At 37.3% G+C, this 59,811-nt stretch overlaps 1 protein-coding gene across 2 annotated transcripts; it reads left to right on the plus strand.

The window, feature by feature from the left end:
* The first annotated feature begins 455 nt into the window (after positions 1 to 455).
* On the plus strand, positions 456 to 52,019 carry SAMD8 (sterile alpha motif domain containing 8). 2 transcript variants are annotated; one of them, XM_043598147.1, is made up of 7 exons: positions 583 to 695; positions 12,204 to 12,246; positions 28,023 to 28,615; positions 40,637 to 40,732; positions 42,957 to 43,074; positions 47,084 to 47,234; positions 47,410 to 52,019. In XM_043598147.1, the coding sequence occupies exons 3-7, from the start codon at positions 28,038 to 28,040 to the stop codon at positions 47,712 to 47,714; spliced, it is 1,248 nt and encodes a 415-aa protein (XP_043454082.1). In that variant the 5' UTR covers positions 583 to 695; positions 12,204 to 12,246; positions 28,023 to 28,037; the 3' UTR covers positions 47,715 to 52,019. The 2 variants fall into 2 exon arrangements, with proteins under 2 accessions (XP_043454081.1, XP_043454082.1); XM_043598146.1 differs by lacking the exon at positions 12,204 to 12,246 and having other exon boundaries at positions 456 to 695.
* The last annotated feature ends 7,792 nt before the right edge of the window (positions 52,020 to 59,811 follow it).

Here is a 59,811-nt window from a genome sequence, read left to right on the forward strand (position 1 = left end):
GTACAGAATCTTGTTAGATTTAAGAATACTGGCTTCGGCATGTATTAATTGCAGTACCTCAGGTAGGTTTCTTGGCAGTTCTGTGTTATAACACCCTGAGAGTTGGCACAAGGATTAAGTGAGATATTTATATAACATTTGGTATAAGCGCTGTCAGAAAGTAAAGGCAATAAATGGTAACAATGATCCCTGGATATTGGCTCTTGCAGAGGAGCTGGCTCCCTCCAAAGGAATTAGGTAATTTCTTGTTCCCAAACCCCACTTACTAATCCCATAGCCCCCACCCCAACTTCACCAGCCCTTTATTTTCTCCCCCTTTGGCGTTGGGCTTGACGCATGCGCTCTCAGACTTCCTTGCTGCGGTTTTCCTTCCCCCAGCCCAGCTGGAGTCCCGCGAACCTTCCGGTTTGGGCCCCACCCCCGCCCGTAGGCTCCGCCTCCCTCCGGTACGGCCCCTCCTCCCGAAGCAGTTCCGGTTCGGATTCAAGTGGCTCCCGGCGCGGCAGAGACAGGCCGAAGCGATGCCTGCGCGCAGCCGCCACCGCCCCCGTCTCCACTCGGGCTCTCCTCCCCGGGCTCCGCCCCCGCCGCTCGAGGAGCTTCACTCCGGCGAGGCCCGGAGGGCCCGGGATTCCGACAGCGGCTCAGACGCCGACTCGGAGTTGGGTCGGGGGAGCCCGACCCGGACCGCAGAGGTGAGCGGCAGCTGAGCCTGAGGAGAGGGGGGTTTGGGGTCGCCTGCAGCCGAGGGTGAGTTGGGAGTCAGGGGCGGAGCCGGGGCTCCCACAGACTGGGGTCTGGAGGGGCCACAGGAGACGGTTGAGGGAGCCTGGAGAGTCGGCTCTAGAATGGAATCTGTGGGAAATGGAGGCTGTTGAGCCGAGAGCCTGAGGTGAGGTGGGAGAGTGGGAGACTGAGGGAGAGATGGCTTTGAAGAGACAAGGGCTTGGAAGGTTTTGAGAGCCGAATAGTGAGGGAAGCAGATCGAAGGGGTCCCGCGTGAATGCGGGACTGGAGAAAGAGATGCTCCAGGATTTGGCAGTGGGGGCGAGGCACCGTAGGAGCCAGGAACACGGTCAGTGTTGCTGCCTGGCGAGCGACGGAACCCGGGTGTGAATGATGAGGTAGCTGACCAGAGTCGGGGGGGGTGGGGGGTGGGGGGTGATAATTAGGGGAAGGATTTAGGTTTGATTGGAAAAGGGAGGGGCTGTCCGCTAGGAAGTCGTCTGACCTAAAGGGCCTTAAAAAGAGAAACGGTGTCAAGAAAGAAAAAGAGCCCTGGGGGATCTAATTTAGGGCTTTGGCATTTTCACAGGTGTCTTTGAAAACGTGGAAGATCACTAGGGTAATGTGCTTGGATAATGGGGCTTTCTCATTTGTGAATAGGGGATCGTTTTAATAATCTGGGGCGGTGTTGAACATTGATTTGCCGTAAAGACTGGGGGGAAGTAGTAAAAAGGAAGTGATGTTTGGAAAAGATAGTGAAGGGGGTGATTCTGAACATAAAGGTATCATTTTGGGTTTTTTACTAACAGTAATAGCGTGTTTTTGTCTTTGTATTTTTTCTTCAAGTTTACTTTAAATACCAGACAAGTTTAGATCTTTAAAAAAGAAGAGACTTAATACGTTACCATTAAATTAAAAAAAAAAAAAAAAAAACCTCAAAACAAGAATTTGGACGCTTAGGTTTTACAGAGACTCAGTATTGACTGGTTCCGCTTTGACAATTTGAGTTGACACATTATTTTGACCACAGGGTAAAAATATGATCAATGCAGGTTAAAAGGGTTATAAAACTGCAGTTCACCCTTGCACACCAGGAGGTTGGAAGCATGCAGTCATAATCCCCTATAACTCTTGACTCTACAAAAACTTAGCTAATAGCCTGTTGACCAGGAGCCTTACTGATAACATAAACGATTAACACATTTTGTATGTTATGTGTGTTATATACTGTATCCTTATAGTAAAGTAAGCTAGAGAAAAGAAAATGTTAAAATCATAAGGAAGAGAAAATGAATACATTTACAGTACCGTATTTATCGGGAAACAAGTCTGCATATAAGTGGACCTGTGCAACTCAAACCCATGTTGTTCAAGGGCCAGCTGTCTACGTGAAATCACTGCAGCCCAGGAGTACCAGCTCTTTCTCTCACCCGTAGCTCCAGGATTGGAGTCACCTCTTGAAAATCGGAGAAGTTCTTTTGATACATTTGCAGGACCAGTATTAATGCAATTTTGTATATCTTGTATAAATAATATTTTTAGGAGAGTAATCTAGAAGAATAAGAAATAGAGGATGCTTGTAGTTGTCAGTAAACAGAACTGGGATAGGTGGGTACACAAATGCTTCTTATAGAAGACGGTACCAAAACAATAATTGTGCCAGAAAAATAATGATTGCACTACTTATGTTCACTTTAGTATAAGTAAGTTAATTTCCTTTTGTAATTGTTAAATTATAACATGGCTTCAAGAAGTCTTTGACTTCAGCTATGTTTCATATGTTGTTTTACTTTTGCAGCTTTTTATTTGACTGTATGTTTTGCACATTTGTTGGCCATTTCAAAACAAACTTTTGATCAAGTGTTTCTTCTCTAAACAGGTATCTACTATTTAATCTTCATGCAGTGAAAATGTACTTTATTGCAAAAACTTTTCAATTAGCTTATGTATATAGACTGTCATCTTCAAATGCTTAGTGGACTAGTAATTATTTCTTCAAAGGAGAGATGAATTCTTTGCTTTAACTGTTGTCAAAAGATTAACTCCCTTTTAACTTAATACAAAAGATATTTAGTTGGAAATTACGTAGTATTACTATTGCTTATATCTCTGTTTACCCTCACCAGACAGATTTCTCTAAAGACCTTGCCTTTATACTTAGCTCTAAATAAAAGTCTTGGCATTTAAAAATTTACTGAATGGATCTGAAATAGAACTCTCTCTAAGGTTACATCTTAATATTACTATAACATTAAAGAAACTATTAAATGGAATTGTATAATTTTTAATGTTTATTTATCTTTGGGGGGGGGAGGGGCAGAGAGGGAGGGGAAACAAAGAATCCAAAGTAGGCTCCAGGCTCTGAACTGTCAGCACAGAGCCTGATGTGGGGCTCCAACTCACAAACTGCGAGATCAGGACCCCTGCCAAAGTCAGACTAACTGACTGAGCCACCCAGGCACCCCTGGAGTTGTATAATTAACATATTAAATGCCTAATGGTTACTTTTGTTTCCCTTTGACAGTTCTCATTGTCCCTTAGTTGTAAAGAAAATCAGTTTTGTGGTAGAGCATTTTCCCTAAAACCAGAAGAAGCCATCATGACCACAGTGGCAGAACTTGCAGATATACTTAAATAAATCCATTTTTGTTTATATTTTTAAACTTATTTTATTTTTACTATTTGTTTATCACAGATAAATCAGTTTTGATTTCAGTAGTACTCTCTGCATTCTGTAAAAACTCTCACATTGCACAACTACTTGTAAAAATGTATTTTGCTAACCACTAAATCCTCAATGCGTTTTCAAAACTTTGCCATAGTTGATTTGGAAACATTTTCATGGCTTTTCTGAGAATTGAAATTTAAACACTGTTTTTGAGAAATTGTTGAATCGCAGATGTTCTAATGAATATTATTATTTTGTCTTATAAGAATAACCATATTAAGTGGACATTCTTTGAAAATTCTTACCTTCTGGCCTGATGTAATATATGGTGTTACGTAGTGTGAATCTAACACAGCCATTAATCATGACAGTAATTCTTACTTTAGGTTTTACTGTCCTCTTACCTTTGAGAAATCTAGAAGTTAACAAAAATTGGAGAGCATGGACCAGGCACGCTTGGAGAACAATTCAGTGTTTACATGCTGCCTCTGTCACTGGTTGGTAATTTGTCACATGAGTATTGGATATGAATTTGTGACAGACTTGTGTGAATATTCCTCGGCTCCCCCCCCCCCCCCCCCCATATACACAGCACTGTCATCACTGGATCTTAAGCTTAACCTTCTAGTTGAGTCTAGACTTCATGTCTCCATATTGAAGTGTTCTGTTACTTCCCTACACATTGGGTCTTCCTGGTAATAAAATCACTTCAGTACAGAATGTAACATAATATGAGTTTATCTTTGCTCTTGCTTAGGAATGTAGAAACTAGGAAAACTTGGTTGCAATAGTTTCATCACAGTCTTTCACCATAAAATAGTTTTTATCATGTGTACCTCAAAAGACTGTTGTGGAGTCAGTGACCTATATTTATATTTGTCTTAAATTTTTATTGTAGGCTTAGGTGAGTAATTGTTGCAGTGGACAAGAGAGGTAGTATCTAATATCTTGATCCTTTGTTCTCTTAAAATTCTTGACAGGTAAGACATTCTATCTAGTAGGAGGTGAGAACCACGAATTCTGCTAATTTCAAATCTTGTAAGTCATGCCGTATCACTGAGTTATTGAAAATGTCTGCAAATTGGTTTTGCTTTGGAACTTCGAGACTAAATTAAATCAATGTCAGTTTTATCAATGTAATATTGTCATGAAAGTCAAAGATTGCCAAAACTATACATTAAATTTTGAGTCCAAATTCAGTATATTTTCACAATATTGTGATGGGTTTTGAAATCTTGAGCCAGTTTCTCATTTTCCATCATGTTGATTTGATTTGGAGGTGTAGCATATTTAGAAATAAAGATTTTACCAATCAATATATCAAACTACTAGTCTTTCCAAATATCATTTTAGTGATTAGAATAATAATTAGAATTTATATACTTCTTTGCTGGTATATTTCTTTGTACTGGCATGCAGTCAGATCAAGAACCCCTCATCAAATTTACTACTAAATTATCATCATTGTGTAAAACATTTTACTGCAACTGAGGGTTTAAACTGAGCAATATTGTCTAATTAGATTCTTACTCATTGAGCTGTGATGGTTCTGGATGTGGTATAGAATTAGATGCATCCTGCCAGTGGGAGTCTTAGTTTAAAGGCAAGTTGGAGCCAGAAAAAGTGTGGGTTCTTTGGTGTACATGACAATTTTTTTTTTAATAGCTATGAGATTGCATGATCTGGACAGCAAAAAACGTCCCTGAACTGAAGTGCAGCCAAAAGAATGATGATGTAACTAAGAAGGCAATTTAATTTCTTCAAATGTGCTGCATCAAACTCTACTGCTCAGAAGTAGGACATAACAAAATAGTAAAGAATCACTGCTGGAGTTTCAAAAATGGTTGGTAGAAATTGGTTCAGGGTCTTTGTAACTTTTGAAATTATACCAGATTTCATAGATGTTTTGGAAACAATGCTCTGTGCAAGGTAAACGGGGCATCTGGGTGGCTCAGGCGGTTAAGTATCCGATTCTTGATCTGAAGCATGATCTCACTGTGAGTTTGAGCCCCACATGGGGCTCTCTGCTGTCAGCACAAAGCCTGACAAATTGGTTCAGGGTCTTTGTAACTTTTGAAATTATACCAGATTTCATAGATGTTTTGGAAACAATGCTCTGTGCAAGGTAAACGGGGCATCTGGGTGGCTCAAACGGTTAAGTATCCGATTCTTGATCTGAAGCATGATCTCACTGTGAGTTTGAGCCCCACATGGGGCTCTCTGCTGTCAGCACAAAGCCTGCTTCAGATCCTTTGTCCCCCTCGCTCTCTGCCCCTCCTCCACTCATGCTCTCTCTAAACAATAAATAAACAAACATTTAGAAAAAGAAAGAGAAATTTTGATGAAAAGATTTAAAAATAGGATTAAAAAATAAAAATGGGATTAGAAAAAAAGCTGCATAGTTCTAAATACTACAAACTGCAGAGCTAAATGCCCAAAGTAAACTTCATTCTTCTACATTATAGTTTAGTCTTCTTACTTTCATAAAAGTTAATTTTATGCTCTGGCTTATGGATCTGCAAACTGATAGAATTTGTCTGTATTAAATGTATAATAAGTAAGCTTTATTAGGTAAAATTGGATTTAATGTTATTTTAGCTTGAGTTTAACTATAATGTTTAATTGTTTTAAGGGGAATATATTTACTATATAATTTTTAAAAATCTCTTCCCCTCTTTTGTAAAAAAATTTTTTAATGATTTGTTTATTTTTGAGAGAGAGCATGCACAAGCTGGGGAGGAGGGTGGGCAGAGAGAGGGAGACACAAAAACCGAAGCAAGCTTCAGATTCCATGTTGTCAGCACAGAGCCTGACACAGGGCTCAAACGCACGAACTGGGAGATTGATGACCTGAGCTGATGAAGTCCAACGTTTAACCAACTGAGCCACCCAGTCACCCTTCTTCCCCCTCTTTTTTGTCTTGGGATATGGTCACTTGGAAATTATAATTTAAAAAAATTTTACTGTATGCCAAATCAGTAATAACTTTCAAAAACAGCACATTTTGTGTTCATGAATCAAGTTTAATCAGTTCTAAATTCCTTTAGAGGAATTCGAATGTATGGTTTTTATTTTTTTTTTCAACGTTTATTTATTTTTGGGACAGAGAGAGACAGAGCATGAACGGGGGAGGGGCAGAGAGAGAGGGAGACACAGAATCTGAAACAGGCTCCAGGCTCTGAGCCATCAGCCCAGAGCCCGACGCGGGGCTCGAACTCACGGACCGCGAGATCGTGACCTGGCTGAAGTCGGACGCTTAACCGACTGCGCCACCCAGGTGCCCCTGATGTATGGTTTTTGAAGACAATATATAGTTTTTAAATAAGACAATTACTTCAGGTTATACTCTAGTATTTTAGATTACACATGATCGAGTGAAACTACAAGAAAAATCCAGCATATTTAAATTACTATCATCATATGAACCTCAACATTGGTTCTGAAAACACACAGAAAGTAAAGTTTTTGGGGCACCTGGGTAGCTCAGTCAGTTAAGCATCAGACTCTTGGTCTCAGCTTAGGTCTTGACATTAGGGTTGTGAGTTTGAGCCCTGCATTGGGTTCTGTGCTGGGCACGAAGCCCACTTAAAAAAAAAAAGTAAAGTTTTCATTTTGTTCATATATCCTTTGTATTCTAAAGATTGCATAATGATAACTTGAAAGTCATTTTGGTCTCTTATGTGTTTGTATAATTAAGACCACCAGGATGGTTTGTCTATTTCCAGTTATTGGTACCTCTCACTTTTTTTTTTTAAGTTTATTTATTTTTTTATTTATTTTTTTAGAGCGAGAAAAGGAGAGACAGAATCCCAAGTAGGAGATTCTCAGGGATTCTCCATGCCGACAGCAGAGAGCCTGACTTGGGGCTCAGTCTCACAAACTGTAAGATCATGACCTAGGCGGACATCAAGTGTCAGAAGCTTATCCAACTAAGCCACCCAGGTGCCCTGTGCCTGTCACTTTAGGAAAATTTCCCAAGTTAATTGTTAAGGTATAGAAGTACTTTTTTTTTTTTTTTTTTAAGATTTTATTTTTAAGTAACCTCTACAGCCAGCGTGGGACTTGAACCTACATTCCTGGGATGAAGATTCTCATGCTCCACCGACCAACCAGGCACCCCTAGGAGTACTTTTAGATGTCAACAATAATCAATTATCATCAACCTATAACATATTTTTTAAAATATTCATATGCTCCTGTTGAAATATTTTTTATTTAGTTAAACTTGATATTAAGGAAGTTTTTATATGAGAAACTCAGGTTGAGTTGAAGTCTACACCGATTAATTGGAATCACTATTGTTATTTTACTTTTCAGTTTGTTCTTTGATTACATTGTTGTTTCCCTGAAAGGTAATTCCATCTTGAGCAAAACCTTAATAAGATTTTACAGCTGTTTTCAAATATTCATAAATATTTCATATTAACCCAAAGGTTGAGTTAAGAGTGGGTTTGGGGGTACCTGGGTGGCTCAGTCGGTTAAGTGTCTGATTCTTGATTTCAGCTCAGGTCACCATCTCACAGTTTGTGAGATCCAGTCTTGTGTCAAGCTGAGCTCTGCACTGAGCATGGAGTCTGGTTTGGATACTCTCTCTCCCTGCCTTTCCCCTGCTCGCTTGCTCTCTTTCTCTCAAAATAAATAAATATACATTAAAAAAAAAAAAAAAGAGTGGATTTAACTATTAGTTGATAGGTGACTATCCTAATGATTTAATTTCAGGCCTAGCGCAATACTGGCAGAAAGAGGAGTTAGTGAGGATGGCAGTATTAGCTTATATTTACTGAGCATTATTACAAAAGCATTACATGTTTTAGTCCATGTAATCTTAATAAGCCTGTGGAGTAAGAGCTAGTATTCTCTCCATTTTGCAGATAAAAATAATGAGGCCCAAGGAGGTTAAGTAACTAATGCAGGGTCACATAGCTGTGAGTTGTAAGTCCCTGATTTGAATCTAGGCTCTGATTCCAGAGCCAGCATTCTTAACTGCTATGCATTCTGGGTTATTTGTTGAATTCTGTTGCAGAATAGCTTTCTGAAATTTATTTAACTCTCAAGGCTTTGTTTCTTAAGCTGTCAGTTGAGGAATTGTACTAAATCTTCCATTCAAGTCATTTCCAATTCTACCATTTTAAGAATTCTGTCATCCTGATTTACAAAACATTGTATGTTTGATATTTCTGATTAGGTTCTGTTCGTAATCTCTTGATCTCTTAAAGTACAAAGGTTAAGTCATTTTCCAAAGTCACACTGGTAATGGGTGATGGTGCTGGATCTGCAATTAGATATTTTTTTGGACCTCTTGGGCTTGTTAGTTGCCTCACTGTTTCTTTTATTTAGTGTATATATGCATACATAGATTAATAATTGAGTTTAATTGATTTTCTTTCTTAATTTTCTATTCATATCTTATTTGTGTGATATGCTTCAAACAGGGAGAGATAATATTGTTTTCATTTTCTTTAAAGAGTCTTTTCTCTTTGGTTATCAACTATTATATGCTTATTGTATAAAATGTAGAAATTTTAGAAATGTTTAATGTAGATAGTGAAGGAGTCCACTGGAGAACTCTTAATAGTTTGACATTTTACTTATTTAAAGATACATACATATGATGCATCTGCTATTTTTTAGGACATTTTGCTCCTTTAAATTTTTTTTTAACTTTTATTTTGAAATAATTAAAGGTTCACAGTATGTTGTGTAGATAGTACAGAGAGATCCCACATACCTTTCACTGGTTATATCTTACATATTTATAGTACAATATCAAGGCCAGGAAATTGACATTGGTTCAAAAGGTGTGTGTAGTTGTGTGTTACTTTAGCATGAGTAGATTTGTGTAACCATTGCACTGATTAAGATATAGAGGGGCACCTGGCTGGCTCAGAAGAGTATGCAACTCTTAATATCTGGGTCGTGAGTTCAAGCCCCACATTGGGTGTAGTAGCGATTACTTAAATAAATAAATTTTAAAAGTTAAAAAAAATTTTTTTTTTTTAAATACAGAATTATTCCATCACTATAAGGATTTCCCTTGGGTTACCCTCCACCCTCAATACGTACTCTTTCCTGTGTTCCACCTGTATAATTTTGATATTTTGAGGATATTACAGAGGGAATCATACTGTATATGACCATTTGAGATTGGATTTTTTCCAAATACCACAATGCCCTTGAGATCCATCTACTTATTGTATGTATCCATAGTTTATTAATTTTTATTGCTAAATAGTATTCCATGGTATAGATGTACCACAGTTAAACTGTTCACATATTATGGGATATTTTGTTTTTATACACCTTTCAGCTATTAAAACTAATAAAGCTGGGGATATTTGTATACAGGTTTTTGTGTGAACCTTAGTTTTCATTTTTCTTGGATAAATGCCCAGAAGTACAGTTGCTCGGTTGTATGGTAAGCGTATGCTCAGATTTTAAAGAAATTGGCCAAACTATCATCCAGCATGGCTGTACAATTTTACTTTCCCCCAGCAGTGTGTGAGAGGTCCAGTTTCTCTGCATCCTTGACAGCATTCCATATTGTAACAATTTATACCTCATCATGGTCTTAATTTGCATTTCCCTAGCAGCTCGTGATGTTGAACATCTTTTCATGTGCTTTTTTGCCATTCATACATCTTTTTTTTTTTTTTTTTTTTAATTTTTTTTTCAACGTTTATTTATTTTTGGGACAGAGAGAGACAGAGCATGAACCGGGGAGGGGCAGAGAGAGAGGGAGACACAGAATCGGAAACAGGCTCCAGGCTCTGAACCATCAGCCCAGACAGAGCCTGACGCGGGGCTCAAACTCACGGACCGCGAGATTGTGACCTGGCTGAAGTCGGACGCTTAACCGACTGCGCCACCCAGGCGCCCCATACATCTTTTTTGATGACATGCCTGTTCATGTCTTTCACCGATTTTAATTAGATTTTTAGTTTCTTATTGTTGAATTTTAGGAATTCTTTGTATGTTCTAGATTTGAGTTCATCCAGGGAGTAATAGTGAAAAGTATGTCTACTCCATCTTCCCACAAGCAGAAGTCCACATATGCTCTTTTTAAAAATGTACTTGTCAGGGGCCCCTGGGTGGCTCAGTCGATTAAGCGTCCGACTTCAGCTCAGGTCATGATCTCGCGGTCCGCAAGTTTGAGCCCCATGTCAGGCTCTGGGCTGATGGCTCAGAGCCTGGAGCCTGCTTCCGATTCTGTGTCTCCCTCTCTCTCTGCCCCTCCCCCGTTCATGCTGTGTCTCTCTCTGTCTCAAAAATAAATAAACGTTACAAAAAAATTTTTAAAAATAATAAAAATGTACTTGTCAGAGGGGCGCCTGGGTGGCTCAGTTAGTTAAGCATCCGACTTTGGCTCAGGTCGTGGATTCGAGCCCTGTGTCTGACTCTGTACTGCTGGTGCAGAGCCTGCTTAGAATTCTCTCTCTCTCTCTCTCTCTCTCTCTCTCTCTCTCTGTCTTTGCCCTTTCCCTGCTTGCACTCTGTCTCTTTCAAAATAAACTTAAAAAAAAAAGTATTTATCAGAAAGAATGCTGTTACCGCCATTTTTTCATCTGCTGTCGTATTTCCTTCATCTCTTGCCTCTATTTTTTAAATTTTCTTTCAATTTTTTTAATGTTTATTTATTTCTGAGAGAGACACACAGTGTGAGTGGGGGAGGGGCAGAGTGAGAGTGAGACACAGAATCTGAAGCAGGCTCCAGGCTCAGAACTGTCAGCACAGAGCCCCACACGGGGCTCAAACCCACGAACTGTGAAGCCTCTATTTTTAGAAGCTATTTCCTTCATTTAGTCTGTTAAATACTTTTATGCTAGCTTCATCCCTCACAGTCTGTTTTACACTTTCTGACAGCTATTCTCCTTAAAGCACACTTATTATGTCATCCTCTTACTCAAAAATCTCTAGTGGTTCCCCATTGTCTATAGAATACCCTTAACTTGATGGGGCACCTGGGTGGCTCAGTCAGTTAAAGCCTCTGACTTTCGCTCAGGTCATGATCTCACGGTTTGTTGAGTTCAAGCCCCACATTCTCTGCTGTCCGTGGAGCCCGCTTCAGATTCTCTGTCCCCCTTTCTTTCTGCCTCTCTCTTTCTTTTTCTTTCTCTCTCTCTCAAAAGTAAATAAACATTAAAAAAATTTTTAAAAGAATATCATTAACTTGACAAACGTTTCCATGATCTAGCCCCAATTTATATTTTCAGCTTAATATCCCAGTAGTCCTTTGTGCCTTGTGAACACTAATAGTTCTCCATTGTTTTCTGTCTTCATACCTTTGCTGATACAATTTTCCTCTATTAATGTACTTTTTTTTTAACTTTTTTTTTTTTTTAACGTTTATTTTTGAGAGACCGAGAGAGTAGAGCACAAGCAAGGGAAGGGCAGAGAGAAAGGGAGACACAGAATCTGAAGCAGGCTCCAGGCTCTGAGCTGTCAGCACAGAGTCTGACGCGGGGCTTGAACCCACGAACCATGAGATCATGACCTCAGCTGAAGTCGGACGCTTAACCGACTGAGCCACTCAGCTGCCCCTTTGTTAGTGTACTTTTATTTTTCTGTCTCTGTTCACAGCGCCACCCTTCCTTAAAGGCTCAGCTCAGATGTCACTTCCAAGAACTCTTCTGATCTCACCAACTGGAAATAACCTCTCTTTCCCTTAACTTCCTAATTTTTTAAACAAGTTTCATAAGTAACCACTTTATTAGTGTTGTTTTAAGGATTAAGTGAGCTAATGTATATAAATAGCAGCTGTAATTTGTTTTACCGTTTTTTCATAATGACTTTCTTTAATATCCCTTTCTAGACTAAAAATCATTGAGGCCAGGATCTGTTTCATATTTATCTAGGTAAGTGCTACATTGCCTAGTGAGATACTCTTCACGTAGTATGTGCACAGTAAATATTTAATAGGTGAACAAACATAACATGAGGGCATTTTAATACTGTCTATATCCCCAGTGCCTTATTACCTGACATCTGGATATAGCAGACAGTAAATGTTTGAGCCTGTACAGTGCAAATTTGTGATTCAAAAAGCTTCCATCATTAAGCAGTCTCATTGATGTAATCTTTATGTAATGTAACTGAAAACCTTTGATAAATTCCTCTGCTGATAACTAGAAAATATTTAATGTTTATGAGATTCAATCCCTACAGAAGTACAAGAACCCTCAGCTTATGTGAGGTGGTGTGGTGTAGTGAGAAAGAACATGGACTTTGAAATGAGATTGCCTGGGTTGGAAACCTGTCTGTACTAGTTACTAGTACAAGTTTATCTTGGGCAAGTTATTTAACCCATCTGTTTCAGTTATCTCATCTGTAAACTGAGGAAGATGATAATACCTACTTTATGTGGTTGTGAGAATTATATGAACATACAAGTAAAACACTTAGAGCACTTTCTGGCCCTTCATAAATGTCTTAAGGTGGTAGCTAATCTAATTATTGCCTGTTGTTACTTCCTAAAAATGTACTGAACACAGTTCAGAAATCAAAGAGTGTGTGAGTTAGGACATACATTCTTTTAAAGAACAACACTCTGCAGAGATGGAATATCTTGTACCTGCACATCCTGCCCGCTGTATTCCTCTTCCAGTAGGTGTTGATTGGGTAACTGATAATCCTGTTCACCTCATTGTACTAATCATACAAAAGTCAAAGAAACAAGTCTTCCAGGGACTTTTTACTGAAAAAGGATTATGAGTTCATATCAAGGAACAGTACATACTTTTGTCTTCTTCCTTTGAAGAATATGATAACTGAGTTTTTTTGGTTCTGGTTGAATATGCTTCCCTATTTTGTGCAGTTAATTCTTCTGAGGTGATATACCATTAATTTTGTCTTCATGGACAAATTAAAATGGCTATTTAACATTTCCTATATTACTTTGAATCTTGAGTCTGTTTTTATCAATTTAGCAGTGCTCTAAACTTTTTCCAAAATTACTGTCATTCAAATTTTTTTAAAACAAGTGAATGCTACAATCTACTTTTGTATAATACTTGAAGAATGCATACAGTGTGATTCGATTCATATAAAAGAAAAACAAGCAAAACTAAACTATATTGTTTATGAATATATGCTTAGGTACTGAAACTATAAAGAAAAACAAGGGATTATCACAAAGATAGGTTTGTAGTTCCCCTGGGGGAAAGAATAGAGTTGTTCGTTGGGATACTAGGCTGGTGACATGGTGGTTATAAAATAAGGGAAATTAATAGTTGCCTGAAATGAAAAGATTTTTTGAAATCCAGCTGTTTGTATTATTATTACGTGTATGTACCTGATTTTGGTACCTAAATAGTTAGCCTAGATTTCCCAACAAATAATGAGGAAAATGTATTATTTCTATCTGTAAAAGGGTCTCTTAACAAAAGTTGAAAGTTTTATAATGAAGAAGCTGTATTACAAATCACCTCCAAATCATCTGGATCTTACTTCTAGTATGTATTTTTTTATTCTGAAGATATTTTGGTCTTGAGAGTGATTAGCTAGTCTCATTTGACATCTTCAGTTTTTGGGGGTTTTATTAAGTTTTACTTTGAGAGAGAGAATCCCAAGCAGGCTCCACATTATCAGCACAGCTTGATGCGGGGCTTGAACCCACCAACTGCCAGATCATGATGTGATCTGAATGAATTTGGACACTTAATCAGTTAAGCCACCCAGGCGCCCCTTGGGATTTTAAATTCAAGCCCTACATTGGGTGTAGAGATTACTTAAAAATAAAATCCTAGGGGCTCTTGGGTGGCCAGTCTGTTGAATGACTGACCTCAGCTCAAGTCATACATAATCTCACAGTCCGTGGGTTCAAGCCCTAAGTCAGGCTCTGTGCTGACAGCTCGGAGCCTGGAGCCTGCTTTGGATTCTGTGTCTCCCTCTCTCTCTCTGCCCCTTCCCTGATATCACTCTGTCTCTCTCTCTCTCTCAAAAATAAATAAACATAAAAAAGGAGGAGAAATAATATATATTCTTAAAAATAAATATAAAAATTAAAAAATAAAATCTTAAAAAAATAATGAGTAAAATAAAACGTAAAACAGGTCCAGTCAGACAGAGTCCCCAAAGCAACTAGGCAAAGACGAAGCAGGAATTATTATTACAATTATTGCTATTAATATTATTATTATTATTAAATCACATGTGAAATCATCCTGGACAGTGTCTGATCTATAATAGATGTTCATAAATATTAGTTTCCTTCTATTAGCTCTTTCTTTGCCTCCTCATTTTATAGATAAGGTATTGAGATGCCAAGAAGTTTAGATTGTTTTAAATCACCTAAAAGGTTAATTAATGTTGTTGAAATTGAGCTCCAAGAATGTTGACAACCAATTCACTGCTCTTCACCATATCATGCTACTTTTCTTTTAAGTTAAAGGACAGGTTGAAAATAAAGCTCTTAAATCCTACCAGGAATTTATAGAGTTAATATTTATTATAGATTTTTTTTTTTTTTTTTTAGCTTTCTTACTATGTTTTGAAGACTTTTTTCCTTATAATTATCAGAAATATATAAATTGTGGGGGCACCTGGGTAGCACATTCAGTTAAGTGTCTGACTTCAGCTCAGGTCATGATCTCATGGTCTGTGAGTTCGAGTCCTGCGTCAGGCCCTGTGCTGACAGCTCAGAGCCTAGAGCCTGCTTCAGATTCTGTGTCTCCCTCTCTCTCTGCCCCTCCCCCACTCATGCTCTATCAAAAACATGAATAAACATTAAAAAAAATTTTTTTAATATATAGATTGTGGGTAAATTTATTTAAGTTTATTTATTTTTGAGAGAGAGAGAAAGTGTGCACATGTGTGAGCACATGCGGAGGAGGGGCATAGAGAATTCCAAGCAGTCTCCACACTGTCAAGCAGATTGCAACACAGCTCTGAACCCACGGAACATAAGATCATGCCTGAGCCAAAATCAAGAGTCAGATGCTCAACCGACTGAGCCACCCAGGCACCCCAAATTGTGGGTACATTTGATCAGTTATTTAAAATAATAAAAAGTTTCTGTTTCCTGGCTGCTAGGGTATTATAAACAGACTCTGAAGGATTATTTTTAGTATAAACTAAATGCATTTTTTCTTAATATATATATCAGTAGTCAACCCTAGAGTGTGATATGTCTTTACCTGCAGTTCTGTGTATAGGTATAGTTTATTCAGTTGTACCATGTAGATTTTTATATAGGAGAAACAGCTACTCAACACAGAATCAACATATAATGGATGAAATAAGATATGTGTGAAAGAACTTGAAAGATTAAATGTTAGCCAAGCCAGAAGTAGAAGAACAAGCAGAGTTAGATTGGATGGTCTGGTGTAGTGCTTCAGAATCACTTGGGGAGCTTTTAAAAAATGCAGATGTCAAGCTTCTTAGATTCTGATCCAGTAAGAAAGTTAAAAAAAAAAAAAAAAAAGCATGGGAAGTAGAACAGGCATGTTTTGTTTTGTTTTTTATTTCAGATTATTCTAATGTGTAGCCAGGTTGAAAACCATTGTTTATATTGATTCCATGGAGCATAGGCAAAGGAGGAGTCAAAGGTTTTTTATATCTACTCTGTGGAAAAGAGAGATAAACTGAGAGATGTAAACAACTTTTTCTAGACAGATACTCTGTGAGGCACAGACATTATACATTAAGTCTCATAAAAATGTTGCTTAAAATCATCTGCTTTTCTGTGCTCTGATTACTTACTCTATAAGTAACATTCTGCTTATTAAGTCAGCCTTCTAGATACTTCAGAGTTGTGAACAAATCTGCCTGGGACAAGATTCTTGAGTATTCTTTCTAGACACTTATGTGCCTAGTATTGGCATTCTAGTTTATCCATCAGTACCTTATATAAGTTCGCTTGTAGTCTCACTCAATTTGATCAACTCTAGGGTAATGACAAAAGATCAAGTTTTGAATCATTGAGGCTGATTACCAGATCCTGATTCCTATGGGTTTATCAAATTAGTGACCAGGGGTTGTCTCTTGGCAGTTAGACATTCTAAATTTGTTGATGTAAAACTGAAGCCCTGAAGAATTTGTAATAACATTTTATTATTCAAAAATGTGCATAAATAAAGGGAAAATGTAAAATCTTTTTAAGACTATACATATTCTTAAGAATGAAATAGCCAGTGTAAAACAAGGCGTTTTGTTTTTAATAATCCTGTTTGGAAGGGCATTGGGGCAGTTATTTTGATTGCTACTTTGTTTTTGCACATTTATTTAATAATGCTTGTTGAGAACCTATTATGTGCTCATCATACAGGTCTTTGTAATATTCTTAGTAATCCCTACTGTAGTCTCTAAAAATAAAAATAGTCTAACGTAAAAAATCTCTTAAGCTCTCCTGCTGCCCTAGGTGCTAGATAACTTTTTTTGCTAGATATATTCATGTTTTACTTTTTCTCCCCCTTTCTTTAATTTGTCGTGCTATTTGCCTCCTTTATTTTCTCCCCTGTGGGCTTCACAGTAGGCAGTCTGGTGCACCCAAGCCCACAGCCTCCTCACTTTTCCTGTACTCCCAGGAGACCTATGGCTGGCTAGAAGACGTGGGGCACCTGTCTACTTTCTTATTCTTAATAGATAGAGTTGAACCTATTTAACAGATGAAATGACCAGATCAGAGCCTTTGTTGTGTTTAAATTATCAATGGGACATTTTACTGCTTCATCTTTTTCCATTGGCACAGTGTGCTTGGTTGAGAAAAAAATATGTTGTACAGCTTATTGAAATAAAACAAGTCATTCATTCCAAAGATAATGCAAGAGTATGTGCATTTAATGGGGGGGGGGAACAGATGAAACCATATCCTGCTTAATTAATTTCCCAGGAAGTTGAAATAGCATAAATTTATTTGCCTTACTTAGAATTGAACTAGAATGTGGACCTTGTGAGCAAGCTTGAAGCCTTTAACCTTAGGTACTTCACTTGCTTTGAAAGATGACAGTTTGGAGCACCTGGGTGGCTCAGTTGGTTGAGTGTCCCAACTCTTGATTTCAGCTCAGGTCATGATCTCATGGCTGGTGGGATCAGGCCCCACCCATGTCAGGCCTCTGTGCTAAGAGTGCAGAGCCTGCTTGGGATTTCTGTCTCTGCCTCTCCCCTGCTCCCACATGCCTGCCCTTTCTCAAAATAAATAAGTAAACATTTAAAGAAGAAAAGAAAAGAAAGTTAACAACTGGGAAGATTGAATGGCCTGGCCTATACTGACATGTTCAGGCGAGGTTCAATTACAAGAGATAGAAACTACTCTAGGCTCTGGGCTGGGCTGCTAGGAATGACTTCTGTAACAAGATTTGAACTTGTGTGCCAAAGAAGTGCTACCTTTGCCACAGTCATCAAAGGTATTAGAAGGCCAGCGTGGAACAATTTTAAGAATGTACCATTTCAGAGCACCTGGGTGGCTCAGTCGGTTAAGCATCCGACTTCAGCTCAGGTCATGGTCTTGTGGTCCGTGAGTTCAAGTTCCACATCGGGCTCCGTACTGACAGCTCAGAGCCTGGAGCCCGCTTCAGACTCTGTGTCTCCCTCTGTCTCTTGCCCCTCCCCACTTATGCTCTGTCTCTCTGTCTCTCTGTCTCTGTCTCTCACAAAGAAATAAAAACATTAAAAAGTTAAAAAGAATATACCATTTCAACAACAAAACCAACTTGATTCAAAAATAGGCAAAGGACTTGAACAAACATTTCCCTAAAGAAAATATACAAATGTCCAGTAAGCACATGAAAAGATTCTCAACATCACTAATCATTATGGAAATCAAATAAAAACTACTTTACACTTTACATCCACTAGGATGACTATTGTTAAAAAAAAAAAAAAACATAAAATAACAAGTGTTGGCAAGAGTATGGAAAAATTGGAACACTTGTACATTGCTGGTGGAAATGTAAAATAGTATAGCTACTTTGAAAAATGGTATGGTGGGCTCCTGGGTGGCTCAGTTGGTTAAGCAGCTGGCTTTGACTCGGTCATGATCTCACAGTTTGTGAGTTTGAGTCCTGCTTTGGGTGAGCCCTGCTTCTCTCTCCCCCCACAGTACTCTCGCAGTCCCTCATGAGATTTTCTCTTTTTCTCTCTCTCTTTCTCTGCCCCTTCTCACTTGCGCCATCTCTCTCTCTCTCTCTAAAAAAAAAAAAAAGAAAAGAAAAAGAAAAATGGTGTGGTGATTCCTGAAGATAAAAAAAATTACCAAAGACTCAGCAATTCTGAGTTTATACACCAAAGAAGCGAAAATAGGACTTGAACAGTTATTGTACAGCCGTGTTTATAGGAGCATTATTCACAATAGCCAAAAGTTGAAAGCAACTCATGTCTGTTGATGGATGAATGGGTAAACAAAATGTGATATATGTATATAATGAAATATTTTTTAAATGTTTGTTTATTTTTGAGATAGGCAGAGAGAGAGAGTTCCAAGCAGGCTCTATGCTGTCAGCAGAGAGCCCGATGTGGGGCTCAAACTCATGAACCATGATGTGATCTGAAATCAAGGTTCAGGTTCAACCCACTGAGCCACCCAGGCGCCCCCATGCAACAAAATATTATTCAGCCTTAAAAAGGAAGGAAATTCTGATAACATGTTACAACATGGACTAACTTTGAAGACATTATGCTAAGGAAAATAAGCCAGACACAGAAGACAAATATTGTCTCACTTATATGAGGTACCTAGTGTCCAATTTATAGAGACAGAAAGTAGAATGTTGGTTGTTGTGGGGTGAGGAAGTAGGGGATAATGGGGGGGGGGGGGTTATTGTTTAATGGATACAAAGTTTTCACTTGGGATGAAGAAAAAGTTCTGAAAGTGGATGGTGGTGATGGTTGCACATCCATGTGAATGTACTTAATACTACTGTTCTGTACACTTAAAAATTGTTAAAATAGTAAGTTTTATGTATGGTTTAACAAACATAAACAAAAAAAAGAATGTATCATCGTGTCTGATGCAGGCATTAGAAAGGCAGCATTCCTGCTCCACAATTGCAACTTCTTCCTTATACTCAACACTTAGTGACTGAAAACTGGAGAATTGTGCGCGCATGCACACACACACACACACACATACAACACACACCCAACATTTACATAGTCTTGTCTTGTGGACAGCCAGAACTTCAGGAAAATGGCCCCTACTTCACTTACTGTTTTCCGTATCTCTTGTCAGAGAATCCACTTGGCCGAACCTAATTCACATTTAGAACTCTAGTTGCAAGGGATCCTGGGGAATAATTTTTTAGCTTTCAACCTCTGTAGTAGCAGAAAACAATTAGAGGGAGATTGGAAAAGATGCCAATTCATCAGTGCCAAATTCATCGTATCTGTCACAGACACTGAGTCAGTGTGATTCACGAAGGTAATGCTCCTTTCAGTTCAGTCATTTTCAGTGGGGGCCAGATTGTTCTGCAACTGGTCATACAGAGGTAGGGTGGAGCACACAAATAGTTTCAACAAGGAGGAGTAGGGAAAGAGTTCATTGATAATCATTATCTGCTTTTGCAGTTCTGGACTGGTTGTACTTTGTCAAGCCTAACATACAGTACTTGCAGTTTTAATAGAGAAGAACACAACTGAGTTATTTATATTATTGTGAAGAGATTTGGGTCATTCTAATGGGATGCATGAAAGGCTTGTTGATTGAGGAATAGCTATGCTACTGTTAAGAAATACCAAACTAAAGTTCTTATGATAAGGTTTTTTCATTTTATTAAGTATGGAGATAAAGTCATCTTTACAGTATATAGGCAATATACTGTAAGCTCTTTTGCTCTCAGGCTGGTGAAATCTCTAATTAGTATGAACCAAATTTGGAAAGAAAAGAAATATGCTTGTAAATAAAAGAGTTGATGTGCCGAAAATTGCATTTTTTATAGTTTTCAAAAATTTCTAACTGGAGTCCATCCATAAGATACTTTTGTTCCCCTTTGTACAGAACAGTCAGCTCCTTTTGTTTATCTGTTATCTAGGACTTGGAACTCTGACTAATGCCTGTTAATAATGAGATTCTGCAGGAGTTGAATATTCTCTCAGTGCCTTTGATAATTAAATTCTTAATTGTTCATGATTTCAGAGTAAACCTCTTTAGAATTTTATCTCAAATGGGGATGTTTCCTTTATACATACCAATTAATGTTTTAGACAAGTACAAGCTTTTCATGCAGTGTTTTTTAATTGTGAATTAAGCTTTAATGACGTTAGTGGGGAAACACTTGAGATTTTTTTTGATAGTTACTTGACTCCTAGAAATCTTAAGTAAGGCACTACAGTACTATTTGTAATAGTAATAATATTGTGAACAATTGCCAACAATGGAGAGATGGACAAACTATTGTATAACCATTAATGGACTGTCCTTTTCAAAGGATAATTTAATAATATTAGGATTCATGTAATAATGTTAAGGAAAAATGAGACAATTATCTATGGTATGATTTCTTTTCGTAGAAAATTCTGTAAGAGTTATAACAAATTACAAGCAGTAGTCTCAAAGGTAATTTTAATATTTTATTTCTTCAATGAATATATATTACTTTTATGTATTTTCTGTCTTTTTAGTATAGAAATACATTGCTATAAAAGATTCAAACAATGCAGAAATTTACAGACTAAAAACTATAAAAGTCCTTCAGTCTCCTACCTAGACAAATGAAATCCAGTTTATCAGTTTATTCTTTTATGGATTTTGCTTTTGGTGTCATATCTAAGAAATCTTGACCTAACCTAAGGTAAGAAAGATTTTCTCTTGTGTTTTCTTCTAGATGATTTATAGTTTTAGACTTCACATTTGGTCTGTGATGCATTTGGGGTTAATTTTTATATGTGGTGAGAGATATCGATTGATTTTTTTGCATATGGATATCCATTTGTTCCAATACTATTTGATGAAGACTATCCTTTCTTCATTAAATTGCCTTTACATGTTTGTAGAAAAACAGGTATCTATCGATCTGTCTATCTATCTAGGTCTATTTCCAGATTCCCTGTTCTGTTCCATTGCTTTATTTATCATCATGCCACTACCACTTTGTCTTGATTTGGGGTAGATGATAGAATTCTAAAGTGGTCTCCAGTGACTGTTGTATAATAATAGAAGGGACCTGTAAATATGATGGGCGATCACTCCTGTGATTATGTTGTGTTAATGTGGCACAGTTGACTAAGAAACTAAGATTATTCTTAGTGGACCTGACTTAATCAGGCAAGTCCTTGAGAAGGAATGTGCTTTTCCAGGAGAGATTCCAGGTACAAGGGGAGTTCAACACAGGTGAAGCTGCTGCTTTTCAGAATAAGAAGAGGCAAGAACTGAGGGTGCTCACTAAGTTTATAGTAATTAGCTACATAGCGGTAGAAAATAATTGCTGTATGATAAGTCTTGAAATCAGCTAATTTGTTCTTTTTCAGAGTTGTTTTTGGTTATTTTGGATCTTCTACATTTCCATATGAGCTTTTGTGAGTTAAGTTTATCAACATCTACAAAAAAGCCTGCCAGGATTTTGATTAGAATTGCACTGAATCTGTAGTTCAAATTTGGGGGAGAATTGACATCTTAACAATATTGAATCTTCTGACCCACCCATCTCTCATTGTTTATTTAGATCTTTAATTTCTCTTACAGTATTTTATAGATTTTAGTGTACAGGTCTTTTCCGGGTTTGGTCAGATTTATCCTTGAGTATTTGATATTTTTTGATGCTATTGTAAATGGTAGTGTTTTATACATTTCAATTTTTTTAAGTGTATTTAATTATTTTGAGAGAGAGAGCATGAACAAGGGAGGGTCAGAGAGAGTGAGAGAGGGGATCCAAAGCAGGCTCCACACTGTCAGCACAGAGCCAATGTTCTGGAACTCAGGAACCACGAGGTCATGACCTGAGCTGAAACCAAGAGTCAGATGCTTAACCAACTGAGCCTCCCCGGTGCCCCTATAAATTTCAGTTTTTGAATTTTTATTACTAGTATATAGAAATACAATTGATTTTTTCATATTGATCTTATATCTAGCAATCTTGCTAAACTAACTTACTAGTTGTGGTAGGTTTTTGTGTGTACGTATAGATTCCACTGAATTTCCTAAATAAACAATTATATTGCTTGCAAATTCTGCAGATTGTGAGTTTTATTTCTTACTATCTAATCTGTATGGCTTTATTCCCTTTTCTTGCCTTATTTTACTGGCCAGAATGTCCAATGTATAGAATTGGTGAGAATGGATAGTTTTGGCTTGTTCCTGATATTATAAGAAAGCGTATAGACTTCTGTCATTAAGTATGATATTAGCTACAGGTTTTTCAAAGATGCCCTTTATAAAGTTGATGACGCTTCTATTTTTGGTTTGCCGAGAGGTTTTATCAGGAATAAATATTGGGTTTTTTCAAATGCTTTTTTTTTGAGTGTCTTTTTAAAAAACTTTTTTCTTAACATTTATTTACTTTTAAGAGACAGAGAGAGACAGAGCATGAGTGGGGGAGGGGCAGAGAGAGAGGGAGACACAGAATCCAAAGCAGGCTCTAGGCTCTGAGCTGTCAGCACAGAGCCCGACGCGGGGCTCCCACTCAGGAACCATGGGATCATGACCTGAGCCGAAGTCGGACACTTAACAGGCTGAGCCACCCAGGTGCCCCTACAAGGTCTTTCAAAGGAAAAAAAAAACTTATCTTTTCTTGTGTTTCATTTTGAGTAATTCCTATTGTTGTGTCTTCAAGTTTATTATTCTTATCTTTTGTAATGTCTAATCAGCTGTTAATCCAATCCAGTGTATTTTTCATTCTGTGTATTGTAATTTCATCTTTAGAAGTTTCCATTGGAGCTTGTTTATGGCCCATGTCTATAACTTCTTGAATATGTAATAGAGTTATCATAACTTCATTGATTTTCTTGTCTGCTAATTCTATTTAATCTGTATTAGTTCTGGGTCAATTTTGATTGATTTGTTTTCTATTAATTATAGGTAATTTTTCCTACTCTGGATAGAGAGTAGGCATCTTTGATTGGATGCCAGACATAATGGATTTTATCTGTTGAGTGCTAAATAATCCTAGTAATCTTGAACTTTGTTGTAGGATGTAGTTAAGTTACTGGAAAATAATTTGATTCTTTTGGATCTTGATTTTAACATTTGTTTGGCTGGGGGTGCCTGTGTGGCTCAGTCGGCTAAGTGTCCGATTCTTGATTGCGGCTCAAGTCATGATATCACAATTCATGAGATCGAGCCCCACGTTGGACTCTGTGATGACAGTATGGAGCCTGGGGATAATCTCTCTTTCTCTGTCTCTGTCTCTGTCTCTCTTTATCTCGCTCTCTGTCTCAAAAATAAATAAACTTCAAGAAAAAAAAGATTTATTTGACTGGACCAGAGACCTGTTCATTGTAGGGCAGGGTTTTTCAACATCAGCACTCAATATCAACATCTTGAATCAGTTATTTCTTTGTTGTGAAGGGCTATGCTGTGCTTTGTAGAATGTTTAACAGCATCTGTAGCCTCTGCCCTTTAAGTGACTCCCTACTTGTAACAACCAAAAATGTCTCCAGAAATTGCCAAATGTTGGGGAGGGGGTAGCAAATTGCCCCCAGTCAAACAACTACTGCTTTAGGATTAATTTTGTCTTATTACTATGCAAGATCTTCCTATGCACTTTGCCTAATGCCCCATGAATTGTGAGATTCTTTTGTTTTTTTTCAGTCTGTTTGGGGTAGGCATTTGTATTGGTCTTGTGTGTGTACTGAGTGTTGTTCCCTCTAATCTTTCTGGGTGGTGCTTTTTTCAGTCCTGTTTTGTTTCCTCGTGTGTATGTGATGATCAGCATTTTAGCTGCATATTCAAAGGACAATCTCTGCAGATCTCTGGGGTCTGTGTTAGTCTTTTCAGGCTACTATAACAAAAATACTGTAGACTGGGTGGCTTAAACAAAGCACACTTATTTCTCACAGTTCTGGAGACTGAGGAGTCCAAGATCAAAGCCCAGCAGATTTGGTATCTGGTGAGAGAGAGCCTGACTCTTGCTTCATAGTCATCTTCTAGTTATGTCTTTAGGTGGTGGAAGGGGTGATAAAATTCTCTGGAGTATCTCTTAAAAGGCAACTAATCCCATTTATGAGGGTTCTGCCCTCATGACTAGTCACCTCCTAATTGGGGGGTTAGGATTTCAATATATGAATTTTGGAGAGACAAAGCATTCAGTTTATAACAAGTTCTCTGTCTGTGCATCTTTCTCTTCTCCAGTAATCTGTGTCATGAACACTAGCCACCTGGATCTCCCCAGACCCTCAGCTCTATCTCCTCAACTCAGCAAGTCCACTAGCCCTCACCCATTTTGTGTCCTGTGTCACACATGACTTGGAACCTCTCAGGGCAGTAAGCTGGGGCAGTAGGGTTCACTTTGTATTCTGTCTGGCAGCGATCTTTTTTGTCTGATACCCAGTGTCTTGATGCTGGTTTTTCTTTCCCATGTATTTTGTCTATTATTTGGTTATTTGTGGTGGGAGGGTAAATTTGGTCCCTCTCATTAAATCTTGGTCAAAAATGGAGTCCCTTTAAACCTTAATTGATTCATATTAATTATTGATTAAAGCTGAAAGTGTTCTTAAACACTAACTTAATTTCATTTTTTTGGATTTATATGAAACTCATAGCCATCATATCTTTGTTCAAAATTTCCTGTTCCATGTAGTTTCTATGGCACAACATAAATACTAAATTGGCCCTAAAGCCTTTTATCATCTTTTTAATATACCTCTTTAGTGCAGGTTTTCACAGTGTTACATAAATATGGGCCTCTAACTATATGTAGTAGCATACAATTAAAGGACATGTCCTGACCTGATGAAGCACATTAGTGGAGTGTGTCATGTTTTTAGGACATTGCCACAGCAGGCTCAAAGACTTCCAGAAGGCTTCCTTGTGTTACTCGTTTTGTAGCAGCTAAAACACCAGCGTCAAACTCTGATTGTTGGCCCAATTGAGAGTATAGAGAACTGGTGATCTAAGACGGGGGGAAAAAAAGAAAAAAACAAAAAGAAGATCATTTTGAACAGTGTATGAGACAAAACCGTACTGAAGGATAATGCTATAAGGATGGGAGTGACTTGGAACCCATTGGTGGTAAGCTGTTTGAGAAAGGAGAAAGGTAGCAGAATAGAAAATAAAATGACAGAAGAATCCAGCCTTGTTTTGTGCGAGATGAACTTCGCAAATTTGCTACATCGTAACTGCTGCAGAGTTTGTATGTAACAGGTGTGGTTGGATATTCAAAGATGAAGAAATTTATTCAGAGCATATCTTTGGGGAAGAGATATGTATGTAGTGGGTGGGGTGAAACCATCTGGATATATATATGAACTAAAACATACCAAAGTCATTTTAATGGAATTTTGTATATATGTGATAACTTACATAAAATGATACACATCGGTGTGTATAAATTCAGTGTGGTAAACTGCATAAAACATGTTTGGGATGGCGATGATATACTGTAGCTAAAAAGAGCTGAGTAAGAGTTTATGTAGCTCTTTAGTACATAAGAATTAGGCAGCTTTTTAAAGCATACAGATCCTTATAGGCAGATGTGCTGTTAATGTTCTAAGACTGAAAAGCTATTGTGGATTGATAATATGAAAAACTCTGTTTGGAAGCAAAATCTGATTAAAGTTTCCAAAAATTAGGATTGCTTTTTAGTAATTAAGAAATAAATATTTAATAAGCATTTCTTGTTGCCTGAATATTTTTGATGGTGTAAGTGGTGGTGCTCATGTAGTTAAGTATCTGCCTTTTTCAAGTGTTTATAAGTCTTCATGGCAAGAGTTTGTGTGGGTAGGGGAAGAATGTAGAACAGTAGCAGTTTTTTTACTTTTCTCAACATAAGTAAGCATAGAAGATTTATCATAGTCAAAAGTGCATATTATAAGAAAATGATAAACACCAAAATCAAGAATTATTTCATCTGGGAAGGGGAGGAAGGGGACAGTATCAGGGAGGGACATTCAATTGTATTGATGTTTTGTTTTTGGCCTTTTAAAGCAAACTTTTAAAATATAGTTTAACATACGTAAAGTGTAGATCATAAGCATATAGCTTCTTGAATTTTTATAAGATGAACATAACCTGTATGACTAATACCCAGATTAAGAAACAGAACATATATTGGAATTATTTGATATTTTTTCAAACTGGGTAGTGGACATTTGGTTATTTCTTATGTCATTCTTTATTTTTTTGTTGTTGTTATGCTTTAAAGTTTGCCTACTATGTTTTTTTAAAAAAATCGTTCCCCCCCCCTCTCTCTCTCTCTCTCTCTTTACCCCTCGTGGGATTCTCTCTTTCTCTGCTCCCTCGCTCACTTGCACCTTCTCTCTCAAAAAAATTAATTAAAAAATCATCTCAGAAGGAAATAAGATCTTTAAAAATATGGAAGATGTCAGAAAACCCACATGCTTTAGTAACTGAGGAAAATACTTCAGGGAAATAAGTTTTTTCCATGTAGGCCTTTGTCTCCTATGTTATCTTATAAACCTGATAGAGGCCCAAGTTACTGAAAGTTTTAGAATGGAAAAAGAACATAAACAGAACTATGTGGATCAAAGTAGTAAAAATAATTAGTACATTTTCAGATAGTACATTATTGGCCTTTTACAATCACAACATAAAGTTTGGGTCCTCAAATATGAGTACATTGAAATGACAGTTTTCTTTTAAAAATTTTATCACTGAAATCTCAGTGATAGTTTAAGAAGGAAATTTCTTATTTAGTTCTATAATGGTATATTCAAAGTATGGAAAGAAATGAGCTAATAAGATACTTATATCTAGTTTATAGGCTTTATATCTGTTTAGAAATCATTTGTGTAGTGGGTAGAAATACTCTTAATCTAAGGGGTTTCCTAAAACTAGTTCTCTATCTACCTTGGTGGTGTTTCTTGTTTTTGTTTTCTCATTTTAGAGAAGTGGGAAATACTTATTCCATCAAACATGAAGATTTCTAAAATTTGATTAATTTTTATGTATTAGGTATCTTTCTGTATCTCATTTTAAGAAAAGCATTAAAATGAGATTTTTCTCAATTCTCAGCAGTAGGCTTTTTCTAATGAAGTTACACTTGCTATGGTTTGGAAAGGCCATTTGTACAGTAATTTTTTGTAAAAATGTTTAGTCATTAGCCTTCTTCTGTGGGGGCCATATCATACAATTATTAGAATGTTAATCTACTGGGGCGCCTGGGTGGCGCAGTCGGTTACGCGTCCGACTTCAGCCAGGTCACGATCTCGCGGTCCGTGAGTTCGAGCCCCGCGTCGGGCTCTGGGCTGATGGCTCAGAGCCTGGAGCCTGTTTCCGATTCTGTGTCTCCCTCTCTCTCTGCCCCTCCCTCATTCATGCTCTGTCTCTCTCTGTCCCAAAAATAAATAAACGTTAAAAAAAAAAAAAAAATTAAAAAAAAAAAAATAAAAAAAAAAGAATGTTAATCTACTGAAAACCAATCATTTGGGTTTTTTTTTTTTTTTTTCCTTTTTACTCTCTTCTAGAAGCCAATAGATCAGAGTAGAAAAATTACTGTTTCTGGTATGTTTACGTGTATTTGGTCTTTAAAGGAGTAGTTAGGACACACTGAAGTTTTTGTTTTGTTTTCCTGATTTCCCTGGACAGGCAGTGGAAAAGGAAATGGCTGTTCCTAATCACCTCTGCATTCGCCGCTGGACTACCAAGCATGTAGCTGTTTGGCTGAAGGATGAAGGCTTTTTTGAATATGTGGACATTTTATGTAATAAGCACCGACTTGATGGAATCACATTGCTAACATTGACTGAATATGATCTCCGGTCTCCTCCTCTGGAAATCAAAATCTTAGGGGACATTAAAAGGTTAATGCTCTCAGTCCGAAAATTGCAGAAAATACATATTGATGTTTTAGAAGAAATGGGATACAACAGTGACAGTCCCATGGGTTCCATGACACCTTTCATCAGTGCTCTTCACAGCGCAGAGTGGCTCTGTAATGGAGAACCTTCACATGACTGTGATGGACCGATCACTGATTTGAATTCTGATCAGTACCAGTACATGAATGGTAAAAACAAACATTCTATTCGAAGATTGGACCCAGAGTATTGGAAGACCATATTGAGTTGTATATATGTTTTTATAGTATTTGGGTTTACATCTTTCATTATGGTTATAGTCCACGAGCGAGTGCCTGATATGCAGACCTATCCACCACTCCCAGATATATTCTTAGACAGGTAAGTTTTATTTCTAGTTGCCAAGTTTGCAGAAGGTTGCAATCACAGCAATGATAATATAGTTATGATAATTATGTTGTTTGTTATTATTTTGGTTGATACATACTTTCTATTTATCTGGTAGCATATGAAGATATGCTTTGAAGTCGCTTTTTTTTTTTTTTAAGTTTATTTATTTTTGACAGAGATAGAGTATGAGCATGAGCTGGGGGAGGGGCAGAGAGAGAAAGAGGGAGACTCAGAATCTAAAGCAGGCTCCAGGCTCCAAGCTGTCAGCACAGAGCCTGATGCAGGGCTCAAACTCACAAACTGTGAGATCATGACCTGGGCCAAAGTCATACGCTTAACCGACTGAGCCACCCAGGTTCCCCTGTCTTAAAATAAATTAGACCTTAAGCCTGTGTGAGTGGGAAAAGCCACTGCTTGATTTATATTTTTTATAGCTATATTATAGCTCCTTGGGCAGTTCACATTTTAAAAGGGTTTCCTGGAATGGTGTCTATAATAAATGGAATTTGGTTACCTTTTCTTGATGAATGGGGTTTAAAAGCTTTTCCAAAAATACGGGGAAGGCTCCTGTATCACCAAATAAATTGGAATTATCACAAATAATACAAATTGATTCATTGATAGTATCCTCTTGTTTTTATGAAGTGTTGCATGCATAAAAAAGAATATAGTATATGCATATGAAAAATAAGAATAGAACAAAACTCAAAAGTATTAGTTTTTATATTTGTTATTTTAAAAATCTGTTTCAAGTTTGTAGAACTTTACTGATTGTTTTCATAAAATGTTTACCCTTCTGAAAGTGCCTTGTAGAATGTTTTTTTGCTTAGAATGTGTTTTTTTTTTAATGAAGTGAATTAAAGTATTTGTGTTGAGATGGCAAAATGATGTACATATCACATATTTGTCCTCACAAACCCCGATTTAAAGTGTAGTAAAGAGGTTTTTGTTTAAGTTGTAAGCCTACAAGGATGCAGCAGATAAGAGAGGAGAGAGTAGCCATACATTTTTGGAAGTTTGAAAGTAGGTGGATGAGTGGCAACAAACAGACCTAAAATAATCAAATTCTAAAACAGCAATTAGGAAAAATGAGAACCAACCCAATCTATATTGCAGATTTCTCAAAACTCTGGATATTGCAGGCGAAAGGGTGGTGCTAAAAGAAGAATCTAATGAAAGCTGTTGAAGAAACTGTTAGATCCCTATATCTCCTCCCCTATTCTATACAGTTTTCCCAATTATAAACAGAAGACCCTAAGGAAGTAAGGAAGAAAGCATATGGATATCTAAGGAAAGAGTATTGGAGGTAGAGGAAACAAGTTGTTCCTTGCTCCTTGTTCTTTGTTTCAAGTTGTTTCCTTATTCCAAGTTGCAACACAGGTTGCAGAAATCCTGAATTGGTAGGGTACTTAGCAGGTTTAAAGAACAGCAAATGAGAGCTGGGAAGAACAGTTGGAGATGAAGTTTGAGAGGAAACAGGAATCCAGATTGTATAGTGACTTGTAGATTATTGTGTGGATTTTAGCTTTCATTCTGAATGAAAAGGGAAGCCATTGGAAAGTATTTTAGAGAAGGAGTGATCTAACTTCCATTTTAAAAGGTAACTCTAATTGTTGTACTGAGAATAGCCTGAGTGTGGACGTGAGTATGGCCAAATAGGGGTTAAATTATTGAATTCACCTTGACAAAAATGAGGTGCATTGGATGAGGATAGTAGTGGTAGAGATGGTGTGAAAGAGTCAAGTTCTATTTATATATTTAGAAAGCGCAGCCAACAAGATTTGCTGATGGATTTGCATGTAAGGCATAAGAAAAAGAAAAGTCAAGGATTACTCCAAGATTTTTGACCTGACCCTTTGCAAGGATGGAGTTGCCCTTTACAGAGATGGGAAGACAGCTGACTTGGAAAGAAATGTAAGGATTTGGTTTTGGACATGTCAGATTGAGATATCTTTTACACCAAATCATTATGTCAAGTAAGAGATGGAAGGATGAGTTGGAGTTCAGAAAGATGTAGGCTGAAATTTGGAAGTTACCAGCACAGGTAAAGCTGTGATGTTAGATAAGGTCTTCTAGCGAGTGAGTTAAAAAGTGGGAAGATTAAAGATTGAACCCAAGAACATTCTTTTTTTTTTTTTCTTTTTTTAAATGAGTGGCCTGTTTTATATTTCCTTATTATTTTTTTTAATCTTTTACATGTTTATTTTTGAGAGAGAGAGAGAGAGAGAGAGACGGAGCATGAGCATGGGAGGAGCAGAGAGAAGGAGAAACAGAATCCGAAGCTGTCAGCACAGAGCCCAATGTGGGGCTCCAACTCACAAACCATGAGATCATGACCTGAGCCAAAGTCAGACAGCTAACCAACTGAGCTACCCAGATGCCCCCAAGCCCAAGAACATTCTAACAGAAACCAGAGAAGTAAGGCAAAACCAGTAAAGAAGACTGAGAATGTCAGGGCAGAGAGAGAAAGTAGTATCCTGGAAGCCAAGTTAAAAAAAAGTATTGTAAGAGGGCAGGAATAATTAATAATTAGCTGTTTTTAAGTGCTATTCAGGCATCAAGTAAAATGTGGATAATTGACCATCAGATATAGCAACATTGACCTTCACAAGAGTTAGTAAAAGCAGAAGCTGATTGTAATGGGTTCAAAAGAGAATATGAGACTTACTGAAATTTACCTAATGGGATATAATCCACAAATAGGAAACATATGCTCATTGTGACAGTTGCTCATTGTGACATTATTTGTAGTAATTGCAAATATTGGAAATAATATAAATGCCTATCCTTGGAAACCTGGTTGAATATAATACTCTGCATAGCAGAGTACTACTAAATCACAAAGAAGAGTGAGGAAGGTTTTTAAGAACTGATATGAACTAGTTTTAAGTGTGAAGCAAGGAAAATATAAAATGAGCGAAACAGCTCTTGTTCCATAAATCAAGGAAGTGCATAAAACCAATGAAAGCATGTCAGAAGAACATATGAGCTGGTTTGAAGGGACTTGCACTGATCAAACTAGGGCAATTAAAACATCCAAAAGCATAGTGATGGTAATGGATTCTAATATACTGAGTAAAAGAAAGAATTTGTGAATCCATAGTGATAAACAAAAAATGGTCTGGCAAGAGGGGAAATTCTTCAAGAATGATACCAGCAAATAAACATGGATGGCCTATTTTGCAACATCCAGCATAGTAATTGATTCAGGCAAGTCATCAGTGGATGCTAAAATCATTAGGTGAAAGATCAAGGATGTTCACATGATTTGAAAATAATCATCTCACATACTACTTAATTATAGGAAGAATAAGGTAGCTTTCCAGTGTCATGATCTGACATGCATTGTTTTAACCAAATGATCAAATGTAGCATTTCAAACTGACATGTGCATTGGATGTGATGTTCACAGTATCAACTATATAATAATCTTGCCCCTCCAAATGTAACCTAAGTCTAATCATGAGGAAATTATCAGACAAATCCAGAACAAGGAACAGTCTAATAAGACAGCTGATCTGGACTCTCCAAAAATGTAGATATTATAGCAAACGGAAGTCAGGCAGAGAGAATTGTAGGGATATTGAAGAGCTGTAACCAAGAGCAATATATGAACTTTAATTGGAACCTATATCAAGAAAAAATATATACTGTTGATATTTTGGGGACATTTAGGAAATTTTGGGTATGGACTTCATATTAAACAATGTTGTCTAACAATCAGTGTTACAGTTTCCTGGGTATAATAGTGTATTGTGTTATGAAAAGGATATCCTTTTTCCCAGGAGAATCATGTTGTAGTATTTAGGAGAGAAGTGTCATAATGTCTGCAACTTACTTTGCAGGGGGTGGGTTCAGGTTCTTCCAAAACAGTATGTGTGTGTGTGTATGTAGGTATGCATAGAAAGAGTGAAAAAAAATAAATGTGGAAAAAATGGTAATTATTGTACGGTGGATTTAAGTGAAGACCTTAAAGTATTTATTCGTTCACTTTTCATAGCCAAGAAAAGTTAAAAAAAAAAATTGGTTAGAGTTGATAAGAGAGAAAAAGAATAGGAAGAGAGAAATTGGAAACAATCAAATCTTAAAAGGTTTCCTGTAAAGGTGGTAGAGAAATGGAGCTGTATCTTGGACAGAGAAGGAAAGGATAGAGAGTCACCAGGATTTTAGTTTGGGATGGGCTATATTATAGTATGTTTGTTGTATTGATGATAGGAATGGCCCAATTTAGGCGGAGGGGAATGATGTTAGGAGGAAAGAGATGGACATGATCAGAGTCATGTCCTTGAGTAAATGAAAAGTGATGGGATCTAATGGGTAGGAGAGGTTGGTTTAGGCACATGGACTGTTCATACATAACAGAGAAGATAGAAAATACAGAAGCACACTGTTAGATGTGATGATAGAGCATGAGGAAGTGCTCTCCTGATTGTTTTTATTTTCTCTGCAAATAGAGAGCTAACAATGGAGAGAAAAATGGCAGTTTGAGGAAAATGAATGGGGTGTAAAATAGTCACCTAGAAGAGTGAGTAGACTTGTGTGATGTAGTAGCAGCACTGATGGCCTCCTTGAAGTTAGTAGTCATGTTGGCATGATGTATTTTTACTACCTCACTCAAAGAGGTGGATGGAATAGGTGGATAACTGGATTTAATAAGCAGGGTTGAAGGTTTGCTAGGCAGCATGATGAAGGAAGACCAGGCAAGGGAGTGATTATAATGACTGACCATGGACTCAGGTGGATAAGAAGGGACACGAGGAAATGAGATAGGTGAAGAACAGTGAAAATGTTGTAAGATCAATGGATTTTAGGTCTCAAAATTATTGAGGTTGGGAGTACTAGAAGGAATAAGCTGGAAAGCAAAGAGGTGTTGGTTTATATAGGATTCTTGAAATTAAGATTATGAAAAATAATCTTAGTAATGACAAGATCCAGGTTATAACCATGGGTGCAGGTCACTGAAGCAGAATAAAAGACAAGGCCAAAGGAGAAGTAAAAAGATAAGCGAGAAGAACGCAAGTTACAATAGAAGTTTTAGAGAAAGTGACAGTGAACCAGAAGCTGAAGTCTTCAAGAAATGAGAGAATGGATGCTGAGGTTCAATAGATGCCTATAACCAAGGTGTAGTGGGAGAAAGGTGGAAAAATGACCTGAGAGAGAAATGAGGATTTTATTTTAAAGTGTACAATTTAGTGGGTTTTATTATATTTACAAAATTGTGCAACTATCACCACTAATTCCAGAATATTTTCATTACCCCAGAAAGAAACTCCTATCCATTATCAGTCTCACTCCATTCCCTCCTCCTTCCATTCCCTGGAAACCACTAATTTACTTTCTACACCTGTGAATTTGTCTGTTCTGGACATTTCATATAAATGGAATCATACAATATGTGGCCTTTTTTGCGTGTGATTGGCTTCTTTCATTTAGCATAATTTTTCAAGATTCATCCATATAGTAATATGTATCAGTGCTTCATTCCTTTTTATTACAGAATAATACTCCATTGTATGGATATATACTACATTTTGTTTATCATTAATCAGTTAATGAATGTTTGGGTGTGTCCACTTTTTGGCTGCCATCAATGCTGCTTATGAACATTTGTGTACAAAATTTTGTATAAACATATATGTAATTTTCAGTTTGTAATGGGGATATGAAGCCAAATTTTGCCTAACTCCCTATAGTGCCACCCACTACAAATCTTCATGCTCTTAAGCATTGAAGCTTTATTCATAGGAGAATGGTAACAGGTGCTATCAGTGTTTTTCCTGTGTACTCTCAGATCTCTTTCATTTTCTTGCATGTGGACGCCCCCAACATCCAGTAAATGTATCTGTGTTGGAGAGCTGCATCTGGGCTGCTGAATACATTTTGCCTGCTTGGAAAGAGAGGCAAACATGCTTAGGAATTTACATCCCTCCAGCAACGGCCTTTAACTAATGACTGATGAGATAGGGTATAAATATTTTATTTCTCTTCACCCTAATTGGGACAACTTTTAGGTCAGACCTACACTGTCTCCCAAAGTCCCCATAGGATTGAGCCATAATTACCCTTGCCATAGTTAACCCCACAAGCCTTTATTTGATGGCTCACTTTTACCCTGCTTCCTTGCCTTCCTAATCTCATTTTCTTACTACCCTAAGGTTTTCCCTTGGGAACACTCCTAATCACTTTCACACTGATCTTTGTTTAAAAATCTGTTTCTGAAGCTTATGTTACACAATTTCAAGACCTTCAGTACACCTTAAACAGAAAATTAGGAGATAGGGATGCCTCTATAGGCAGGCCCACTTAAAACAGTGCGAAAGGATAGCTGATAGCCATACTAGTAACAGAAGAACCAGAAGCACTATAAAAAGCAAACATAAATAATGGAAAAACTACTCTAGCCTGGAGCTTAACCTTCATTTCTCAGTAATCCTGAGGTCATTATCATATTCAGTGTAATAATCAGTGTTCATAATCATGATTATTACCAAGTAATGGTAATAATTACCAAAGTTAAATTTTTATCTGGGAAAAAAGAGGTATGTACATGTATAATGCATTTTAGATAACTTTGTATCAAAATAAATAATGAGATCTTGAAAAAACATTTCCTCACAACATTCCACTAAAATAACAGTAAAAAGGAGATGGAGGGGAACCCTATAATCCTATGAAGGCAAAAGTAATGATAATGATGAATATTTGGAAAGTAGGAAGTTGAGGGCCTATTATAAGATTAGGAACCGGAGCTAGCAATGTCCAAAAGGGGAGTTTGTGTTGCAGAGCTCCAGAAAAACTCTCTAAACAGATGGCACCAGGTATCTGTCACAACCAGGTACAAATAGGAGCCAAATATGGGAGAATTGGTTGAAAAGCTTTTAGACTTGCTCTATTCCAACAGAAGATAGATGGTATAGTCTCCAGAGTAGTTAAATGTGAGGGACTCTGAGCTCATGAGAACAAAGGTACCTAGATGTGTTCAAGGCGATTACTATAAATTTACATACTGATCACTGAAACTTCTAGCTCCCTTCCTTAAGTAGCCAGACTTCTTATCCCCATTCCCTCCCAGCACCAGTCATCTCAGCAGGAGAACAGATCCCTCTCCTTGGAAAACCTACACAAGAGAAAAGGACTATAGATACAATGGTAAGGGAGATATCCCTATCTCATCAACCAGACCCCTTTATCACTCTACCATGAAACCCACAACGTGAGAAGCTCAATCTATGCGCACAGAGCTTCAAATTATTTTTTTAGTGCTTCACTGTCAAATATGAATGGTCAAGAATGATCAGACATTTAAGGACAAAAGACCAATGCAAACAGAAAAAAGCAACATGGGAAACACAAAATAGCATAAGAACACTTCAAAAAATAAACCGTATTCTCACAGATGAGATGTTATGTTGCATTTTATGAGACAGTAACAGTAGGCTATAAAAAAGGAAAATTCAGAAGAAAAAAAGCTTTTGGAAAATTAAAAATGAAAGTAGAAATTTAAAATCCAGCAGAATAATTGGGATATAGATTTGATAAATTGCCCTGTATGTAGACCAAAAATGATAAGTAGAGGAGAAAAAGTAAGATCAATCCATTTGGCCCAACAGTGAACAAATAAGGGTATTAGAAAGAATACATAGAGAAAATGAAGGGGAAGATATTATTTAGGATATAATAAAGGAAATTTCCTGAATTCAAAGGATGTGACTTTCCAGATGGAAAGGGCCCACTGAATAAGAAATGGAAAATTTTATAACACTGGATTTTAGGCTGAAGATCCTAAAATTTAGCTTCTTTCTTTTTAATTTATTTTTTTTAATCTTTATTTTTGAGAGAGAGAGACAGAGTGCAAGTAGGAGAGGGACACAGAGAGAGGGAGGCACAGAATCTGAAACAAGCTCCAGGCTCCGAGCTGTCAGCACAGAGCCCGATGCAGGGCTTGAACTCACAAGCTGTGAGATCATGACCTGAGCTGAAGTCAGAAGCCCAACCTACTGAGCAACCCAGGTGCCCCCTAAAATTTAGCTTCTTAAGAGACAGAACAAGTAACATAGAAAAGATTGGAAATCTAAATAGCATCAAATTCTTTGCAACAGTGGAAGCTAGAGGACAAGACCTTTAACTTTCTGAGACAAAATAACATCTTAGAATTCTCAGTCCAAGCAAACTACCAATTAGTTATAAGGTTAGACCGAAGGATAGTTTTTAAATTTTTTTTTAATTTAAATTCAAGTTAGTTAACATATAGTGTAGTATTGGTTTCAGAGTAGAATTTAGTGATTCATCACTTACATGTAACACCCAGTGCTGATCCCAACAAGTGCCCTCCTAATTAATGAGTGTCACCCATTTAGCCCATCCCCCCACCTACTCCCCTCCAGCAACCCTCACTTTGTTCTCTGTAAAGAGTCTCTTATGCTTTGCCTCCCTGTTTTTATCTTATTTTCCCTTTCTTCCCCAATGTTCATCTGTTTTGTTTCTTAAATTTCACATGAGTGAAATCATGCTATTTGTCTTTCTCTGACCTATTTGGTTTAGTATAATATACTCTAGTTCCATCCACATTGTTGCAAATGGCAAGATTTCATTCTTTTTGGTCACCGAGTAATATTCCATCACACACACACACACACACACACACACACACACACACACACACCACATCATTATCCATTCATCAGTCAGTGGACATTTGGGCTCTTTCCATAATTTGACTATTGATAGCGCTGCTGTAAACATTGGGGTGCATATGTCCCTTTGAATTAGCATTTTTGTATCCTTTGGAAATACCTAGTAGTGCAATTGCTGATAGACCCAAGGATATTTTTAAGTTTTCAAGTCTCAAAATATTTACTTTCCAATCCCACAGCTACTAGAATTGCTAAAATGAAAAAAATTGATGATAACGCCTGATGAGGATTCAGAGGAACTGATAATCTCATACATTGCTGGTAGAGATGCAAAATGACAGAACTGCTTTGAAAACAGCTTGATAGTTGTGGTGTTTTTTTAATAATCTGTTTTTTATTTTAGAGAATGCAAACAGGGGAGAGGAGCAAAAGAGAGAGAGAGAGAGAGAGAGAGAGAGAGAGAGAGAGAGAGAGAGAGAGAATCCTAAGCAGGCTCCATGCTCAGCATGGAACCTGACACAGGGCTTGATCCCATGACCTTGGGATCATGACCTGAGCCGAAATCAAGAGTCAGACACTAAACCGACTGAGCCACCTAGGCGCCCCCTGTTTGATAGTTTCTTAAAAAGTTAAACATATCCTTAACATAACCCTTAACAGTTTCACTTCTAAGTATTTACCTAAGAGAAATGAAAACATATATCCATGCAAAGACTTGTATGTGGTCTTTATTCAAAACCACGCAAAACTGAATATATCCAAATATCCATTACATATCCGAAATACCCATCAACCAGTGAATGGAAAGGAAATGGTAGATAAAGAAAGGGTAAAGAATTATACATGCAGTATATATGGGTAGATCTGAAATATATTATACTAAGTGAAAATAGGCAGATACAAAAGGTATCTAGATAAATACTGTGTGATTCCATTTATATGCCATTCTGAGAAAGGCAAACCTATATAGGACAGAAATCAGTTGACTTGTTGTCCCAGAGCTAGAAGTGAGAGAGGGGGTTGACTACAGAGGGGCACAAGGGAACTTTTTGGAGTAATGAAAATATTCTATATCTTTATAGTGGCGGTAGTTACGTGACTGACAAATACATTTATCAACCTCATTGAACTAACTACACAGCTAAAAGGGATGAATTTTTTTGGGTTGTAAATTAAACGTCAATAAATCTAACATTAAAAACAAGTTTGTCCTTCAGCCTGTCTTTCTCAGAAAACGAATGGAGGAAAGAATCAAAACTAAAGAGTAAACTGAAAAAGACGAGTACTTGGATTCAGGAAACAAAGAATCTAATATAGAAAAGAGGAGTTTACAAGGTGAAAGTCGAGTTTTACTTCAAAAAGAGCCATACGGGCAGACTAGAAAATGCAACCGTACTGTGTGATTCCATTTATATGCCATTCTGGGAAAGCCAAACCTTGGGATCATGACCAAACCTACTAAATTTGAAAAAAAAAAAAAAAGAAGAGCTCTAAGAGAGATTTCCCCAAAAGGAAAAATTGAATTGGTAGAATAGTTTGAAGCTGAATTGATGATAGGCACATAAGAAACAGAGCAAACTAAAAAAAAAGAAAAGAAAAGAAAAGAAAAGAAAGAAAGAAAGAAAGAATTTTTAGCTCTAGAGAATTATAAGAATTTCTACAAGAAAGGGATTTAATTGTTGTTCTCTACTGACTCAGCTGCAAATGGTATTTAGAAACTTAAGTAAAAGCCAAAAATTATTTTTTAAAAAATTGTGAAACTGTAGAGAATAGGGGAGAGAAAATGGACTGTGGGAGCTAAGAGATATAATGCTAAATAAAAAAGAGTGAAAGTGATTGCCTCTGGGAAGCAAGAATTAGGTAGAGGGTGGGGCAGAAATGTATTTTCATCCTAAACATTGTAAAATTGTTTTATATATATATATATATACACACACACACATACATACACATATATATATATACATACACACATATATACATATGTATTATTTTTAAATGTTCATTTAAAAATTTATATAGTTAAAAGTCTTTTAAAGGAATTTTTCTTTTATTTAAAAATTTCTGATATGTGATAACCTTTTCCCCTAGTAATGCGAGATAAATAAGGCAGCAATAGATTAAAAATACATAAGAGGAATCTTTTGAGGTAACAAATGACAAGTCCCTGACTAAAGATGATGTATTCTCTTCACTTTGAACAAGGTTTGGTTGGATAAAACTATTAATACCTTTCTTTCAGATTTCATGTTTTATTTTTAAAGATACGTTTATTTCCTTAGTTATAAAATTAATACATTGTACAAAAAATTTTAGTGGAAATGTACAAAGAATAAAAATAAGACAATCAGGGGTGCCTGGGTGGCTTAGTTAGTTAAGCGCCTGACTCGATTTCAGTTGAGGTCATGATCTCACAATTTGTGAGTTCAAGTCCTGCATCAGGCTCCATGCTGGCAGTGTTGAGTCTGCTTGGAATTTTATGTCTCTCTCCCTCTCCCTTTCTCCCCACCCTACCCCATACCCTGCCATAGCTCACGCTCTCTGAATCTCTCAAAGTAAATAAATGGAAAAAAAAAAAAAAAAAAAAAGACGATCACCTGGAGATGATATATTTGCACTAATTCATTTCCACCTTTATCTCCTTTCCCCCTCTCTCTTCTCTTTCTCCTCCTTCACTCTTTTTATTTATTTATTTTTTAAGATTGTAAGTAATCTCTATACCCAACATGGGGATCAAACTTAAACCTCAAGATCAAGAGTCACATGCTCTACTAACTGAGCCAGCCAGGTGCCCCTTTCTCTTTCTTTTTAAATTAGGAAATGTGACATGTATTTTAGTAGTGAATAACCGCAGGAGCTGTGGATTTCGTGAGGAAAGAGGGGTCAATGGAAACAATAGAAGAAAACAAGGATATAAAACAAAGGAGGGCAGAAAAGGGAGTAAAAACAATTTACTGCCTCTAAAATAAAACCAAATTAAAAAAAAAATTGCTATAGGGAGAAAAGAGTCAAGTTCAAGCCCCAATTATCTGGATTCTGCAGTTAGCACATCATGCAGGAGGTGAACCCTTTCCCATTGATTTTTGTGGGCAGTTTCGTATCCAGGTCTACCATTCTACGGGGGGGGGGGGGGGGGGGGGGGGGGAAGAAAAGGATTGTCACCTCTTCACAGAGAACCATTAATTGGGAATCAAAAACAGCAAAGAAGTTTTGATAAATGAGATATTTGATGAAACAGATATTTCCCCCAGGTTCTTTAAATATCCTCTCCTAAAAGAGGTAAAAGTTATAGAAATAAATTTTGAAGAGTATCATGTTGCAAAAGGTGTCACATACATGCACTTCTTGTCAGTATGAAATTAATTTTTTTCTCTTTCAGTGTTCCTAGAATCCCATGGGCCTTTGCCATGACAGAAGTATGTGGCATGATTTTGTGCTATATTTGGCTCCTGGTTCTTCTTCTCCACAAACACAGGTACCTCAGTTATTCCATTAAAAGACAAAATGTTTTTACTGTCTTGGATAAAGTTCGTCAAACCTTGTTTCTCCCTTTGTAGTTTCCTTGTTAATTTCCTTTAGCCATTATGGAAAATGTTTTGGGTTTGATCAACAAGAAAGTCACTGTGAGGTAATACCTCCATATTTAGTTACATTCTGAATGTATTCTGAACACAAAGATCAGAGTTGGCAATGTTCGGCCATTAGCCAATCACTAACAGTCTAGCTTTAAGTTTCTTTGGAAACAAACCGGAAATATCACTTTTTGTGGAAGGATAGAAACTCCTCCAAAGATGGTCTTTGGACAAGGATAGTGCTTGAATGGAAGACATTGTTCTCTGCTTGCAGGAGGCTCATTAGAAAAGGGATTATTTTGCACACCATGCACATCTGTCTAGCCAGTGTGGTTTGCTTAAGATGGTGTAGGAAATTGATGAATAGAGAAAGTGCTTCTTTGGCACTTCCACTAAGAAATATAAAGGAAAAAAAATTTTTTATTAAAAAAAAAAGTATAAGGGAGGCTTCTTTCCTACTTTAGTGAGAGGAAATTATTTGATTTAAGTAAAAAGGCATAGTGAAGAAAAATTTTAAAGAACTCTAAAGTTTGTGGATCTGCTATCTGTTGTCTTTGGACACTGATGAGAAATAGGGACAGTTTCTTGAATTTTTGATCGGTTCTCCTCACCAGGAAGTGCTTGAGGTAAACCGCTGATGGGCTTCAGTTCCTAAGCAGCAGTTACTGCATCGCTTTGAAGGTGAAAAGAAAAGTTGATGATTGCTGTTGTTGTCACACTCTCAGGCTGTATTGTGCTTCATTCTTTCCCATTTTCCAGCAATATTTTTAACTCTGAATTGCTTAAAACCAGAGGTGATTTAAGAACATGTATATCACTGGTGCTCTGTGATTTAACTTTGACTCACAAGACCCAGTGAATTTGAATTTATCCACTCTTCCAAACAGGAAACTGTGGTAGGTTTAGCAAAGCATAGCAGTGGCCAGTTAAATGCAAGTTTTGATGTTTAATTTGTCAGAGAAAGTGTTTCTCAAAATGTGGTCTTTGCACTACTTTCATTAGACTCACCAGGCTTCTTGTTAAGATGTAGATGCCTAAGCTCCATCCCAGGTGTACACACTAAAATTTCAGATGTCTTAACCTGTGTTCAATGCTTTTTTGAGGGTGGGAAGAGCATTTCAAAAACGTGTAAAGCATAATTCCTGTTTTTAAGAATCTTATAGTCTGTTTTGGTTTAAGGCATTTAAAAAAATAATATGACAGTACAAGTGATATTACAGTGCAGTTCAAAATTTTAAGTTTACTTAATATAAAACTTGGTATTAAAAAAACAGTATTTTAAAAAAATCTTTATGTTTATTTTTGAGAGAGAGAGACAGAGCACAAGTGGGGGACAGGCAGAGAGAGAGGGAGCCACAGATCTGAAGCAGGCTTTAGGCTCTGAGCTGTCAGCACAGAGCCGGAGGCGGGGCTTGAACTCATGAACTATGAGATCATGACCTGAGCCAAAATCAGATACTTAACCAGCTGAGCCACCCAGGCACCCCAAAAGACTTATTATTTTATACCTTACATTTAACTTAGGAGAAGTTAGAGAATGTTTCTTAGATAGCTACTATTGGTAACCAATTTACAGTGTTATTAATCAGCAAAAAATTCCCCAGAATCATGTGTTTAGTTTTACCTCTCAAAATAAATAATTTATGAGCGATAGATGAATAACAGGGCTAACATTAAGCTAAGAATCAGGCTAGGTACTAGTCTTACTTCTTTCTCACTAGCTCCTTTACCTTCTCTTAGCCATATTTTCTTATCAAGGAAATGATGCTCTTAGGTCTGCACTGTCTAACATGGCAGGTACTAGCCACATCTGGCTATTTAAATTAATGAAAATGAAATAAAATTAAAATTCAGTTCCTTGGTTGTACTAGTCACATTTCAGGTACTCAGGAGCCACATGTAGATACCTTATTAGTGTGGTTATAGAGCATTTCCATCATTGCGGAAAGTTCTATTAGACAATGATGCTTTAGATTGAAGAATTCTCTAAAATTTCTGTCCTCTTCAAAGAGTCTAGTTCTAGTGGTTTTCCTGTCTGTTCTTCCTTTAAGTAAACACTTGATGCCTGGAGTTTTTTGGTTTGCTTTCTTCTGATCTTTCTCTCTTTTTTGGTCACTCTGTTCACAGGTCAATACTTCTTCGAAGGCTCTGTAGTCTGATGGGTACTGTGTTCTTGCTTCGCTGCTTTACCATGTTTGTGACCTCCCTCTCCGTGCCAGGACAGCACCTGCAGTGTACTGGAAAGGTAGCCTGCTACCTCTTCATCATTCTTTCCTTTTGTTCTTGGTGGGTTGTTGGCACCATATATGTAATAAGGCTAAGAGTTTGCTTTTAATAGTAAAATGTGCTTTTAAGTATTTTCAATATCTGTAAGAAATCTCTATAGATTTCTAGATCTATAGATCTCTATAGATTTCTAGAAATAATTTGGTAGTAATCTTAAGCCAAAATCTACCTCCCTGTTACATCAGTCCATTGAAACTGGTTCTGTGCCATGAAGCTATAGAAAGCAAGTTCCTTTTGGGGCGCCTGGGTGGCTCAGTCGGTTGAGTGTCCGACTTTGGCTCAGGTCATGATCTCACTGCTCGTGGGTTCAAGCCCCACATTGAGCTCTGTGCTGACAGCTCAGAGCCTGGGGCCTGCTTTGGATTCTGTGTCTCCCTCTCTCTTTGCCCCTCCTCCCCTGCTCGTACTCTTCTCTCTCTCTTTCTCTCAAAAATAAACAAACACAAAGAAAAAAAAACAAGTTTCTTTCAATTGTCATTTTCCCTTTCCCACTATACTGAACATCGTTAGTTCCTCATACGACATGACTCTGGTCCCTTCAGTGTCCTCATCACTCCTTTTTTAAAAGTTTTGCAGTTTGACCATATTCCATTTAAAGCATTCTAAACTCTATTCTAAACTTTACTCTTTCCTGGGGTATACTATACTAAATAATGGCTGATTTATTGTTTTTGTTTTAAACTTTGTAGCTTGTTTTGCTATATTGTAGACATATCTTCTCTTTTGATTAAATTGAGAGAGGAGAGATTATGCAGATGGGAACAACAACAAAACCCAGATAACAAAAAATTTTAAAAACCTGAAAACCACCTATACTATACAAAATTGGCCTTTGAGACTCATTAAATTGGACAAAATAATTTATTATCCTACTATTATAAACTTCCATGCTTTAGTTATGTGTTCCCTAATATTCAAATGTATGTGTTAACAGCTTTGTTGTTATTTTAATATTCTTTGTAAAGTGTAAAACATAATTGTCAGGTCTTCTATTGCAATGTAAATAGCTGAAATGCCAGCAAGGGAAGATTAAGCAGCCAAAGGAGATCAAGAACTAAAAATACAGCCCTGAGCTGAAGGGTAACAAAACTTTCTCTAGGTTATTAGGACACTGACCAGTAAGCAAGGGGGAAAGGTTAATATGACCCTTAGGATTTCGTGTAAAGGAAATATTTTATTTTTCTGAAAATATATAAATTGAAAAGTGAAAGCTCACATGGGGATCAATTGGTTAAAAAGACTTCAGCTCAGGTTATGATCTCACGATTCATGAGTTAAAGCCCTGCATCGGGCTCGCGCTCTCTCTCTCTCAAAAATAAACATTAAAAAAAAAAAAGTAAAAGCTCACATAATTTTCTCTTTCACCCATCCCATAAATACCATTAACAGTTGGGTATATAGCCACATAGACTATTTTTAAGCATGCTTACACATTCACATAAGTTTATACAATAGATACTTTTTAAATAAAAGATGAGATTATATTGCAGATATTGTTCTTTTAACTTATGTTTTATTTGATGTTAATTACTTTTTTCTAAAGAAATGCATATGGTTATACCTCATTTTTTTAATAGCTGCAGTGTCCCATTATATGATTTACCAGTTTCCAAATGATACACATTTATGTTGTGTCCAAATCTTACTCTTTATAAACAGTGCTTTGTAAACATCCTGGTGCATTTATGTATTTTCACTTATTTAAACATCTACTTAAGATAAATTCCTGGAAGTGGAATTATGACCTCAAAGAACATGAACATTAAAAATAGTGATGATATTGCTCAAATGTTTACCAGAAAAGACAAATTTTTCACTACTACCTACACTGTATGCATATCAGTTTTCCCACTCTCATGCCAGGACTACTTATTATCAATTTTTAGAGTCATTGTCATTCTGATTAATGAAAGATAATGATATGAGACTTCTACGGTCTTATGTTTTCTATTTAAATCTTTACTCTTCTGAATTTGTTTCTGTACATGGTGTGAAATAGGGATAGAACAATTTCCCCCAAATAGTATGGTAATTGATTAGAAGAGATTTTTAAAAAGAAATATATAAGCTTATTACACTGAAAAGAGAATTTCCTGTAGCTGAGGGATTTAATTGTTGGGTCAGCCACTAAAGAGAATAATATATGTACATAGCACTACAACATGTACTACAAAAATAAATTAGGTACCATTCCTCTATAGTATGGATAACCCTTTTTCTGTCTCTAATGACTGTTTTTCATCATCAGTTATATGTGGACATTTCTATTCAGATTTGCCCTAAATACTGTTAATTGCTTTAAATTATAATATAACCTACTTATTGACCTGTATTATTTGTTGCAGTTGTTAAAAATAGAAGGTTAAGGTGATAGTAACTAGCAATCAAGTCCCTTACAGTGAACTCCATAGGGCATTTTCATTGAAATAAAGTAATTGCTTGAAATCTCATTCCCAGAAGTAGGAGGTTTAGGGACAGAACCAAGAACCTGCCTGTTTTTGAAACGTAGCAATGGACCCACCCTAAGGAAAGAACTACTTAAAGCAGATTTTTGTACCTTGTCTCATCAAGGCATCTTAGTCTGTTATGTTTTAATTTTTATTTTTCTGGAAGAATATTTGGGACATTTAAAATTGGAAGGGATAGGGAGACTTGAGTAACTGAGAAATGATTGCTTTCTTTTGACTGGCATCATTTTTTTCCTGTCCCTGGCTGAGATACATTTTCCTAGCAGTCTCTGTGCTTCACTGCCTAATTTCTTACTCTTACAAGAGTACTGTCTCCAACGCTGTTCTTCTTAGAGGGCTTAGAGGAACCAAACCATGTGTATTTTAGTAATTTCTCTTTCCTTTTGTCTAATAATAAATTCCTCTTCTTGTCCTGCCCTGCTTTTTTTTTTTTTTTAAATCTAACTGGCTTTATTAAATGATTGATGAATTGGGCAGCACCCCATCTAGCAAGTAGAGTGGCATTCTAAGACTTAGGACTTTAGAATTGGTCTTCCTGGATTCACATGTGAACAAAGATTCACATCCTCGTTGTGTTACTTACTAACTGTGTGACCTCTCTAAGCCAGTTTCCTCATCTGCACAATTGAATCATTTCATAGGATTGTTGTGGAAATTAAATACAGTAACACATAAGGCACTTAGCAGTATACCTTACACATAGTAAATGCACACTAAATTCTAGCAATTTTTTGTACTGTTATTATGTGTTAAATGCCTTTAAAAAAAAGTGACCTTTACTCAAACTCTTCCTCAAAATGGATTGCTTTTTTAAGCTTATGTGTGGGAGTTGGGATTAGATTTGGCTTTAAATAACAGGAAATTCAAGGTGGCATGGTTTAATAAACAAATGGTTTATTCTCTCTCATAAGAGAAATCTGAAAGTAGGTCATGTGTAATTGTATGGACTTAATTAACCACAACTCATGATTCTTCTGTCTTTCTGCTCTCCTGTATAGTTGTTGTCTCCTTCCTTTATAATTAGCCTTCCCAGAAATCTTTTACAATTCCACTTACATCTTATTTGTATAAAACTTAGTCACATAACCACACCAAGCCTGTAAGGGAGGATAGGAAATGCAGTGTTTGAAATTCTGTTACCAGTTAAGAAGGAGAAAATGAATAGACATTGAATGGTAACCATTGTCACTGTCATAGCCTATTTCTTGTTGACAAGAACAGCCAGCAAATACTACTGTATTATTGGATTAAAACTTGGAAACATTTTGTGTAATAGTGACCTTTTCACTGTAAAGGAACTTCTAGTGGAGAAATTTGAATTACATTGATTTCATGTAATTACCAGAATATTTCTGACCACTCTTTCTTGATGTCTGGAATTAGACTGGGAGTCTGGTTGCTTTCATTTAGATCTTATTTCTAAGTCACTCAGCATTTGAATTTCAATGGGAGTAGATGTTCAGAAGCCCCTACCTCTCTAATCTGTAGCTTTCTTTATAGGTATATGGCAGTGTATGGGAGAAACTGCGCCGGGCCTTTGCCATTTGGAGTGGCTTTGGTATGACCCTAACTGGTGTTCACACTTGCGGAGATTACATGTTCAGTGGTCACACAGTCGTCCTAACTATGCTGAATTTCTTTGTCACTGAATGTAAGTATCTCTTTAATGCTTCCATGCATATTAGATAACTGGCTGCAGAGGAGGCTGTGGGAAGGGTGTCAAGTTCTGTGAAGAATGAAAAGGAACAGACTGATCTAAGAAACACATGACTTAGGAGCACTGGAAGGAATGTGGTTTTGAAACGATGTTTCTGTCCTTTTCCCAGATACACCAAGAAGCTGGAATTTCTTGCACACTTTATCCTGGGTTCTCAACCTCTTTGGAATCTTCTTCATTTTGGCTGCCCATGAACATTATTCCATTGATGTGTTTATTGCCTTTTATATCACGACAAGACTCTTTTTGTACTACCATACTCTAGCCAATACCAGAGCATATCAGCAGAGTAGGAGAGCAAGAATTTGGTTTCCCATGTTTTCTTTTTTTGAATGCAATGTTAATGGTACAGTACCTAATGAATATTGTTGGCCATTTTCAAAACCAGCAATAATGAAAAGATTAATTGGATAAAGACTACCTTTGTAATGGGTTCTTGATTAAATATATAGTAGTTGTCGAAAGTGAGTAACTTTGCTTTCTCCCCCTAGGTTGTTCCTGGATGCCTTGCTTTTGGGCTTATATGTTGACAAAGTAAAGTTCATATTCTGAGCAAGGCTATGATTATAGAAATCAAGAAAGAACAATCAAGAGTCCTTACATATCTGTTTGAATAGGAAGCTTAAGTTTAAGTAGATGTTTCCTGACCCTTCTTTTTCAACAAACTTAATGTTGTGATTGAAGTCAGATTGTTACCTTTACCTGTTGAGTACTGGCTTGTTGAACTTAAGCAATTTGCTGGTTGAAAGTGGTTTTGTTTGTTTGTTTGTTTGTTTGTAATTTCATTAGGACTCTAGTCAAGAAATAATTTTTTTTAAGCTCCTTAATATCTTCAAGGGAAAAACCCCTACCAAGTGAGCAGTATTTGTTCTTTGAACTGATCTCTGTATTCTTGAAAATTGCAACTCTAGAAAGTAATCTGTATTACTAACAAATAATTTTTGCCTCCTGAACCGTCTTTAAGAAAAGTATCCTGAACATACCAGGATGCCTGAAACAAGAAGAAAATGAAAGGGGCTATCCACGAGGTAACTGAGTACAAATATGGTACTGGCATTTTTCACCAAAGATAAAACACAAGATGCAGTTCCTATTTTGTTCTGAGGGCTCAGTATGACCATCAGTCAGTATTTTTGAGGGAAAAGTGGCTGCATCCATAAAAATCAAATTGGCTTAATTTTAGTGAGGTAGGTACCTGGAACAACTTTGTGCTGTAGTTGTTAGTTAGACTTATGACAACCCAATTTTATGCTATTTAATGATGTTATTTAATGAGTAAAATAGTGGAGTGTTTTACCAAATGTTAGATAAAGTTCTGATGTCTTTAAGTAGGGAGGTTTGCATGCAAAGAATATTTTTTCTATTTCTGAAAAGAAATGATAACAGGTTGCAGGCATTATACAATTATTTGGTTTAATATTTGTCATTCTTGGCCATCAGAAGTAAACAGTCTCAAATATATTTGGATATAAAAAGGTTTTGTTGTTTTTCATTTTTAAATACAATTGTGTACATACATTCTTTCTATTTTGTCTTAATTTGGCAGTCAGGAAGTGATATAACTTAGTTACTGTTTACACTAGAAATTTAGTACCGTAAGTAATCTGACCCCTGTGGTAACATTTGTCAGTTTGCTTTTAATGATTTTAATAGTTATGACAATAGAATGGTTATGGAATTGGAATTTGAGCCCCAACTGATTGAGCTTAGCCACTTGGAAAATTAAGTGTGTAGTTTTTACATTCCATTTTAAAACAAGGAGTTAGAAAAAGTGCTGACATATTGAGGTCTAAAATTAGGCCACTTAGCTGAAATCTGCTTGTCATGTGGGTGAAATATTTTATTTTTGCATTTTGAGTCCTATTCCCACCCCTGTATAAGGTACAGAGGAGCTTGAAGGGAGTGAGCAGGAAAGGAATATTACGCAAACAAGTTTCAGCCAGTGCTGAATTACCCCAATTTGAGTCTACTCTGACCATTATATCTTATTTCTCACCTGAGAAATGACACAAGGCAATTCAAATTTTATTATGATTTTAAAACTCACACTTTAGAATCTTATATCTTAAATTGTTGATTGTTTTACATGCTAGGGACAAAAATGCCAACATTTCATGTAAGGAAACTGCATAATCATGAAAGGTGAAGGATGTTTCGTATGACTCTTGAGGTCAAATTATGTGTAACTAGCATTCTTTCCAAGTGACAGAGCAAGACTGTATTTTAGCTAGGGAGGGACTTAATGTTAGCTTTTGGAAAAATGTTTGAAGAAAATCTGTGGCAACATTAATTCAAGAATGTTAGATATCTACTTAATGATAAATTTCCTAACATCAGTCTTCTTTCCTTTATATGGATTCTATTCTAGAACAAAATAGAAAAAAAAAAATTGTAACTAACTTTGCAGAGTGCCTAACAGCAGACTGCAATGAGGATTGTAAAATAAGTTTTCAGCCTTGCATTTATCATATCTGATTTGAGGAAAAGGTAAGCTAGATTTATAATTTATAACTAATACAAGGCAGTGTTTACATAAATTCATCATCTCCAAGTCTCTTTCTTGGAAAACTTGGACACAAAATTCTTTCCATTTCTTTTTTTAATATGAAACCTATATTACAGTTGTGTTTTGTTTTGTTTTGTCCAGAAACTCTCCAGATTTTGTCTTGGTATTTTTTTTTTCTTGTTAAAATCTAAACCTTTGGAAAGGTGGTATTTATATTCACATTTTGGGTATGAATGTGGCTAGGTGGAGAAGCTACATGCCTTAGATCTATATATTTTTTTGCCCTGTCTTCAGTTGCAGGCTTGTGAAAGCTTATAAAACACTGAAAGTTCAGTATAGAAGGAACCAAGAAGGTTTTGGTTTGGGGAATGCAAACTGGAGGTTATACTGAAAGTCCTCAATGCATTTCTCTATGTTCCTGAGGACAGTGTAGCCTTTTTTGTCTTTTTTTCTTTTTTTAAGTCCATGCAGGACATTGTTAACTGAAGGGTAATTGAAGTTAGTAGAGAGTAGGAGATTTTGAAGAAGGCACATTTATTGTTATTACTGAATAATTTGGGAGAAACCTTTTTTGGCTTTGCTGCAAAATTCTCAAATGCCTATCCTTTCCATAACTCTCTGTGGTCAGAATTGCTGGGGTAAAAATACAACTTCCATATCTGATTAAGTATTTTTTTCGTAATCAGAAAGCAATGAAGGTAATCTTAGAACCAGTCAGCTGAAGAAATGTGGACTGTTCACAACAAAACATCTGTTGACTAAAAGACCTGCTGATTGTGTAATGATTTACACACACCACAAGTGGCTCTTTCTTACACTGTACCTGCCTGAGTGTTGTTACTTAGAATTTCAAAAATCTTACAATTTGTAAATGGAGAACTGAGGAGCCAAATCCTTTTATAGCTTATATGAAAGTCTGTTTTAGAGACATCTGTTTGGAAAGTGTTATTTATATTTCAAAGTCATATTCATAACACTAACCTGCTTTCAGTGTATTCAGCAAAAGGCAATTTCATCATTAGTTTTATAGTAAACATTTTTTAAGGATTCTTGTTCTAAAATGCTTGAGAACGTTAACCATATTCTTGTTTTAAACTCTGTGATCTAATAAATTTACTTCTTTGATAGTCTTTGTAGACCTAAGTTATCCCTTAAAAAAAGTAATTATAGTAATAGTCATGTGTCAGTTCTTTAAGGTATTCAGGCATTTGAGACAAGAAAGTTCTCTTTTAGAATAGTCCAATAGCTTTCTTAAGCAGGATTGGTTTCATTTAGATAGTTTCAAAGCCAACAAAGCATGTCAGTTTTAATGCCATCTTTACTTGGTGGTTAAGATGGTGTGCACTTGTAAAAGTGTAGCCTGAATTACCCCCTTACCTCTGTAGAGGTGACTTGTTAGTAACATCAAAAGTCAGACTGCTTCACATGACAAGTGAGAAAGGAAAGAGGTTGAGGATTTTTCCCTCTCTGTGTTTGAGAAGCTCTGAATGACTGAAATTACGATGAAAGTAGGTTTTGGTCTCCCCTCTCACCTACCCCTCACACCCAGTGAATGCCACCAATTTCAAGTAACTTAAATGTGGCCTATTATTTGCATCAAGTTCAATAAAAATATCTATGAAATCTGTAAGCCATAATTCAGCTACTGGTAAGGTTGGTTTTTAGAATATGTTCTACCCTAAATTAGCCAATGGACTTTTTATTCAGTGTACTCCATGTTTAAGCATAAGGATGTTTTGTGCCTGATGTGGAGGGAGAAGGAATACTATGATAATTTTGTTGTTATTTCGGGTCTGTTTCAGTATAAACTACTGGCTTATTAGTTAGTCATCTTAAAAAATGCTTAATTTTAATAATTTTTTTGAGAGAATCTATGGATTATTAGGACAATTGAAGTATTCCTGATATGGAACAAAGGAAGTGGAAACTGGTACTGAGCGGGGGAAGCAAAATTAGTTTGCTTAACTAAAGTGGGCTAAAGTGGGCATGTTTTGTTTTAAGAACACTACCTAAATGTCACTCTATCCACAGAGAAACTAGTATTACTTGAAGATGTGAACGTTCCTGTGGTAGCCATACCTTGAAGCACAGTATTGTATATAAGTAAATATCTTGATTCTAAATTAAATCCAGATTTAACTAATATATATTATTTTATATCTTTGTTGTATTAAAATGTTTAAAAACACTAAAAATAAAACATTTGAAAGTTGGATTGCAGTAATTTCTTTGAGTGTCTTGCATTCCTAATGCAGCTGGTCTATTTTTTATACAGTAAGTTTTTATTTTTGTGAATGATTGGGCCCAGCAACTTTAAATCTTAATATGGTATCTAGTCCCGGGCATTTACTGATTCCTAATTGTCTTTTAGATAAGCCATTTGCTCTTTCCTCTTTCTTTTGTGTAAACTAGAGAAGAAAAGTGATCTTCCTGAAGGTATAGGATAATTGTAGCTTAAGTTGAGAGGGAGAAAAGAGAAGCAAATTGCTAATTATTCTTGGACAGATTAAAGCTTTTGTCTGGTTGGTTTTGGTTTAATTGTAGATTATGTTAGGAAGATGCCATCATCTTGGCAGGTCAGCTTTGGAAATAATAATGAACAGGAAAAGAAGGGAAAACAGCTGTTGGGGGTAGCTCAGTAGCTTAGAACCATGGTGTCATTGGAACACTAAGCATTGTCATAGACCATATGAACTTGATCCATGACTGAACTTGTCTTCATGATCACTACTAATTGTAGACTCTCTAGTGGTGGCCCCAGCTGGTCTCTCTTGAGAACTCTGGGAAGGAATAATCCAGGACAGACCCTAGAGGCTGCTTGATGGAATAGAAAAGGTACTGGATTTAGACTCTGAGGGCCTGGGCATGAGTTGCATCTCTGCTGCTGTTTAAATTAGGTCTTTTCTTCCAGCTCCTCTTAACTTTATGTGTAAAATGGAGACCAAAAAAATGCCTGTCTCCTAGGTTGTATCAAAGGCCAGATATGAAAGTATTCTACCCTTGCTGGTTCAGTAGCTGGTACATAATGCTGAAATACTAGTTGAATTTAGGTCAATAAAACAGGATCTGTGCCCATAGGAAATTAATAATCTTTCTGGGAAGTTGACATGAAAAGGTAGCCAACAACATTTGTTGGTGGAATAAACCTGTAGTTTTGAAACTGGTAGGTTGAACTTCTTCAGGGGTAGGGGAAAGGGAATTGGAGTTTGTACCATTCTTTTCCTTTTTTTTTTCTTTTAAAGAAAAAACCCAGCACATTCTATTGGGATGCCTGGGTGGCTCAGTCGGTTAAGCAGCAACTCTTGATTTTGGCTCAAGTCATGATCTCTCGGTTCATGAGTTCCAGCCCCACGTGAAGCTCTGCACTGATGGTGTGGAGCCTGCGTGGGATTCTCTCTTCCTCTCTTTCTGCCCCTCCCCTGCTCTCTCTCTCTCTCATATATATAAATCTAAAAAAAAAAAAAAAATTATTTATTAAAGAGAGAGCACAAGCGGGGGAGAGGGGCAGAGAGGGAAAGAGAATCTTAAACAGGCTCCATGCTAAGCATGGAGCCTGTCTCAGCGCTCAATCCCATGACCCTGGGATCATGACCTGAGCTGAAATCAAGACTTGGGTGCTCAACCAACTGAGCCACCCAGGCGCCCCAGTTATTTTTAAGTTTATTTATTTATTTTGAGAGACAGAGAGCGGGGGACAGAGGGAGAGAGAATCCCAAGCAGGCTCCATGCTCACCTCATTGTGGAGCCTGACGTGAGGATGCATCCTATGACCATGAGCTCATGACCTGAGCCGAAATCATCAGTCAGTCACTTAACTGACTGAGCCGCCCAGGCACCCTGAGTTTGTGCTGTTGTCATCCAGAGCTGGTATTTCACAGATTTGGCTTTCCCTTTGAAAAAAGAGTTGAGGATAGGGGAAGGAAATGTTTAGAAACCCCTGAGTCAACAGACAAATTTACTGTCTTCATTTGGTAACTTGAGAGAGGAAGGGCTCACTGGGGTCTGAGGGTCCAAGCAGAATTTACTAAGCATGTGAAACTTGAACTGACCCCTCCCTGAAGGAAAAATCCATAAAGATATGATGAAAGGTTTACAGGACTCTAATTCTCATGCAAAAAAAAAAGGGGGGGGGGATTTATTTGTGTATTAGAGAGCTGTTGACAGAGTATGTGTTTTTATTTTTTTTATTTTTTATTTTCAACGTTTTTATTTATTTTTGGGACAGAGAGAGACAGAGCATGAACGGGGGAGGGGCAGAGAGAGAGGGAAGCACAGAATCGGAAACAGGCTCCAGGCTCTGAGCCATCAGCCCAGAGCCTGACGCGGGGCTCGAACTCACAGACCGCGAGATCGTGACCTGGCTGAAGTCGGACGCTTAACCGACTGCGCCACCCAGGCGCCCCACAGAGTATGTGTTTTTAATGGAAGCACTGGGATGCCTATTGCCAGGGTCTATATTGTTGGGACAGATATAAGTAGCTTTATAAAACAGGAGTTAATCGAGGGCAAAGAGAGAGAGGGTAGGATGGTGGAAAGTACACAACAGGTCAAACTAGAGATGAAGGAAATGCTACAGACCCCAAGATAGTAGGTCAAGGAACCAGGCCTGGGCACAGCTATAGGAAGCTTTTGCCCCCAGCCAAGGAAGATCAAGACACCCCAAAAATGAGCTGTCAACTGCTACTGGCTTGTGAAATATGACTGTAGAATATAATATACCCTGTATCCAAAATTGTCTGTTTTATGGTCAACAGCTCATCCACCCATTGGAGTGCTAGACTGCCGGCTACCATGTGGAGTGGGAGCCGGCTCTAGCAGAGGCTTGAGAAAAGTGCCGGGTCAAGAGAATGCCTCGGAGACGCTCGGTTACCACCGTCAACTATAACTGTGAGGAAGACTACTTGATGGCTGTAAGGCATCTGCTAGAGGAGCATAATATTTAAATGCTGTATGTTCTCAGCTCACAGGGCCCCTTATGAGAACTGGAAGTATAAAACCACCACGACCTGTTCATATCCCAGCCTTAAGAGTCTTGGATCCCACTCTAAACACCTATACCTGATGGTTTTTCATTAGAGATCATCGATCAGCAGCCTTCATCAATACGATGTCCAAGTACATGAAATTTGATCCTGTTTTTCCCCAAAGCTCATTTTGGAGGCTTAGCTGGAGAGTAGTTGGCAGTGGTGATGTGATTTTTGAAGGACTGCAACATGGTGGAAATCATACCTGCAGAAATTTGATAATCCTAACTGTCCAGGCAATATTCTGAATTTTCTTCACTATTGCATTCCACAGTGGTACCTGTGATTTTGCTGTCTTTTTAAAAAGTTATTGTAAGTAACAAACTTGGTAACAAACTATGTATACTGAAAACTTTTCCTCCCACCCCTGTGCCCCAGCGTTTAGTTCCCCTTCCAAGAGGCAATCATTTTTTTAATGTTTATTTTTAAGGGCGAGAGCGTGAGCAGGGAGGTGCAGAGAGAGAGGGGGACAGAGAATCCGAAGCGGGCTCCATGCTGACAGCAGACAGCCCAATGTGGTGCTCGAACTCACAAACTGAGAGATCACAACCTGAGCCAAAGTGGAATGCTCAACTGACCAAGCCACCTAGGTGTCTCAAGGCAACCATTTTTTAAAATTTAATTTATTTTTTTAATTTATATCCAAGTTAGCATATAGTGCAACAACGATTTCAGGAGTAGATTCCTTAATGTCCCCTAACCCATGTAGCCCACAACCCCTCCAGTAACCCTGTGTTTGTTCTCCATATTTAAAACTCTCTTGGGGCACCTGGGTGGCGCAGTCGGTTAAGCGTCCGACTTCAGCCAGGTCACGATCTCGCGGTCCGTGAGTTCGAGCCCCGCGTCAGGCTCTGGGCTGATGGCTCAGAGCCTGGAGCCTGTTTCCGATTCTGTGTCTCCCTCTCTCTCTGCCCCTCCCCTGTTCCTGCTGTGTCTCTCTCTGTCCCAAAAATAAATAAACGTTGAAAAAAAATTTTTTTTAAACTCTCTTACATTTTGTCCCCCTCCCTGTTTTTATATTATTTTTGCTTCCCTTCCCTTGTGTTCATCTGTTCTGTGTCTTAAAGTCCTCACGTGAGTGAAGTCATGTGATATTTGTCTTTCTCTAATTTCACTTAGCATAATACCCTCTAGTTCTATCCACGTAGTTGCCAATGGCAAGATTTCATTCTTTTTGATTGCCGAGTAATACTCCATTGTATATATATACCACATCGTCTTTATCCATTCATCCATTGATGGACATTTGGGTTCTTTCCATACTTTGGCTATTGTTGATAGTGCTGCTATAAACGTTGGGGTGCATGTGCCCCTTTGAAACAGCATACCTGTATCCCTTGGATAAATACCTAGTAGTGCAATCACTGCGTTGTAGGGTAGTTCTATTTTTAATTTTTTGAGGAACCTCCATACTGTTTTCTAGAGTGGTTGCACCAGTTTGTATTCCTACCAGCAGTGCAAAAGAGATCCTTTTTCTCCACATCCTCACCAACATCTGTTGTTGCCTGAGTTTTTAATGTTAGCCATTCTGACATGTGAGGTGGTATCTCATGGTTTTGATTTGTATTTCCCTGATGATGAGTGATGTTGAGCATCTTTTCATGTGTTGGTTGGCCATCTGGATGTCTTCTTTGGAGAAGTATCTATTCATGTCTTCTTTCCATTTCTTCACTAGATTATTTTTTTTTTGAACATATGTGTTCATATGTGGTTTTGGGTGTTTTTTGAACATATGTGTTCATATGTGGTTTTGGGTGTTGAGTTTGATAAGTTCCTTATAGATTTTGGATACTAACCCTTTATCTGATATGTCGTTTGCAAATATCTTCTCCCATTCTGTCGGTTGCCTTTTAGTTTTGCTGATTGTTTCCTTCGCTATACAGGAGCTTTTTATTTTGATGAGGTCCCAGTCGTTCATTTTTGCTTTTGTTTCTCTTGCCTCCAGAGATGTGTTGAGTAAGAAGTTGCTGCGGCCAAGATCAAAGAGGTTTTTGCCTGCTTTCTCCTCGGGGATTTTGATGGCTTCCTGCCTTAACATTTAGGTCTTTCATCCATTTTGAGTTTATTTTTGTGTATGGTGTAAGAAAGTGGTCCAGGTTCATTCTTCTGCATGTTGCTGTCCAGTTTTCCCACCACCCTTGCTGAAGAGACTGTCTTTATTCCATTGGGTATTCTTTGCTGCTTTGTCAAAGATTAGTTGGCCATGTTTTGGGGTCCATTTCTGAGTTCTCTATTCTGTTCCATCGATCTGAGTGTCTGTTCTTGTGCCAGTACCATACTGTCTTGGTGGTTACAGCTTTGTAATACAGCTTGAAGTCCGTCAGGACAACCATTTTTAACTAGTATGTTTTCCCAGAGGCATTCCATGCATATTCAAACAAATGCATATTTTTTCATTTATTTTTATATTATTTTAAACAAACTGTAGCATATACATGTATATGCACATGCATACATGGTTTCATACCTTATTTATTTCACTTAACATATGCCAATGCCTTCCCCTCCAAGGACACACCTTAGTTGAATAAGGTTTATTGCTCATTACAATGAGGGAGAACATATAACATGGGAAATTATAGGGCATCTCAGCTGGAGGGTGTTGGAAAGGACTTATTTTAGGATTTGGGTGGTTATTTAGGTGGTTTAGGGGGAAAGTTTTAAGGAAGCATGGATTTGCTCTGGATTGGATGCTTTCGGGATGTTAGGGCAATCCAATGATTGAGTATCTTAATAAATCTTAAGATAGGAAGAATGGATCGAAGCTAATGTTACAATTGGTAAGGAAGCAACAGTCACATATTAGAATAGAGGGATATTTGGTCATTTTTGTGGTTTCAGTAATGTTTATGTTTTTATCTGTGTTCAGACATAATTATTGACTAGTCTTGTTTTTATCCTTTTTTTTTTTTTTTTTTTTTTTTTTTTTTGAGAGAGAGAGACAGACAGACAGAGTGCAAGCAGAGGAGGGGCAGAGAGAGAGGGAGATACAGAATCTGAAGCAGGCTCCAGGCTCCTAACTGTCAGCACAGAGCCCAGCGTGGGGCTCGAACTCGTGAACCACGAGATCATGACCTGAACTGAAGTCAGCCACTTAACCAACTGAGCCACCCAGGCGCCCCTGTTTTTATCTTGATCTATCATGGTCACTGGTCTCCTTGTCATACGTTGGTGTTTGGTGAATTTTTTTTTATGTTCAACAGGAAAACAATAAGGCCTAGCTATGGGTCCTGGGCCAGCTTCTGGCAACACCCAAGTTCTAGCTGATGGTACCAGGCCAGCTCCCCAGCATCAAGAGCTGCTTTTCTTTCCCACATGATATATTGGTGTTATTTCCATATAAGTACATAAAGAATGCAATTTGCTTCATTCTTTTTTTTTTTTCTAATGCTTATTTATTTTGAGAGAGAGAGAGAAAGAACAAGAGTAAGGGGAGGAGGAGCAGAGAGAGAGGCAGAGAGAGAATCTGAAACAGGCTCCATACTGTCAGAGCAGAGCCCAATGTGGGGCTCAATTCCACAACCATGAGATCATGACCTGAGCTGAAATCAAGAGTCAGAAGCTTAACCAACTGAGCCACCCAGGCTGCCCTGTTTCATTCTTGTTAATGGCAACATGATACTCCATTGAGTATAGATGTCATTTATTACTCATTCCCTGAAAGATGGACATTTAGATTATTTACTATTCAAACAATGCTATAGTAAATAATATATTACTTTGCATGTGTGCAAGTTCATCTGTAGAATAAATTGCTAAAACTGATGGTATTGGGTCAAAGGGTTTGTGCATTTTAAATTTTGTTAGATATTGTCACATGATTGACCTTAATAGAAGTTGTACAGTTTTTTCTTCCACTAGCAGTGTATAAGTTTGCCAGTTAATCCATACCATTGCCAAAATAATGTATTACTGAACTTTATCATTTTTGGCAATCTGATAGGTTTAAAAATGATATCTTAATTCCCTTTCACTTAAGTAAGTGCAGAAGTATTTTTTAAATTATTTTTAACGTTTATTTATTATTGAGAGACAGAGAGACACAGAGTGTGAGCAGAGGAGGGGTAGACACAGAATCCAAAGTAGGATCCAGGCTCTGAACTGTCAGCACAGAGCCCGGTGCGGGGCTCGAACTCACAAACCGCGAGATCATGACTCGAGCCAAAGTCGGTCGCCCAACCAACTGAGCCACCCAGGCACCCCTGCAGAATTATTTTTTTAAATAAAAATTTTTAAATGTTTATTTTTGAGAGAGAGACAGAGTGAGCAGGGGAGGGGCAGAGAGAGAAGGAGACATAGAATCTGTGCTATCAGCACAGAGCCCAATGTGGGGCTCAATTCATGAACCATGACCTCATGACTGAGTCGAAGTTGGATGTTTAACCAACTGAGCCACCCAGGCACCCCAGAAGTATTTTTAAATAGTAATATAGTAAGGGAAGGTGACAGCTTTATTGGAATACAAATCTTTATGGAGGACTAACTACATTGCAGACTATGTCATATATTTTGTTAAAAATCCATATGACTATAAAATATTGAATGGGGAGGGACACCTGGATGGCTCCCTTGGTTAGGCTTCCGACTTGATTTCGGCTCAGGTCATGATCTCAGGGTCAGGAGATGGAGCCCTGCATCGAGCCTTGCGCTGTCAGCGCAGAGCCTGCTTGTGATTCTCTCTCTCTCTCTCTCTCTCTCTCTCTCTCTCTCTCTCTCTGTCTCTCTCTCTCTCAAAATAGACATTTAAAAAAAACAACTCCGCTCCATTTAAAATATATAAAACAGGGAAACGAAGATGATTTAACACATTGAGGTGTGTTTCTCCCATTTTATTTATAGCATAGTCTTTAACTTGGCCATGTCTTGCCAATGCAGAGTAGTGGGGGTTTTGGATAATTGTCTTCCTAAGCACCTGAAGGAAGCTAATTGCTCCCTGGTCTAAGGGAGAGTCTGGAAGACTCAGTTGCTTTCCATTTTAAAG

This window comes from Prionailurus bengalensis, chromosome D2 (assembly GCF_016509475.1).
Source record: "Prionailurus bengalensis isolate Pbe53 chromosome D2, Fcat_Pben_1.1_paternal_pri, whole genome shotgun sequence".
Taxonomy (NCBI): domain Eukaryota; kingdom Metazoa; phylum Chordata; class Mammalia; order Carnivora; family Felidae; genus Prionailurus; species Prionailurus bengalensis.

Bases quoted from the DNA above. Each gene is read 5' to 3' on its own strand.
- SAMD8 (XM_043598146.1), top strand. From the start codon at position 522: ATGCCTGCGCGCAGCCGCCACCGCCCCCGTCTCCACTCGGGCTCTCCT. The intron at 696-28,022 runs GTGAGCGGCAGC...TTCCCTGGACAG, and splicing joins GCCCGACCCGGACCGCAGAG to GCAGTGGAAAAGGAAATGGC. The intron at 28,616-40,636 runs GTAAGTTTTATT...TTTCTCTTTCAG, and splicing joins CCAGATATATTCTTAGACAG to TGTTCCTAGAATCCCATGGG.